Consider the following 72,089-nt stretch of genomic DNA (forward strand, 5'->3'; position numbering starts at 1 on the left):
AGTCTCGTAAATGTTATAAGTTATTAAAAATGTCTTTTACGGTCAGACTGGTGACTTTATTGTCGTATCTATGGTCAAAAAATGCATGCCCATGTAAAAGTTGACAATTAGTGCCATTTAAAAATGTTCCTCCATCCACCAATCTACCTTATTTATTTCTTTTATTCACTTTTATGGTGCCATTAACTTCTATAGTGCTTTACAGATATCGTCATAGCTGTTCTCATTGGGGCTTATAATTAGAGTTGAGCAAATTTTTTAAAATTTGGTTCTGATTATTCGCCAAACACAGCAGCACATCATTGAAGTCATTAACGAATATATTTTGAAACAATCATCAAACATAAATTTAGTATGAATAGGGTACCAATATGGCACGAAAATGGCAAATTCAGATTCGACTCCGAACATATTCGCTCAACTCTACTTAGAATCTAAATTAACCCAATCAGTATGTCATATGTCATAACTAGAAAAAAGGTTTTAGACTAGATTAGAGCTATTTTCTTTAACCATTGAATATTTCCGAGACCACTTGGGTTCAAAGACTCCATACTAAAAATAGGCTATAGCCTATCGCTAGGACATGCCATCAATATGTGAGTTGGGCTGATCCAGATGCTGTCATTCATGAGATGATCAGAGCAGCTTCTACCACGCCCAAAGCTTAAAGATAGATAGATAGATAGATACAGTAGACAGATGGATCGATCGATGGAATGAAAAATGGCAGTGCTTCCATTTCAAAAACATGGAACATTGTATTTATTCCAAGCCCATGTACACAATGGCTCTGGCAATGAGTCTTTTTCATTGCTAGAACTGAAACATTGTGTATACCTTGTAGCATGAGATTTGGAAAATAGCAGCATCCTTGTGTGTATGAAGCAGCAGACCCAATGCCTATACCGGGAAAATATTGACCAGCCTGAATGGCATGTTAATGAGATATTAAAGGGAACCTTTCACATGAAAAAAAAAAAGTCATTAACCTGTAGATATGGGGTTAATCTGCAGGTTAATATAATTCTGAACCTGGCTGGCACCTGCACTTTGAGCCCCGCTGCTGGGAGGAAATGAACTTTATGCCTCCCTGTATCGTTCAGGGGTGGTGCCAGCGTAGGTTCAGTCACGACTTTGTATAAAGAGCGACAGCTGTAACTATACCCCCGGCATCAACTGACACTCGCTCTATCGGGGACGGCTGTCAGCGCTGGGGGAATAGTTACAACCATGAGATTTGGAAAAAAACAACAACCTTATGTCTATAGGCCCCGTCACACTAAGCGACTTACCAGCGATCCCGACACCGATATGAAGGTGTCAGGATCGCTAGTAAGTCGCTATGTGATCGCTGGTGAGCTGTCACACAGACAGCTTCACCAGCAATCAGCACAGCGATGCCGAGCGCCCGGCATCGCTGGCCATCGCTGTAAAAAATAGAATCAAAATAAAAACATAGTTATTCTCACCTTCCGACGTCCCGTTCAGCCATCCTGCCTCTCTCCACGCTCCGGTCCCAGTGATCCTTTGCGAGAATGACCGCGAGATGTCACGGTCTCGCAGGATAACAAAGTCTCGCGGTCATTCATGCAAAGGATCACTGGGACCGGAGCGTGGAGAGAGGCAGGATGGCTGAACGGGACGTCGGATGGTGAGAATAACTATATTTTTTATTTTTTTAAATTATTTTTTACACCTGATCGCTGGTCTCCCGCTGTCGCACACAGCGATGCGTGCTGGCCAGCGGGAGACCAGCGACCAAAGAAATGTCCAGAGGTTTCTTCCAGCGATCAGCGATACCGGCAGGGGGGCCGCTCGCTGATCGCTGTCACACACAGCGATCTCGCTGGTGAGATCGCTTAGTGAGACGGGGCCTTATGAGGCAGCAGACCCAATGTCTATACTGGGGGAGATTATCCAAGCTCAATGTCATGTTAATGTGGTATTTAGTTAATGTAGATGCTAGAGTCTCTAAGGAAGTTTGGTGGATCAATAAAAATGTATCTATGGCCACCTTTTGTATGTTATACAGCTTTAGGGGGCTTGCAAAAGAAGGAAAAAGTTTTGAAAACCAAGAAAAAGGGAAGTGGAGACTGTTTAGTTTCTGCAGAGGTGAAGGAGATATGCATAAGATACAGATTAACCAATACTATTGTGGATCAGATAGTGACAAGCCAGAAGACACAAGATAAGGGACATTGTAAGCAGCTAAGGCAAATATGGGGAAACCATAGAAGCACGTAGACACATATTGCAACATGTGCCCATTTCATACAGGAGGTCTCAAGTCACCCTATGACATAAGATCTATCTATAAGTGGGGGATGTGGAGACGCAGTAAAGGCCCCTTTACATTTAGCGATGCACCAGCGATCCCGACCACGATATGACCCGGTCAGGATCGCTGGTGCATCGCTAAATGGTCGCTAGTGAGCTGCCACACAGGCAGATCTTACAGCGATGCAGCAGTGATACAGCGGTCATTACTTACCTTTCACATGCAGTGATCCTGGCATCCTCCCCTCCGCGTCCACGCGTCACTCGTCGGCGCCAGCAGGAAGCCCAGCAGGAAGCGCCCGACAAGAAATGGAGCTGCGTGATCAGCGACAGACAGCGGGGGGGAGCCGGTCAGAGGTATCACACATAGTGATATCGCCTTCTGCGTCACCAAATCGGTGATGCTTTAGCGATATTGCTAGCGATATCGCTATGTGTAAAACCCCCTTAAGATATTGGCGGCACACAAATAATATTATCCTTGCTTCAATATTTTTTGTTGTTAAAAATGGCATAAACATTTTCAAAACGGCTTTCAGGATGTAATAAAACGTGCCCTTTTTGAGATCATGGAGACTGAGATAGCGATAGAGGCTGCAAATTAACCTCATAGCACAGTGATGATGCCACAATATATTATTTATGTTCATCATTATATTGTGACCTTGTCATGTAATATCATTATAGTCAATTACATATGTAATTAGCAGATAGTTTTTCTAGCTATGATACTCCTCAAATCCTAACTTTTGGGGGCTGCAAGGGATCACCTTTATTTCTTGATCATACCTCCCCCAATGAGCATAAATGTGCAAAAGTCACTACAAACATGTCGGTGACAACAATCTAACTGATCAAAGCTTCCCTTTGGGGGGAAATTGATGATATCCGGGGAGCTTACTGGTTTACAGCTTCTCCGCCATCCTGATAAAAAGAAAGATGTTAATAACAGTCGCCAAGGCGTAGGAGACAGCTACCTAATTTTTACTGGATAATGATCATCACTATACGTCATTCCAAACTTTTTGCAAAATGCAGTCCTTATGAAGCCCTGAAATCACTTTGTCCATTACTTTGGCTATCTTTGTTGTACCCAGTCAGACACTAGTTACTACAGCTTTTCACCACTTTTCCACACGTGGCACATTGACCAGTAACGTTCACCATTTTTAGTCCACTTTAACTATGTTCAAGGGTCTATTCATTGCTGTCAATGGCGTAACTTGCAGTGTGGGGGTCCCGGTGCAATATCTCCAAACCATCATGGATCTTTAATAGTACTGATCATCTCGTATAGGCTTTAGGCACCTTTTGGGGCCCCTTAGGCTCTAGGGCATGGGGGCAACTGCAACCATTGTAGTTACACCCCAGATTATTGGTAATCCAGTGTAGCCCAGCAGACAGCATGTTCAGTATTTGGTCAGTGTTTTACATCAGTATTTGTAAGCCAAAACCAGGAGAGGAACAATCAGAGGAAAAGTATAATAGAAACACGTCACCACTTCTGTATTTATCACCCACATCGAGAAAAAAAAAACACTCTGTCTGAACAGAGCCTTACATTTTAATTCAATTTGCATCAATTTAAATGTTTTTTTTTTCTAAAGAATGTCACAGAGTTGGAAACTCGGCAACTAACAGATGAGTGGGCAACTGCTCCTTGTGCCGTGCCCGTGGGGATCATACTCAAGACTCAATAAATTCTGATGTTTTCATTCATTTTTTTCATAATTTGCGTATCAGTAACGTGTCTATCCAGTCCGTGATTTCCAGAACTCCACCACTTTTTCCCTCTTGCAAAAAAAATGGGAGAGCATCCCTGCAAAGTCAGATGATAAGAAAACAGAGATTTTAAATTAGCCGTGGCGACATTTCGGCCCAAAATGGCGGGAGACAGCCGAAAGGTCACATAGGAGAAATATAGCCTGATTCTGATTCTGGAGCCCAGCCCTGTACACCATGGAATCAATGTGCTATAGAAACTAATAATAAGGAGCAGACAGCTCAATTCCCATGTATGCACCAACGCTTGGAACAGTTCTGAATACGTATATACATTTTCCTATATACAGATGTGTATATATATAACTATATATTGATAATTTTAATGTCTATGTATAATTTCTTGCGTGTGTCCACTGTACAGCCGGGAGCAGAGCCTGTGTGACACCGCAGGGAGCCGCCATCAGCCCCGGCGCCGTGCACTCGGACCTGTGAGGAGGAGGAGGCTGCACAGTGCGGCGGCGGCGGCCGGGGATGTGCTGACACAGGCGGAGCAGGAGGAGGGCAGCAGCACTGGGCGGGCCGTCTGCCTCCCGTCACCGCCTGCGTCACCAGCACAGGAGTTTTCCACTGACGAAAAAGGCTGTGCTTCTCCTGAGAGGAGTCAGAGCAGGAGGAGCTGCCACAGACAGCTGCGCTCTCCGGACTATGAGAGCCGCTCTCGGCCGCTGCATCTAGTACCCGCCGCCTGACACCGGAGGAGGAGGACAGCCACGGTGAGTGACCGCTCGCAGGGCCATTCCGTGGGAGCTGCCATAGTGCGGCGGGGTCGCCATTGCCCGTCTGCTCGGTGCAGCTTGCAGCGGGTTCTCCGATGATTGTTACTTTGTCTGGTCGGTGACTGAGGCTGCTGGAGAGTGAGCGCGGCGCGCCCTCTGCTGGCCGCCCGGGGCATGGCGACTCGTCCCGATGTCTCCGCTCGTGTTCCGTCCGTGCTGTGGAGTAGTGTCCGGTGACCCGGGAGTGAGCGGCGCTAGTCGGCACTTGGTGTCCCTGTGTGTAATGCGCCGCTGCTGCATTTCTGTGACTTTATAGAAAGTCCTCGCATCAGTGAGTGCTGTGTGGGGAGAAAAACGGAGACGTTTCTGCTCATCGTGACCCGTGTGGATAAGTCGCTGCTACCGTCTCGTCTGGGAAGAATGTCGCAGTGGGTGACGTCAGCGGGCCAAGTTTTTGGCGCCCGGTGACGTCACTGCGCTGCTGTGGTAAATGGGAGAGCGGTGACGTCATGAGGCGGCCGTGACGCCCAGGGAGGAGGGGCCTCGGGTGGCGGGGGAGTTTTCCCTCCCTTTTGTGAAAGGGGAGAAAAAAGTTTCTTGGAACTTTTTTTTTTTTTTTCTTAGCCTTTAAATAGGAGGTTGGCTGTGTAGCTGTTGTAGTGTGAGTGTGGTGGGAGAGGAGGCAGGACCCCCTGGACTCTGCTGGGACCCCCGAAACAGGTAATGGAGGCGGATGGGTTTATTTCTGCTCAAACTTGTATTTATTGCTATTAAGGCAATGGCGCGATATAAATGCATAATAATAATTAAGGGAGTTGTCCATCTTGTCTGGGCAATTTTTTATTTTCCTTAAATAGATTTTTAGAGCCTTAAAGGGAGATTTTATTGTAATTTTTTTTTTTTTATTTTTTTTAGCTCCAAAAATGTATTTAAGGAAAATAAAAAAATGCCCAGACAAGATGGACAACTCCCTTAATTATTATGCATTTATATAGCGCCATTGCCTTAATAGCAATAAATAAAAGTTTGAGCAGAAATAAACCCATTACGGCCGCACATATATTTTATTTTTTATTTAATTTTTTTTTAACTTTTGTCTGTTGCTGGCTGCAAAAGGAGTTGACTGAGAATCTGTCAGTGAGCTCGTTTTCCCTGTAGCATTTGAAACTTTTTTTTTTTTTTCCTCCCCCCCCCCCCCTCTCTCTGAGCTCCTCTCCACGGATTTATGACCCCAGGCCACATCATAGTAGAGTAGGCAGGGAAGCAAAATGGTGCAACTTTATTTTAATGAAACCCATTGCAATAATTATGTTTAGCCCCCAAATACATCTGTGTGTATTAAAAATAAAAATAATTCCCAAAGGTGTACCGCCCCTTTAATGGCTATTGTGTTAGATTCTGCCCCCTGTACACCACAGTAAATAATTTGCCACAACCACATAACAATCTGGTAATTTTTGTTTCCCATCCACTGAATGTAAAAAATCATATTGGTTTGCAATAAATGATTCACGGTTCTAATGATTTTATTAATATTGCACCCACATACGCCGCAGCGCTGTACAGTCAATGGTTTCATCACTTGCAGGTTTCCCCAGGCCGTGGCCATCTTTGGCTCCACTATGCGCCTCCCATTTGTGGGCAGCAGCGGATTGAACTTGTTCCCAGGGCATATGCCTTCATTGTGTTGATGATGTGACTTTAATGCATATCCTTGGAAGGGATGGAATTTCGTCTTTCCAGGAACGCCCCTCCACCTTCCTTCTTCTCAGAGGTCCCCCTCCTCCTCCTATTATATTGTATTCTGTGGGAAAACTCTGATCTGCGCTGAGTGGAGGGATTGTGCACAAGTCACTCAGGAGTCACAGGTGGCTGTATAACAGGGGCACCCTCACCGGTGGAGACCCCTGTACTCAGGAGTCACAGGTGGCTGTATAACAGGGGCACCCTCACCGGTGGAGACCCCTGTACTCAGGAGTCACAGGTGGCTGTATAACAGGGGCACCCTCACCGGTGGAGACCCCTGTACTCAGGAGTCACAGGTGGCTGTATAACAGGGGCACCCTCACCGGTGGAGACCCCTGTACTCAGGAGTCACAGGTGGCTGTATAACAGGGTCATCCTCACCGGTGTGGCCCCTGTACTCGGGAGTCACAGGTGGCTGTATAACAGGGGCACCCTCACCGGTGGAGACCCCTGTACTCAGGAGTCACAGGTGGCTGTATAACAGGGTCATCCTCACCGGTGGAGACCCCTGTCTTGTGTGCTGTCCCTGGGGTCTCCTCTTTCAGGCGGAGGTAAATAATGTTCCTACAACAAGCAGTGTCCTCCGTCATGTCACTGTGATGATTTCTCCTATCCAGCCAGACAAGCTGCTGGGATTTCGGGTCGCCTAGTGGGATTTGGATTAATACCATTGAGTGCAGTCTGACGAGCTTTATTCCTACAGACCTGTAATTCATTGGATCTGGGACTTTGCCATTTTTTTTTTTTTTTTTTTTTTTTCTCCTAGTGATTGCACAAGTGTTTACAGGATGGAAAGTGACTTTTTTTTTTTTTTTTAATATTACAAGTTGTGAAAGGTCTCCCCCCCCCCCCCCGCCCCCTGTTTTGCACCACTTTGAGGCAGCCTTGGTCTGAATGACTGCTCTTGCAAGGAGAAAACAAATTTTTATTTTTTGGGCTGCAGGTTGGTTTATAGATCTAGCTGTAAATTAAAACCACACACAAGCTTTCTTTAGATCTCCTCTTCCCTTTTGGGTGTGATCTGAGTTTTATGGAAAAACCACAGATGGTAAACATGCCACAAACCGCGTGTGTGACCCTGGCCGGGCCTTGTGCTGTGGTCAGGTGCTAGGACCAAACACTATGCTATGCAAACCAATGATGCTGGATCCTACTATAAGGCCAGGCTAAAGCAACAACTATATATTTTTTTTTTTTTTTTTTTTTCTTGGTGCAGGAAAAATGTATATTTATTTACAACATAAGTTCCGGGGTTTTTTTCTGTTCATTTGTCCATTTTACAGTCCTTCAGATAAACTTGGTAAAACAATTTAAGAAAAATGCCTTATTCCAGCGCAACACCATTGCCCTGCAAACACCTTTTTATATAGTGCATTTTACAGATTTTTGCAAGATAGGTTAACAACAAAGAGGAGGGCGATCTTGATACTTGCAAAACCCCTTATTACATATGTGCCTTTCATAGAGACCTAGGATATTCCAGTCTAATATATATATATATATATATATATATATATATATATATATATATTTTATTTTTTTTTTTTCCTGTGGTCTTTTACAGCTGGTGCTGTATGTCTGCCATTAGATAATCTGGGAATACGCTTGTTGTATGCATGAGCCTGGAGTTAGCTGTCATAACAAGCAGATCCTGTTCTACCACATTTTCTAATCCTTCCCCTGGATTTGCATCTGAATGATCCAATGACTACTGCCCTGCTAGTTCTGCACGTGGCTTTTATGGTCTTTAAACAGGTGTCTGGCTTTCGGAGACGCTCCACACGCTCGTACATGTTTCCCCTGGGTTAAATAGAGTTAAACAAGTATTTATTTTGAGCTTAATTGTTACTGTATTATTTAAGTGTATATAGCATTTTCTCAAGTTGACTATCAAAGAATAATCATTTCTCTATTGTCACTTTAAATCTGTCACCCAGCTTTCCCAGACCCCTGAAAGGGAAAATCTGCCTAGTTGTGCAGCATTATGAAAACAAGTGATTCTGGGCACATTTTCCATTTCTTGGCAGCTAGAAGTGTTATATGGCGGAGATATTAGCCATCTCTCAGCTTTTAGTGACAGTGTGGCCATATATGAAAATAGACTGGACCATCTAATTGGTATCGGGGTGTCCGGACTCTCCTAATGGCAGATGTTGTAGTGAAATTCAATATGCCTGATCACTTTGTTCTCACTGGAGATAAGCAACTTGCAGGCACATCTTATCTTTCCCACCTAAGGCTGTGTGCACACGCTGCAGATTTTGCTGCGGATCCACAGCGTTTCTGGCCCTGCGGGTCTGCAGCAGAGTCTTCTGCGTTGTACAGTACCATTTTACTCTATGTAAAATGGAATCCGCTGTGCACATGCTGCGGAATTTTCAGCGTGGTTTTGTTGCGGTTTCAAATCTGCAGAAAGAAATGACATGTCACTACTTTTCTGCGGATTCCGCTGCGGTTTACCATCTCCTCCATTGTAGAGGTGATAAACCGCAGCCTAATCCGCAGGTAAACCGCAGGTCTTTTGACCTGAAATTTACCTGCGGATTTTACAAAATCTGCGGGGAAAAATCCACAGCACCTAAAAACTGTGTGCACATACCCTTAGGACACATGCATGCACCATTGAGTGTGTGTATATTGAGGTGGGCAGGTCAGGATGTGCACTGCCTAAACCTAACCAACCTATGCAAATGCTTCTTCAGAGAGGAAGACGACAGGATCTCTAGTGCCACCTATTGGGAGTAGCAATCCTAAAAGTCATTACTGACCCTTTATGGTTCTACAGCCTTGTAATTTTAGGCCTGACTATCAAAAAATAGGGGTATCCAAATGTGGGAAATTCATTTACGTATTTACTCTTATTTTTTTTCCTGGCATGATCATGTTTCTGGTAGTCACCGGTGTGTAGCTTAGTGTATGCAATGCAAATAACACTCTAGATATGGCTTGTACTTCCAGGATAACCTTTGAGCTGGGCTGCTTCAGGGCAAACACAGGGAAAAAGACTCCTAACCCTATAAACAGATATAAACTGCTCAGATTTCTGAGTGCAAATTGCCTTGGCCCGTTCCTCCGTGTTTACCATGCTGTATCGCAGAGGCTCCTTCATTCCTGAAATTCCTGCATACATGGATAATACCCAAAGCAAGGGAGCGGAATCATACATTCCCTTCCTTACTATTGATCACACCCATTACTAGGAAGATTATGGAACAGGAACATAGGGCTGGGGTGGTCTCCACAAGAGGTCGCCTTACGGATTGTTTCCCTTGGCATAGATTGGGATGTTTTTAATCTGGAGTCTGACTATTTATTACACAATGTTTAGCTCTAGTGTTTGTAGAGCAAGTGTGTCCCCTTACAGATCATCTGCTCCATGTATTTTTTTTTTTTTTTTTTTTAATTTATTTTAAATTTCATTTTCCTGTTCCTGCACCTTTAAAGCTCAGTGGGAGCGGTGGTGCCAGACGAGAATTCCTGCGGTTTTGGTCCATCGACTCTCGTACTTGTTTAAAAAGCTGTTTTTAGTAAAATAGATGAGTAAGATGGCTGAGCCAAGAACAGAATGTCTTTTTTGGCAGCGGCAAGTGAGGCAGATTATTTCATTTATTTTTTTTATAACCTGAAATAAAATGTAGGTAAATAGTTCTTTTTCTTGTATGGAGCTGAATGTTGAACTTAGCACATGCTGATTAAAAATACTTTTTTTTTTTTTTTTTTTTTTTTTCCCCCTCTTTGCAGAGCTATTTCAAAATCACGTGTGTATGTATATAATTTTACACTGAGTTGTGATCATTGCAGAACATCTAGTGCTTGATGTAATCCTTTTTTTTTTTTTTTTTTTTTTAAGTTTTATATAGCGCTAGCATATTCCACAGCACTTTACAGTTTGCACACATTATCATCGCTGTCCCTGATGGGGCTCACAATCTAGATTCCTTATCAGTATGTCTTTGGAATGTGGGAGGAAACCCACGCAAACACGAGAACATACAAACGCCTTGCATGTAACAGCCCTTGTCTGACCTGTATGATACATTGTGGCTCTTGCCAATTATTCTATATGATGAATCCAGCTCAAGATTTGCTTAGAAAATGTAAGTGGCAATTATCTGTTTTGCTTATATGTTGAGAGCTGAAATGAATCCATTTTGAGAGCTAGTGCCATCACAGAAGTCACCCAGTATATTAATTTTGCTTACAAAATGTCTTGAGTGCATATTTACATTTTCATAGAAATGTAAGAAGTTTAGAATTTTTAAAAATGTCATTTAGAAAGAAGTTTGTGCGAAAATGGAGAAGTTCAAATCAGAAATTTGGCCTACTGACTCCACAGCCCTGCTGGACTCATACCTGTGATATGACACCTGTATTGCATGACAATGGCGCTCATATTATTTAGGTAATGTTGCCACGCCACCAGGGCCATTAAAGTCCATTCTGTACTTTAACAAGCATTGGAGTGCTGTATTTGTGTGTGTGTGTGTATGTAATAAATATATATATATATATATATATATATATATATATAATATTACATGACAGCGCTTATTTCAAAGAAACCATAGAACTGAATAGGAAATATATAATATATTTCCTAGCCAGTTCTATGGTTTCTTTGAGATTAGCGCTGTCATGTAGCCGTTTATCGTGATTATTCTCTTTGGAGGAGTTGTATGTGTGATACTCCCTTTGACTATTTATTCTTTAGGGGTCGGTCAGCCTTAGGAATCATCTGCACAGTGCCGCTTGGATCTTCTGGATGAGCTTTCTGTAATTCCTTGCACAGTCACTGTTCTTTTATGTTTTGGAGATGGCCCTGATGGGCACATTGTGGCGCTGTGCTCCTTGTTTTTACCTGGTACGATACACGCTGTGTATATGTTGAGCAGTGCTGTGTGCCTATAGTGCACTATGCAAATATATTTTTGCAGGACCGTATGCGTTTGTTGTTGTGAAAGGATCTGAAATCCATGTTTCTTTAGGTCCCAATGTCCTCATGTGACCCAGTGACACACAAGCTTGGGTGACACTTTGCTACTGGCTCCCTGACAGTTTAGCACCACGCTCACTTCGTACCAGCCCTGCTTGTAAATCCGCTTAACACTGTGTCCTTTCTAGTGCAGTCTAGAGCCACTTCATAAAACATCTGGCAGCAATTGACTTTACATAATTCAGCGTGAAAACAATTGCAGAATTTCAGAAACCCAAGTCCACGCTTAGTATACGTTTGGCGGATTTGTGAGGTCGACTGTCAAGACCTGACCGCTGTGGGATAATGTTGTGGGGATCCCTTTTTTATTCTTGGAATTTTATTACTTTGGTAAACAGAAAAAAAAAAAAAAATCTTCCTCTTTTAAAAAAAAAAAAAAATGACTATACCGTTCAGTGCAGCTTATCTATTTCCTAGAAGTTCTATCTATTTCTGGGAAAGCTGGGGGGAACCCTGTCAGTACAGCACGATTGCAACTCCCACGGGGGGAGATTCCTCTAAAACCCCACCACAAGCTTTTTCTGGCTGCTGAATGCAATACCTGCGTAACAATGGTGCGATACAGGAGTGAGGCTTGTTTCAATACAATGCTTGGTAGATATGTCGGAAACTTGGCTAATGTGCTCTGTGCAAGAAAATGCAACTGTAATCCAGTCTTCCTCGCAAAAAAAGTACTAGGAATTCCCTACAACTCTATTCAGCATATTCTTAGAGAATATATTCGGTATCCTCTAAGAAACAGCAGAATAGAAAGTTGTACAAAAGACAATTCCTAGAATTAAAGGCAGTCTTCTTTGGGTGTAAAATGCAGCAACATAAACCTTTTTTTTTATTTTTCATCATATTTATAACCTTTCTACATCATTTTGGTCCTCGCCTGTGGTGCAGCTGAGAAATGTCTTTGTCCCATGTGCAGAGGCCACCCTGAAGGCTGATCTGGGGTCAGCATCTGTCAGAGATTTGTCTAACCTGTTCTGAGTGCACAGTAAAGCCCCCGTTACACACTGCGATATCGCTGTAAAGTCACCGATTTTGTGACGTTATAGCGATATTGCTAGCGATATCGCTGCATGTGATACTTACCTCCGACCGGCTCCCCCGCTGATTATCGCTGATCGCGCGAGAAGCTCCTGGATCATTCCTCGTCGGTCACTTCCTGCTGTGACGACGAGCGACGCGTGGAACCAGGCGGGAGGACGCAGGATCGCCGCGTCTGACAGGTAAGTAGCGATCCCCGTCCCCAGCGATGTCGCTAGTGAGATCTGCCTGAGTGGCAGCTCACTAGCGACCACCTAGCGATGCACCAGCGATCCTGACAGCATCATATCGCTGGTGAGTCGCTAGGTGTAACGGTTTCTTAAGGGTATGTGCACACAGTTGCAGAGTTGCTGCGGATCCGCAAGTGATTTACAGTACAATGTTCTATGGGGAAAAAAAATTTTGCTGTGCGCATGCTGCGGAAATAATCCACACGGAAACGCAGCGTCTTTTTTCCACAGCATGTCAATTCTTTATGCGGATTCTGCAGCGTTTTTACACCTATTTCATTATGGGAATCCGCAGGTGTAAAAAGGTAGGGAAATCTGCCTAAAAACGGATTTTGACCTGTGGATTCTGCCAAGAGTTGCAGATTCCGCACAGCAATCCACAACGTGTGCACATACCCTAAGATTCATGGTTTTATTTATTTATTTTTTCTTCTCTGTACAATTAGAGATCTTGGCATTTTTAAACATCTCTCAGGTATAAGTGGCACAAAAACCCCCTCTTGAGGAGCGGTGACATCAGTGTGGGGGTCCCTGTTGGCCGGTGATGGTTGTACGTGCAGTGCTGGCCTTCATGCAGTGTGAGGATTCTCCGCTTACAGGTCTATAAATGCCTGTGCATGAACTCTTGAACCTTGGCCTTTGTCAACAGAAGTGCAAGGAGGGATGTGTAGGGTTTAGGCTGAGTTCACACGTCTCGTTTTTTTTTCGCGTTTTCACTGCGGTTTTAAACGCGCGATTTTGCTGTGAAAAATAAGCATCCTATGGGATTCCGCAATGCTGTGCTAATGCTATTTTTTTTTTTTTTTTTTTCCGCGGCGGAATCGCTTCATGGTAAACACAGCATGCTCCGCCCACATAGGAATGCATTGTTCTGCTTACATTTTTCATGTGGCTGTACCCACCATGCGAAAAGTAAGCAGGACATTTGCGGATGGTATCCACGGTTCGGAGGACGATCTTGCGGGAGCGCGACGTCTCGCGGTCATTCGCGCAAAGGATCACTGGGATCGAGAGCATGGAGAGAGGCGGGATTGGCTGCACGGGACGCCGGAAGGTGAGAATAACAATATTTTATTCTATTTTTTTTTTTTTTTTTTTCTCCATCCTATCATCTTCTACTACTGATGCCGCATAGGCAGCATCAGTGGTAAAAAGTTGGTCACACTTGTCAAACACTGTTTGAGTGTGACCAACCTGTCAATCAGTTCTCCAAGCGATGCTACAGATCGCTTGGAAAACGCTAGCATTCTGCAAGCTAATTACGCTTGCAAATCGCTAGTTTTTCAGCGGGAATTAAAAATGCGATTTTCCTGCGGAATTAAATTACGGAATTCTTGCAGTAACTTCCGCGAGAGTTCCGCTACGTGAATGTAGCCTTACACTTTTTGTGATGTGGGCTGCGGAAGCGTTTTTTGCTGTACATGCTGCTGGACATTTAGTTGTTTATTGCCTAGTAATGCAACTATCTTGTGTTACAATCCTTCTACCTGCCTCTGTGATACAAAGTACCGAAAGAAAGCAACAGGAACATAGACCTGTACATTGTACTGGACAATTGGATACACATTAAGGCGTTAAATGAATGCTCTACACACAGTGTCCACATGCTGTACATTACATGATACACCAGGGCCATTGCTGGAGTCTCCCATAACAAGGTTGTAAATAATTAACTAGCGCACTGCTTCCCCACTCTGCAAATATAGCCCTCATTTAGCTTTAATCACCTGCCCAGTGCACTTGGCTAGGTTAAAGTTTCCGTTTGCTGATGCCAATATTATTTTCTGCCCTTATATTAGCCCATGAATGACTAATGGACATCAAAAGTGCCTCCTGGGACTGTCATCTTCAAAGGGTTCCCTATATGCCCTGATGGTGGCTTATTGTGTGTATTTTTATTTGTAAGGGATGTAAGGAAACTCGTGTTGTGGTCAGTAGTATTAATATTTGTTCTAAGAGATGACCATACAAATGATGATGGATTTTGGAAAAGGGGAAATAATTAGCTTTGTTCTGGCTTTTACCTCTTTGACAACACTGTACTTCTAGTTAAACACTAGGAAACGCACAATTTCATAATGTCAGTCTGCTGCAATCTTCCATGCATTGCATTAAGCACTCGTCATCACCAGTCACTCAACACTGACGTCAGTACGCTAGTAAAGTGATTAAAAAAAAAAAAAAGTTTCCTGGCGCTTCCCCTTCGCAGTTCCTAAGCTGTTGTCACTTCCATCAGTAAACAGAGGCAGACTACTGAGTCACCCTGAGTCATCTTTCCAAATAATGCCTGTGCCGTGAATCCGTGATGTCTGCTGCGCGTTCCCTCCTACATACTGCTAATATTAAACTGATACCTTGTGTGCGTGCGACATCGTGATCAAGCACAGCGCTTCTATTCACTGAGATTACTCAAGCCCTTCAAGGCAGAGACTAATGCCAGCAGCAGTGCAATACAAAACGATCAGCCGCGTAGAGGTGTCGGTCATGTGCCAGTTCTAGCAAGCCCTCTCGTTACATTGGCATTTATGAGGTTAACAGGTTGCCCATAGAATTAGAAAAGTGCATAGTGAGACCTGAAACACAATGTCCTTGTCTGAAATCTGTTTTCACTGATATGTCCGGAGACTGCAAAAAAAATCCAGCAGAGGAAGTAGGAGGGGAAAGGGAGAGGGGTTAAAAAAAAATAAAAAAATAAAACCACAGGCTGCAATTTTGTGCATTGATGTGTTTTTTGTTTCAGCGTTTCATTTAATAAGATGCTCTGTCTGTATTTCCCTGGGGAGGTGCAGCATGCAAATCATGTGGGAAGTATTCTCTGAAGAGCTAGGCAATTTTTTTTTTTTTTTTTAACCTCTTCCTTTCCTCCTCTCGGTAAATGAGCTCACTCAAGCTGAATGGGATGTGACAGGAAGCAGTTGCTGCAGTATTACCATCCAGCATGATGTCTCCTTGTACGTTCTAGAGACCGGTTGCCTTTCCTTACGAGTGGGATCTGTTATTCTTCATTCACATTAGTTGCAGTGATTATTCATTTGCTTTTAATGACTGATTTGCTTTCAACCTTCCATCCAATATTTTATTTTGTGTGTTATAGATATATATATATATATATATTCTAATTTTTTTTTTTTACACCTTCGTTGGCTGCAAACAATATAAAACGTGATTTGTAAAGTAACCTTTTGTTTCTTTTTTTTTTTTTTTCTTTCACAGGACTGTGAAACCTACACAATAGCCATGAGTGGGATACTGAAACGCAAATATGAAGCATTGGAAGATGACTTCACATACTCTTCCTCCTCTTCATCCCCGTCGTCGTCGGCCACCTCTTCTTCTGGAGGGGAGTCTGATGACGAGTTTAACTGCAGCCCCAGGCCGCCTCTGAGTGACTTCACCCGTAAGTGGACTGGATATTTCCCTCTTCCCTCATCCTCGCTGTGACTTTGTTCTTACGTGCAGCTCCTAAGCATACAAAGCTAATGGATAGTGGCCAGGATTTTCTTAGACTCTGCCGCTCGCTTCTCGTATCCCAGCTGCTGTGCTGTATCACAGTAAACTGGGCTTTAAATAATCTGCATAGTTTCCGTAGAAGCAGCAGTAAAGATGTCAACTCTTCACCACCTGAGTAAACAGAGACCTTTCCTCTTTGGCTTAAATCTGTAAGCTCAGTTCGTTCAAGTCATGTATATACAGTATATCCCTCAAGAGCGATTGCTCAACTTTTACTCTTGAGGCTTTCCCTTCGGTGTAATGTTTACAGTTGTGTGTTTTCCGTTTGGCGACGGACAAAGCTGCTTTGGCTCAGTGTTTCCTGATAATCCACATTTTCATTTTCAACAGGCTTACAATAAAGTTGTCCGTAAAATGTGTGGATCCTGTTTCACGTATTGATGGATGTTCTTCTGTTTACAGCAATATCCATCTTAAAGACTGCAAAGAGGGCTAAGAAGAACCAGGTTCAGTTTGATCGGGTGATTGTATTCTATTTCCAACGATGCCAAGGTTTCACAAGCGTGCCAAGTCGTGGCGGATGCACTCTGGGCATGAGGCAAAAGCACAGCTACAGCAGACAGTTCACATTGGAAGAGTTTTCCACGGAGCAGTTGATGCGGCGTAGGGAGAAACTCATGCAATATTTAAAAGAAAAAAAGCTCAGGGCTCTAAAGAATATGGTAGGTTTTACAAATCAAAAATATATTTTAATACCAGTAGTATAGTAGTTTTTTCTTTTTTGTCTCCATATGGCAAAGAAGAAATCGTAGCTAAGTAATCAATTACCTCTGATAGTCAATGGTTCCGCAGCAGTGACCACTGCTGTCAGTCACTTGGGGTTGGTGTACAGGCTGGTGACTGCTGACTTGTGAATCCTCACATTGCGTGATTTTCTGTTGCCAGGAGAGTGGTCATGTGACCGCAAGTATGTGATTTGCATACTACCGGTCACATTCCAACTAGACTGTCATGCCATGCCCAATAAACTTGCAATGAGCAGGGTCGCACCCATCTCGGTGGCATGTAATTTCATGTATGCAAATCGCATACTTTTGGTCATGTGCCCAATGCTCCCAACACTGGAGAATCCTCACCGTGCGATTCATGTGAGGATTCACAAGTCTTCAGTCACATAGGTTACAAGTCTGCAGTTACTCTAAGTTCACACAACGCGTTTAAGTGTCCCGCTGTTGGGCAAAGTTTCGAAGATCCTGGGCAAATGCCCAATTATAATTTTATTTTTTCTACACTAGGTATTTGTGATCCTATGTACCCATAACTTATATAATATTTCAGTGTTCTTAATTGTTTATATTTTTCTTTGCTTTTAGTTTACAAAGAATGGTACAATAGAGTCAGAAAAGGCAAATAACCTCAGCATAGATGACATCTGTGATGAAGATATTGACATGACCAATGCAGAAGTTGTAGATGGTTTCAATCCACTAGTGTACTCTGCCAAAAAACGACGGGCATTGCTCAAGCGCAAAGGTGTGAAGAAGATTGACAAAAGTGAAAAACGTGAACTTAATGAAATTCGGAAGTCAAGAGAACTATGTGGCTGCGATTGCCAGGACTTCTGCGAGCCAGAGACATGCAGTTGTACCTTAGCAGGCATCAAATGTCAGGTTAGTATCGGTTTTTGTGATGGCTCCTCATTTTTTTTTTTTTTTTTTTTTTTTTTTTCTGCATCAGAGTATTGCCAGCATTTTCAAAGACAAAACACTCCTATTTGTCTTTCTGCTTCAGTTCTAGATATACAAAGCTGTCTGCTTCATAACCATAGCCACTAGCTGAACCTTTTTTTAGTCTTGGGACAACTCAATTCTCCACAGTAGCACTATAACCCTGTAATAGAATTCGATTTGCCTCTCGTTATAGAAGTTTTTCCAAAGATTGTTATACAGTACACCCACAAACATTGATTAATATTATGTTTCGATTATCTTTTAGAGAGATCATTCAACTTTCCCATGTGGCTGTACGAAGGATGGATGTGGAAATCGAAATGGAAGAGTAGAATTCAATTCATCCAGGGTGCAGACCCATTTTATCCATACGGTCATGAAACTTGAGCTTGAGGAGAAAAGTCAAAATAATGATGATGTGGATGACCGGTCCGAATTGTCATGCAGTGAGAGTTTGGATGCCTTTGGGTGCTCATCTATGGAGTCTAGTGAGGACGAAGAAAGGACTGCTCCCACCACTACTAGCACCACCTCCTCCACTACTCCCTATCATTTCAACACCGACTTGGGACCAGCTGGTGAAAACAGTTGCAGCAGCGACACAACGGACAGCTCATCCTCCTCTGGTCAGAGCGAAAGCTCAGAGAGTCCTTTTGAACTTGCTTCTTCTGATAAGTCCGAGCCAGATTTTGAGGAAGACTATCTGGCTAGGATTCTTCATTTCAATGACTCGGAGTATGAGGAGAATAGCAGTGACTGCCAGGACAACTTGAGTTTCTTTCATACTACGGATTTCTTCTGCGATAAGGTTTACGAATCTCTCTACAGCTCTGAAAAATCAGATGGTGGATTGTACACCAACTCTTTATCGAACATTTCAAAGTGCGTAGATGAAAATGCAAACCAAGGCTCAGATTTCTTTACTGACAATGAGATATCTGTGGCCATCTCTACTGATTCTAGTGTGGCACAAGGAGAGCCACTTTTAAAAAATTATATGGATATCAGCCTTTCCTCAGAAGCCTTTGATATCTCCGATGAAACAGAGTATAATTTTGGACCTCTTTACAATTCCTTGAATGAATTTGAAAACTTGTGTTCTCAGCAGTGTCCGGTGACGCTTCTTCCTGGATTTGCATCGGCTACGGATACTACTGCCAGCTTCTTGGAATCTTTAATTAGTTCTTCAGAATCTTGTAATGACAATCAATATTTAGAGGATGCCTTAAAATCGCCATCTCCTTTTGAATCCCTCGTAGCATAAATGGGCAAATCCAAGCTGTGGATCATTTGCAGGAACAGTGAATAAATTAAGGAATGTTTCTATGTTGATTTTACATGGATAACTCTATTTTGGTCTTTTTATGGAGAAAGAAAATGCCTTTTTGGAACACTGTCACTGCAATCTGTTTACTTTTTTGTCTGTTTTGAACAAAAAAAAAAAATCATTTTGTAAAAAAAAAACAAAAAACTTGTACATAGAGTTTGGAGAAAAATTCTTAAATTTGTGGAACTGTGAAGAAAAAAAACTATTTTAGAAATGGGTAAACGAGTATGCCCATAGAAACTGTTCAATGCTTTTAATAAACTATTCATGTATTTATTGTAAAAAGAAATATTTGCAGAGGTTAGTGTGCACTACTCGGGTTTACAAAAAAGAGGATAAATGAAAACCGCATACTTTATACAGAGCTGTTTAATTTATTGCGAATTCCAGGAATGAGACTGAAGCTTGAACTAGCATGAGTTTTATTTATGGTAAATTGGAGATACCTCAGATGTATTATGAGTACAATCATATTTTTCCATAATATATCTGCATAATTATGGACTTTTTTTTTTCTTAACGTCTGTACAATAAGTTAAATATTTGTTTTCTTCCCCCTATTGTGCAATATTACAGCAGCAGTCTCCATTAATTCTATAGATCACTGGTAATGTTTTTAAAAGAAAAAGCACAAGGATGTGTTTGGGGAAGTACAGCATTTTCTATATTTAAGTTGGAATGTCCCTTCGGATGTCCCCATCTGTGCTCCTTTTACAAGCCATAATTTCACGTTTGATTATTTAATCTTTCTATAAGTTATGTCATATTTATTTGCTAAACTTAGGGATTTGGCCATAAGATCATAAGCAGCTGAATGCACCCCAAGTTTGGACACCAACTCAGCTGAACGTGGTGCGGAACCATTCCAATATAGCTAAAGCTACATGGAGCCAGAACAGCATGAGCAGAGATAATGTTTCTTTCCATCTGCTTACTAGAAAGCCTAAATGGATGGGTTCTATATTCCCCCGTAATTATTGGTCCCGGCTATTTATATCAAATTTCTTTTTTTAAAGGAAATTTATGTATATGTAATACAAAATAGACTATTTATTGCTTTACAACCTTTAAAAACACAGTGAATATCTTTTTATGGATTTCTTTTCTTCAATCTACACGTATTTAATTGAAAAGCGACACTATTTAAGCTTTAAAATTAAAATGCAAATATTTAATTGAGTGTTTAATGAAAATGAACATTTATGGTGTCTAATAAGATGAAAATAGTTTTTATATATTTTCTCTAAATTATAAAACTGTTAATGCCAGAGACCAAGACCATTATGTATACCCTTTTTTTTTTTTTTTTTTTTTTTTTTTTGCAGCTGCTCTACCAAAAGGTTACCTATTACCATTGTGAAGAAAGTATCTAAACTGCTTTTCCAGTACCAGCCTACTACTCTACCCGTCCAACTTTTTTTTTCAAAAGCAACAGGTCATAATTCTACTTTTATTTATGAAGTTTTGTGTGTGTGACCTAATTGGCTACTGTGAAAACTGTCCTGCCTGACAGGAGGACAAACTTTGAAAGCAACACAATTTGTACAAATTCTAGCTGGATGTCTTTGTATGGGACTGCCAGAATTTTGCTCTACCTAAAAACAGTTTTTGGATGGCAATGGCATCCCAAAATGGCCCCTTCTGATAAGTGTTAAATGTGCAGAAATTTTGGATGCCAATTAATAGACCATTCTTGGTTCCTCAATGGCTAAAGTGGGAAAAGAAACATTAATTGCAATTAATCTTGTGGTCTAAGCTGTGTGCCAAAGGTTTACAATGCATGTACTAAGGTTTAATTACTGGAGCAAATGTGCCATAACACATGGTGGCTTTTATTATGCCTATGTCCAGTGGATATAATGACTTATGACACATTTACAGCCTCCTGTCCTGTGTATTAAATAAACTTTAGGGTGTCGTTTATGTGCGTTGTACTCTTGAAATCTTATTTAGGCTTAATTCTCATTCTAGCGATACACACAAGTGCCTTTGCCAGCTCTACTTTTGTATGCCGGTGTTATTGCATGTGTCTTTAATGTGTTTCTGATTGGAGTGTCCGTCGTCTGATCAGTGCAGCAATATTCACTTGCTGGAAGGAATAATGCTGGTTTGCTTTAGATTCCTTAATTTGTAGCCTTATGGTTAAATTTGTGATTGCATATTAAGTCTGCAGAGCAAAGAATCGATAACTGTGCCTATAAACGCCATGTCTGACATGAGGCTGTACATACACCTTTTATATGAGCGTATCCTGGCAGAAGCAGCTGCTTTGTAGGCTGAAAGTTTTGCAAACCTACCCATCTAGTAATTTCGTAGGTGTTTTCATCAGTAGGTATCAGAGTGCAGTGCGATGTTTCACACGCCCCCATAGACTTTGCATGGGTGTGTGCGATCCGATTCTCTGGTGCATCTTGTGACTTTTTTTTTGCATGCTGAATCGGCATGAGAAAATTATTGCAGATATGAGCAGCACCATAGAGAAACATTGGGGCAAGTGCAATCTGCTTCTTTGTTTCTTCAAAATTGGATTGCACTTGTCCAAGTACATCGCAAGTGGGAATGAGCCCTTATGGATCTAAAATAAATCTGTCAATGGAGACATGTTTTTAGCCAAATTTCCTGACTTTGCTGATTTTCAGAAAACAAATCAGCTGCCTACTATAGAGTTCTGGAGAAACAGGCAAACTTCCAGTATGGCTACCCATCCTCCGCCTCTGTATGTCATTGCTAGGGAACAATCAGACGGCTGTATAAATCTGAGAGATCAGAACGCAGTACATGGACGGGCTGGCTGCTCTCCCCACCCAAGTGTGAACGCTTCATTTATGTCTATGCAGCTGTCTCACTCCGGCCAGAAGAGCCGCCAGTCCGGGCACTGCGTTCAGATCTTGCTTTGAATTATACGGCCATCAGATTCTGCCCTTGGTAATTATGCTGTCAGCTACCATGCCAATCTAGAAGGAATAATCCAATGGGAAAGTAACTTGGAAGGACCCACCTGATATCCACTGCTATTTCTTCTGCATCCATTTTTTCTTTCTTCAAGTAATAAACATTCCCAGTAAATATGGAGACCACCTACATGAGACTGGTCCCGGCAGCATTAAAATCTGAGTGTTTTGTCTTTGAAAATGCTGGCAATACTCTGGTACTCTTTTCTATTTATTGCCACGAACACCGTGTTACAACATTCCTGCGTTATTTTTCTTTTTAGAACAGAGATTAATTTAAGGTAAAATATCCTGCCTTCATAACGTGTGCATTTAAATTATTTGTGCCAAAAAAACCCTTCTGATTGTAATACTTTTGATTTTATTTTTTTTCATTCGTGTAAGAATGTCTTATGTCCGATTTTGTCTTGGGTATTTATTGACACGGCTTGTAACGATCTTTCTGGAATCCCTCACAATTGCTAAACATTTAGCCATTATTTTTTTTTGTAAATATTTTGTGTTTTTTAAGCAAAATTTCTGCAACTGCTGTCTGTCATTTCATTAAAGCAATATGAAGAAAATATCCATTACACTTTAAATAAAAATCTAAAAATTACATTGTGTCCTGAGACTGAATCACTTTTAAATCTCCCTTTAATACATTACCTGCATGCTGTTTCTTCCATGTTTTTAGTTTTAGGACAGAAGTAATTGTTGCATGTGGTCGAAATTTATTTAGCATCTATACAAAGTTTCATAAACTAGTGCAAATTATGCTCCTTTTTAATTTTAGCACCTCCTACACAAACTTGTGCCGTTTTTCAGCTGAAGTTTAGTTTCTCTGTCCTACATTCTCCGTTCTGCTTTGCACATGGCATTAGTCAAACTTTTATGAGCCCATCCACACAACTGTGTAATGTATGAATTGTTCCAAAACTGAGAAAAGAGCAAATCCTTTTAATTTGTGTATTGAAATAGCTGCTCAAAAGTCTTTTAAAATGGTGAGGTCATGAAACTTGTATAATCAGCAATGCAACTTGAAAATTATTAAACACTATTTACATAAAACCAGAAAACATTATACAGGAGTTGTGCCAAGTGTGGGATACTGGCTGCTATTCCCTATCCAAAGGATAGGAGACAACTTTCTGATCAATGGGGGTTTGACCACTGGGATCCCCAACAATGAATGAACCCGAAGTCAAGCTTGCGCACCTTTGCTTTATATAGTACAACCAATGGTACCCCCTGTGATAGCTGTGGGCTGATCGCCAGCACTCCCATTAGGAATGGATGGAGCGGAGGTGTCCATGCTCTACCTCCACCCCATGGGATATTCGGAGCGATATGGAAGTTATCCCATGGATTATATATGATTGTGTCCAATAGAGCAGGGTTCCCCAACTCCAGTCCTCAAGGCCCACCAACAGGTCATGTTTTCAGGATTTCCTTTGTATTGCACAGGTGAAGCAATTATCACCTGAGCAATAGTAAGGAAATCTGAAAACATGACCTGTTGGTGGGCCTTGAGGACTGGAGTTGGGGAACCCTGCAATAGAGGGAGAAACATTAGTGCTTTCTTTATTAATCTTCATTGATTGCAGGAGCTTTAAACCTGCACCATACACTTGTATTAGTGCAGGTAAAAATTCTCCACAGCCAAGCAATGTAGTTGCACAGCACTTGCTCATTATTTGGTGACACAGACGGATCATGCAGCTCCAGGGAGAAGACCCAGAGAGAGTCTCTCATTAGTGGTGGTGTTTTTCAGCAATGGGGTCCTCTGATGAAATCCCATCTAGGGCAACATCTGCAAGGAGTTGATTATTAGTGGTAATATATCTCTGCCAGTCCCAAGACCTACTTCTAGGAAAATTTGAGTCCCAATGGAGACATTGAGGAAAATGTGCTGTGGAATATGATGGCGCTATATACAGCTCTGGGAAAAAATTGAGACCACTGCACAGATTTATAAAAAGCAGCTTCTCTACATGTTTGACAGCCATTCCATTCCAGTGTCAGTTGAATTCCAACCAGAGCACATCATTCTACTTAATGTGCTTCTGATTAGGTGATCACCTCAACCAAATCTTATTTAATGAAGGAAAGTATAATAACAAAACCCTGCTGTGGTGGTCACAATCCTCTTGCAATAGTACAAGCTGGATGGCAAAACAAGTGCAAGTGATATCCAAAAAGTAATCGGAATGAAAAAATAACTTTTAACCATGCCAAAGGAAAGGAGTTAAAGTCTTTAAAGGAGTTAGGAAAAGAAGGGCTTCATTCTGGCTTTACTAGCAGATGGATACAGTGAGCGTCATGTTGCCTCCATCCTTAAAATTTCTAAGACTGCAGTCCATTACAACAAGGTCAAGCAGCAGACCTTAGGGACAACAAAGCTACAGACCGGCAGAGGGTGAAAATGACTCTCCACTGACCGGTGATGACTGTCATTCAAATGTCACTCAGCAACAGCAGGATGACATCAAGTGACTTACAAAAGGAATGGCAAATGGCAGCTGGGGTGAAGCGCATGGCAAGAACAGTTTGTAACAATCTCCTAGAGGCAGGGCTCAAGTCATGTGAAGCTAGAAAAAAGCCTTTCATCAATGAGAAGCAAAGGAGGGCCAGGCTGAAGTTTGCCAAAGACCATAAAGCTTGGACCATAGAGGACTGGAGTAAGGTAATCTCCGATGAGTCTAATTTTCAGCTTTGCCCAACACCTGGTCGTCTAATGGTTAGACGGAGACCTGGAGAGGTATACAAGGCAGAGTGTCTTGCACCCACTGTGAAATTTGGTGGAGGATCGGTGATCTGGGGTATGTGTCCGCAAGGCTGGAATTTTGCAGATTAATCTTTGCAAAGGATGTATTAAGCCGCATACTAGGTTATCCTGGAAAAACAGTTGATTCCTTCTGCTCAGGCAATGTTCCCCAACTCTGAGGACTGTTTTTTTTTTTTTGTTTTGTTTTTTTTCCAGCAGGACAATGTGCCATGCCAAACAGCTAGGTCAATCAATGTGTGGATGAAGGACCACCACATCAAATCCCTTGTCATGGCCAGCCCAATCTCCAGACCTGAACCCCAATGAAAACCTCTATAATGTAATCAAGAGGAAGATGGATAGTCACAAGCCATCAAACAAAGAACTGCTTAAATTTTTGTGCCACGAGTTGCATAAGGTCACACAAAAGCTGTGTGAAAGACTGGTGGAAAGCATGTGATTAAAAATCATGGATATTCCACAAAATATTGATTTCTGAACTCTTCCTGAGTTAAAACATTACTATTGTTTCTGAAGGATTATGAACTTTTCTTTGCATTTTTTGAGGTCTGCAAGCACTGCATTTCTTTGTTATTTTGACCATTTCTCATTTTCTGGAAATAAATACAAAATTTATTGCTTGGAAATTCAAAGACATGTAGTCAGTAGTTTATAGAATAAAAGAGCATTTTACTCAAAAATCGGACAAACCGAAAATTTTGCAGTGGTCTCTGAATTTTTGCCAGAGCTGTATAAAGCATAATTTAGATGTAAAACTGAGCATGTTGTGGAGCTGTATAATTGTCATTTGTAGTCACACATGGATAAATGCGTTTTGGCATCAGAGGCCTCCCCTCTTCTGTTGAAAGCGGTGAGCTCCTCGACAGTGGATCCTGCCTATTAATTTGCAGCAGGCTTACATTATCTGATCACTTTGTAATAATAAAAAAAAAAAAATAGGGGATGTGGGGGAATGCTATAAAACTGAAGTGTTCACATCTTTCCTGAACCACATGACTGAGGTTGATATGCTACATATCATTGTATGAATGGCGTCTGTCCCTTTAACGTTATCGCTGTGGATGTAGAGAACCCTTTTATCAGTCACTTTTCCTGTATATAGAATGGAAAGTGTCACACAAGGGTGATGAGCATTAATCACAATGCGCTCTCATTTTGGCGTACTCTGCTCCTTTGTATGCTTTCCTCAAGAACTGCTTAACCATTAGTTCTTCATGGGTTTTCTGAGCGTTTAATGTAAGAGAGCACTTCCTCACTTTTCCCCAGAGTGTATCAACCACTAGCTTCAAAGTCTGACTCTGTCTCACAGCATTTCCTACTCTCGGAAATATAATATGGGCTTTACCTGCACTTACAAGTATTTTTGAAGTAAGCTATTTCTTTAATCAGCATCATCCGGAAACACTGATAATATATACCTGCCAATAAGATGTAGTATTGAAGTCTACATTAACAAACTGGAGAATAATCACTAGTACTCGGACTCAATTATATAATTTTGCCTTTCGGATTGTAGGAAGAAAACAATTGCAGCAGAGCAATATGTGTAGATCTACTGTACGTGGTGGCAAATAATACCTCCTTGAGGCACCGTATTATCACCAGAAGAGAATACCTGAAGGCAGCATTTTTTCTATTACAGTGGGAAGTAAAAGTTTGGGTACCTCTGGTCAAATTACTGTTGTAAACTGTTAAAGGGATCCTGTCCGCAGGATTGTGCACAGTAACCTACACACAGTGTCGGGTCAGCGTCGTTAAAATGATTATGATGATATCTGGTGATGAAATTCGTCTTGTGGTTGTTTAAAATCTTTATTTTCTGTTTTCAGTTAATGATATGCTCGTGCTCCGGGGTGGCCTGTGGAGGTCTTCATGTGGTGTTTGCTTACATATGCATCTGTATGGCTTCTGACGGGTCACAGATCCCTCACTGACCTGCCCCCTATTTTACATACTGCATATCTTATTGTTTGGAAAAAAAATGACATTCATCATACAGGCTATGGCGCCTGCTCTGTAGCATGATACGATCTATAATATCCATATTTTCATTTGATTTTGTGATGTAAATTTCTTACATTTGAATTTTTTTTTCTTATCTTAATCAACATGGTGCAGGCAGTAATTGACCTGATATTAATAGCCTGGGAAGCTCCATGGGTATTACCCCCTTCCCAGGCTATAAACGTCGGCCCCCAGCCGTCGGCTTTCCCTCTGCTGGTTATAAAAATTATTTGGAATCCCATGCCATTTTTTTCCTGAGAAAATCTTTTATTAAATACATGTACAGTAAGCTGCACACACTACTAATTGTATATGTCACTGACATCTATATATCTACCTATTCTGTGTGTATTTTCTGTGTAATCCATCTCTTCTATCCTGTCGGCTCCTGCTGTGATTTTACACTACGTGGCAGATGAATTGCTGGCTTTTCTTCTATCTATGTAATATATATAACACATATACATGTGTGTGTCACTGACATTTATATATCTATGTATTCTATGTGTATACCTATTCTATCCTATTCTAACCTGTCACTGTGATTTTACTGTAAGTGGCAGATGAATTACCAGCTTTTATTCTATTATATATGTTTTGAAGAATATTTCCTTTGAAAACAATGTGTAAATGACATAGAGAATTCCTCTATGTAAAAGTTCATGTTAAAATCGAATAGCAATCGCGCTGCATTTGGATGTAAATCAGATGCTAGGTGTGAGAAATTAGATTGTACTCGCATGACACTCGTGCGATTCTCGGCAGAGACTCGGACCGATTTTTTTTATATGTTTAGTGTGACTCCAGCCTTAGGGTATGTGCACACGTTGCAGATTTGCTGCGGATTCACAGCAGATCCGCTAGTGATTTACAGTACCATGTTATTCTATGGGGAAAAAAAAAACCGCTGTGCACATGCCGAAAATTCCACGCGGAAACACAGTGGGTTTTTTTTCGCAGCATGTCAATTCTATGTGCGGATTCCACAGCGTTTTTACACTCCTTCCATTTTAGGAATCCGTAGGTGTAAAAACGCAGGCCAAATCCGCAATAAATCCGCATAAAAAAAGTGCGGATTTTGACTTGCGGATTCTGCCAAGAGATGCAGATTCCGCGCAGAAAATTCCGCACAGCAATCCGCAACGTGTGCACATACCCTTATAGAAAAACACACAGGTCTGTGAGAGACAGAATTCTTGCTGGTTGGTAGCTGATCGAATACTTATTTCATGCAATAAAATGCAATTTAATTATGTAATAATCATACAATGTGATTTTCTATTTTCTTTTTTTTTTTTTAAGATTCTATCTCTCACAGTTGATGTGTACCTATGATAAAAATTAGACATCCCCGTTCTTTGTAGGTGGGAAAACTTGCAAAATCGGCAGTGTATCAAATACTTATTTTCCCCACTGTATATGGCAAAGAAGAGAAATTGGGACCTGTGCTTGAAATCATTTACACCTGTTTAGTGTCTGTGTGCGAAGTACACTGAAAAGAAGATGTAAATGAGAATGTGATATAGTGTAAACAGCAGAAAACAAAGTAATTATTTTGCCCTTAGATTGGTGAGGGTTACCTAATGTAATATTCTTTTCCTTTGAAGGAAGGCTTTTAGTTACTACAACTGAGACGCCGCAGCGAGCGCAGGATCTAACCAAAAGAACATTGCAGCAATTACACAAACATTAGCGCAGTCAGTACATGTAATTAAAAGCAGCTGAAGTACAGACCTGATTTCCACCATCTCTCCACTCTCTCTGAGTGATGTCACTGAGCCGACCTTGCCTTCTGCTTCACATTACTGCTGACTTATTGAATTACTGCTCTCCTCTCCGCTGGAATGGCGCCCCTCCTCAGCTGACGGGAGCTGCGCCTGGATAGCTTGTTCTCAAGGAGAGTAACCTGGTGCCCTACCAATGCTGAGGCGGTTAACCATTTCGGTGTCAGTAGTGTAGAAGTGTATTCCTGCCTCTTGGACCGGGATCAGACGTGCGAGAAGCTCGCACGAGTCTCGCATGTCAATACGCGGCACTGCCGCCGGCACTCGGACTGGAGCGTTCGGCTGCATGTATTTCTATGCAGCTGACTGCTCCGGTCCTGAATGTCAGCAGCAGTGCCAGGTATTGACGTGTGAGACTCGTACGAGTTTCTCTCACATCTGACCCCGGCCTTCGGCTAAGTTCACACGAACATATAAAAAAAAAATTGTCCAATTTTCACCTACACAACAAAAAAAAAAAAATATTCACCTGTAAAGTCAACCATATAACATCCATGTGGGATCCGTTTTCATACGTCAGCAGAGAATAAAAGACAAAAACCGTTTCCTATGTGAATAATAGCAATGCATCCGTAAAATTGGTGCCATGTGGTTGATCTGTATGGAATCTGACATTTTTCTGTGCACCCAAAGGCTTCGATCCATGGCAGTGTTCATGAGGGAGTCAGATGAGCCTGGTTCATTAAAACGTACATGCCTCTTATGGAATCCTGCACGTCTTATAAGTTGCGTACACTCATTGGCACCTGGCCACAGAATTTACTCCTAGCAAAACTGTTGGTGCCAAAGCAGCTGTTACGTCTCAGACCCTGGTAATTATTAGCCAAAAAAACATAAGTACCTTTTCAGAGAGTGTCATCTTGAGATGTAACAGCACAGTGTAAGGCCACGTTCTGTATTTGGTCAGTAATTTTACATCGGTATCTGTAAGCCAAAACCAGGAGTGGAACAATCAGAGGAAAAGTGTAATAGAAACACGTCACCACTTCTGGATTTATCACCCACTCCTGGTTTTGGCTTACAGATACTGATGTAAAATACTGACCAAATACTGAACGTGTGAACGTGGCCAAAAGGGAATCACTTTATACTCTTGTCTAACAATCCCTCCGAGCAGGAAGGAGTTGTGGCGTGAATCTTTAACAAGCGTTAAGCCCCCGTCACACATAGCGATCTCGCTAGCGAGATCGCTGCTGAGTCACAAGTTTTGTGACGCAACAGCGATCTCACCAGCGAGATCGCTGTGTGTGAGGCTGAGTTCACACGTGGCGTTTTTTTCGCGTTTCCGCGGCAGTTTTAACCGCGCGATTTTGCCGCAAAAATTAAGCATCCCATGCATTCCTATGGGATTCCGCAATGCTGTGCTAATGCTGCAGTTTTTACCGCAGCGGAATTGCATTCCCGCCTCTCTCCACGCTCCCGGTCCCAGTAAGCCTTTGCGAAAATGCCCGCGATGGCGTCCGTTCTCGTGGGATCGCGAAGTCTTGCGGTCATTCGCGCGACGTCATCGCAAATTACCGCGAGACATCGCGATCCCGCAAGAACGGATGTCATCGCGGGCATTTTTGCAAAGGATTACTGAGAACGGATGTGCGGGACGTCGGAAGGTAAGAATAACTTTATTTTTTTTTTTTTTTTTTACATTCTATCTTTTACTACTGAGGCTGCCTATGCTTTGACGAGTGTGACCAACCTGTCAATCAGTTCTCCAAGCGATGCTATAGATCGCTTGGAAAACGCTAGCATTTTGCAAGCTAAATACGCTTGCAAAATGCTAGTTTTTCTGCGGGAAAATCGCAGGAATTTAAAATGCGATTTTCCCGCGGAATGGAATTCCGGAATTCTCGCGGTAATTTCCACGAGAGTACCGGTACGTGTGCATTTAGCCTGACACTGACCAGCGACCGGCTCCCCTGCCGGTATTGCTAATCGTCCTGGAATAGCCAGGACATTTTTTTGATCGCTGCATGTGACAGACGGGAGACCAGCGATCAGCGCGCTGGTAACCAAGGTAAATGCAGGGTTTCTGAGCACCGGGCTGTGCTTAGAAACCCGATGTGTACATTAGTTACCAGTGCACTGATGCAGAGAGCTGGTAACCAAGGTACACATCAGGTTTCTAAGTGACGCACGCCCCTTAGAAACCTGATGTGTATCTTAGTTACCAGCTCCCTGCATCAGCGCGCTGTTAACTAAAGTAAACAGCGACGCCGCGCGCTCGGCGTCGCTGGTGAAGCTGTCTGTTTGACAGCTCACCAGCGATCATGTAGCGGCTCACCAGCGATCCTGACAAGTTGATATCGTAGTTGGGATCGCTGGTGAGTCGCTATGTGTGACGGGGCCCTTAGAGCTCGTCCTGAACAACATTAAAATAAACTAATGGGCGTGCATGAGATTTCGGAAATCTCATAGACTTTACAGGTACTGTAAAATGCAGTTTTAAATTTCCGTTAAAAAAAACAACAAAAACACAATGTGTGAACATAGCTGAAGGCTACTTTAGTGAGTTTTTTTAAGTTGCAAATTTTCTTCAGTATTTTTGTACCTATTAGGTAAATTAGGCTACTTGTGTTTTTGTGTGCGTTTTTATCGCATTTTTGACTGCATTTTTTCTCTTTTTGAAATGTCAAGTTTTCAATTATGCTGCTTTGTTTTTGATATTTCCTGCCTAATTGATAGTTGTGTGTCATTTACACGTGTTGTTTTGCTTGCGGATTTTTCACATCTAAGGCTTTCCACGAAGAGCTTTTGGTGGTGAGTTTTTAACATTGCAGAATTTCTGCGCCTATCATTTAAATTAAGTTATTTTCAGTTTTTCACAAGCGTTTTTTGGCTTGTTGATGTGCAATGCTTTACATGAAGTTGCTTTGTTTTGCAACTTTTCCTGGTATTTGACACTGACAAAACTTTATTGATACAGTCATGTGCAGATTATTTATTTAACTCACTTATATAGCGCCATTAATTCCACAGCGCTTTACAGACTTTATCATCACTGTCCCCGATGGGGCTCACAATCTAAATTCCCTATCAGTATGTCTTTGGCGTGTGGGAGGAAACCGGAGAACCACGAGGAAACCCACGCAAACACGGGGAGAACATACAAACTCCTTGCAGATGTTGTCTTGGTTGGATTTGAACCCAGGACTACAGAGCTGCAAAGCAACAGTGCTAACTACTGAGCCACCGTGCTGCACATGGATTACATGCAATTTTGATGAGCAAACACGGAAAGGCGCTTAAAACGTGCACTTTTTACCTACATGTTTTTTGCACCGAATATAAGTCTATAGGAAATTACACACAAAAATCTCAGTGTACCCAGATGAGAAATTAACATGCTGTGGATGTGAAACATGCACCGAAGGTCGTTTATGCAGCTTTAAAAAGAAGCACAGGGGGAATGAGATTTCTTTAAATTCAACCCTCTTTGCTAGAATTGATGCTCTAAAAATATGCAGCATCAATAAAAGATTATGTTTATTTTGACCTCCCTAATATACACTATAATGTCACAGTATAGCGATAATGCTCACAGTGATGTCACAGTACAGAGATAATAAACACAATGACATCACAATTATGGGATGATATGTATAGTGGTGTCACAGTACAGACATAAAAATGTAAAGAGGTGGGAAGGTGGTTTTAATTAAACATTTCCTTCATATATACTGTATAGTATACAAGGGTCTGCTGGGAGATCCTGTGTACGTTATGGCTAATCAGTAAAGCCATCATCTAATAGTTTACATTGAGGCACGTGCATTTTAGGCTGCATGTATACTGTATATATGGAATAAGGAAATATTTAATTAAAACCACCTTCCCACCTCTTTACATTTTTCTAAGGCCTGGTTTACATACTTGCTTGTTTGTCCCTTCCCTGATTTGAACTCAGTTTTTTGTCTGTATATTTCTATGAATTTTGTGTAATATATTGCCTACTTGAATAAAATATTGCATCTTTTTATCATATATTGGATCTACACTCAGTTTTTTTTGTACATCAGTTCAGGAATAATGCAGTGATGTTACAGCACAGAATTGGCTGGGACTAAAGAATTGGTGACACCGGTCACCCCCAGCAATCAGCTGATATCCATTGCAGTCATTTATGGAGCAGAATACCACAGCTCCGTACATTGCTTAGTGGCCACGGCCAAATACTGGAATTTTTTTCGGCCTATGAATACATCCAATGTTAGTCCCGGACAACCCCCTGAATGGAAAAAATAATGTAGCAGAGAAGTGATAATGCAAGCAGCTGGGGTAACAAAGCAGCACTGTAAAAAACACCAGTATGGAGCCGCATACAATTTAATCTATTATCCATGCACTGTGGGCAGCATGGTGGCTCAGTGGTTAGCACTGCAGCTCTGGGATCCTGGGTTCAAATCCCACCAAGGACAACATCTGCAAGAAGTTTGTATGTTCTCCCTGTGTTTGCGTGGGTTTCCTCCGGGTTCTGAAGAACTTATAAACCATAGTTTCCTCACTCCAAAGACATACTGATAGGGAAATTAGGTTGTGAGTTCTAATGGGGATAGCGATGTTTGTGTCTGTAAAGCGCTGTGGAATTAATGGCACCTTATAAGCAAATAGAATAAATAATTCTGCACTTGTGTCTGATTAGAAATTAGCCAACCCTTGGTAATGATGTCGATAAAACATTACTACTCTTTGGTGAGTGGCTGCTTCAGCTGCAACCACACAGAGGAAAGGGACTCACTTTACAACCAATCCAACAAGGAGGACTTATGTGTCAAAACCTGTTACACAGCGTAAGAGCCCGTCCTAAACACCACCCTCCATTTAGTCCACAGTGACCCATGAGCTGCCAACACAACTGGATGTCGATGGACCACCATGTACAGTCGAGTCCAGTGAGAGAACATTGCATTTTGGGAACCCTGCAACTTCCCAGAAACGTGAACTAGTCCTTGGCAAGTGGCTTCTAGCTGCTTCATGTGCCTCGCACATCTTGTGCCCAATATTTCACACAGTCACTGCACCAAATCTGTCACAAGTTGGGTCACAGTCTCATAACATGGATCACAATAGTCCACATAACACTACAGACCTGTAACATTGCTTTATAACTTCTAAAAGTATGCACATGGCTTAAAGGGGTTCCTTTCATTAAAAGTTATTCCCTGACTGCAGGCTATCATAAAGAAACAAACCGTGCTGTGCTCACCTTCCCCCGATCCACCAGCAAGTCTCGCCAGTGCTCCCGGTGTTTGGCATTGGCTGTAGATTATGGCTCATAAGACCCAAACCTCGAAGACCACTGACTCACAAGCTCTATGGCTTTCCTCTGTCACCGAGTTTCTTTGCTGCTCGGTCCTTTCCACTTTTGCGCCAGTCCTCTCTGCTTCACACATGTTGCCCTACACACACTTTGCTTTACCCCCTGCCCATGTGTTTTTTGGGGGAAACCTGTTTCTCTCCAGTAGTGTCTCCTGCTATAGGCTTCACCTCATGTCAGTGCAGTGACCACACTAAAAATTATCATTTTTACACTGTAGAAATATTATATTTATGTATTTGAGCTGCACAGGGGATTTTCCCAGAATCTGTTCTCTTTAAACAATTTGCCCTCTGGCAGTTGCATTTGCATTTGAAAAATTGCTATACTACATAAAGGGAATCTGTCATTAGGATCAACCGTCCTAAGCCGTCTATATGGGAATGTAGTTCATTGAAAGCTGAATAAAATTATACCTTGATCTCTGTGATCCGATTTTTTATTCCTGAGAAATCCGTGTTTTTCTTAATATGTAAATGAGCTGTTAAGATCTATGGGCTGGACATAGATCTCACTGAGAGTCTTTCTCCAGAAATTATTTTAAATGAAAGGGGGTGTTAGCCGTGTGAGACATGTAGATCAGGAGAGCAGACTGTCAGTCAGTCTCACATTAGAAACGCCTCTTTCACTTATAATACGCTCAGGGAGATCTATGTCTTGCCCATAGATCTTAATAGCTCATTTACATATTAAGAAAATATGGAATTTTCTGGAATAAGAAAGCCTTTTACTCTATTTTTACAACCTGCGTCTCCATATAGATGGCTCAGGAGGGCTAATCCTACTGACGGATTCCCTTTAAAAGGAAGCTATTGTCAGAAAAAGGCCTATTGTTTAAAAAAAAAAATTGTGTTAAATGTGAGTATTTTTTTTAATTTTTGGCTATGTTTTCCCCGATATCACCATTTATATTACATTTTCACATTTACCATTGGAGGACTCTAACTTCCTGTTGTTTCATAAAATTAACATGTACATTAGCAGCAATGAAAATACTCAGACCCTATCTTTTGCATTGAAGCATCTAATGAGCATGTGCAAAAGACAATGTGAATGGAGGGGAAGCAGGGTCAGCGTTCCATCGTCTATTGTGATTGGTGGATCCTCTGTAATCAGATGTGTATGGAGAGATTACCTGTAATTGTAATCCTGCCTTTGGTGATAAAGAGTCAGCTGAAAACTCTTCAAGAAAGAGCCCCAGTGGCCAGTGTAAAATTTGCAAGTTTACTAATGTTATTTTTTATTAAAGATCAAAATTTGAAAAAAAATATATTTTTTCTTTTAAATACATGTAACAGAAAAAAAATATTTAAGCAATAGGTAATTTTCTGATGAAACTTTTCCTTTCTAGTAAATTCAGCTCTGGCGTGTATTAATGATAATACATATGCAGCAAAACACATTATTCATGAAATGTACTTACATTACACTCCATACAGTGTATGCGATGCATGGTGTGTCATTTGAAAAAATATTGTATTGTACATATTACTATTAGATGAATCAGACATTTCGAACTATTCCAAAATTGCAGGAAAATACCTAAGTAGCTAAATTATGCAGGACAACTTCCAAACACGGGCATTGTTCAAGAGTGCATTTTTGGAAGAATTCCCACTTTGCACTAGGAAGGCAGCTGTACTCCAGGTGCAGAGGGGGAAGGGTAAGGTACAATAAAGGATTTACCAGTAATTATTCACCAGTAATTCACAGAAAACAAAGGAAATATTCCCAGAGCTCATAGAGGAAGTGTTCTAGTGGATGTCTGGTTCAATAGTCACTTACTGATGTGCACTTGATAAATAACACTTGACTGCTAATGTATAAATGCCAGTTCTGTCCTCTCCAAGTACGGCCTTAACCCCATCAGGATCATATACAGTTGACCTTATGTGATTTAGGCCAACTTCACATAAGCATAACATGGGCACATCTTTGTGCCCATATTGCCGTCACAAGTTCTGGCCTCACCACGGTCTAATAATTGGAAGTAATAGTTCACATGATGCTGTTAGTTTGGGTCAGGCCACGACTTTCAGTCCTAATATAGATGCAAAAATATGCCTGCATTATGCTTGTGTGAAATTGGCTTCAAAGTTGAAACAGATCCAGAACTAGACACAATAAATTATGTAAACTCCCAGCCCTTATCCTGGTTTTCTGAGTATTAGTTCAAGTTTTCACTTGACACAAAACCACACACCAAATAAGTCGTGCAAAGGACACTTGTAGATTCTGGTATTTTTTAGGGTGCGCGGTGGACCGATTCCTCTCCGACTAATTATTTATTTATCTATTTATATTTTATTGACCACATTGGTGGTGTGTGTTCCTAATTTTCAGCAAGTGCTCCTCTTTTTTCTATAGTTACTAACGCCACCTACAGTTAATATTTTATTTTTTAGACCTTCTTTGCGTCGTTTCCATTGCTTTGTTACAGGTGACCCTCTAGGCTTTCTTAAGTGCGACTGCTCCTTGATCACTGCCTCTTCATGACTGCCCCTTACTGACTGTGGCTTGGTAACTCCTCCTTGGTGATTTCCCTTCAGTTACTGCCTTTTAGTGACTGCCTCTTCATGACTCCTCCTTGGTGATTGCCTCTTAATGACTCCTCCTTGATGTTTGCCCCTTCGTAACTCCTCCTTGGTGATTGCCTCTTCATGACTCCTCCTTGGTGATTGCCTCTTCATGACTCCTCCTTGTTGATTGCCCCTTCGTAACTCCTCCTTGGTGATTGCCTCTTTGTGACTCCTCCTTGGTGACTGCCTCTTTGTGACTCCTCCTTGGTGATTGCCTCTTTGTGACTCCTCCTTGGTGATTGCCTCTTCATGACTCCTCCTTGGTGATTGCCTCTTCATGACTCCTCCTTGGTGATTGCCTCTTCATGACTCCTCCTAGTTGATTGCCCCTTCGTAACTCCTCCTTGGTGATTGCCTCTTTGTGACTCCTCCTTGGTGATTGCCTCTTCATGACTCCTCCTTGGTGATTGCCTCTCCATGACTCCTCCTTGGTGATTGCCTCTTTGTGACTCCTCCTTGGTGATTGCCTCTTCATGACTCCTCCTTGGTGATTGCCTCTTTGTGACTCCTCCTTGGTGATTGCCTCTTCATGACTCCTCCTTGGTGATTGCCTCTTCATGACTCCTCCTTGGTGATTGCCTCTTCATGACTCCTCCTTGGTGATTGCCTCTTTGTGACTCCTCCTTGGTGATTGCCTCTTTGTGACTCCTCCTTGGTGATTGCCTCTTCATGACTCCTCCTTGGTGATTGCCTCTTCATGACTCCTCCTTGGTGATTGCCTCTTCATGACTCCTCCTTGGTGACTGCCTCTTTGTGACTCCTCCTTGGTGATTGCCTCTTTGTGACTCCTCCTTGGTGATTGCCTCTTCATGACTCCTCCTTGGTGATTGCCTCTTCATGACTCCTCCTTGGTGATTGCCTCTTCATGACTCCTCCTAGTTGATTGCCCCTTCGTAACTCCTCCTTGGTGATTGCCTCTTTGTGACTCCTCCTTGGTGATTGCCTCTTCATGACTCCTCCTTGGTGATTGCCTCTTCATGACTCCTCCTTGGTGATTGCTTCTTTGTGACTCCTCCTTGGTGATTGCCTCTTCATGACTCCTCCTTGGTGATTGCCTCTTTGTGACTCCTCCTTGGTGATTGCCTCTTCATGACTCCTCCTTGGTGATTGCCTCTTCATGACTCCTCCTTGGTGATTGCCTCTTTGTGACTCCTCCTTGGTGATTGCCTCTTTGTGACTCCTCCTTGGTGATTGCCTCTTCATGACTCCTCCTTGGTGATTGCCTCTTCATGACTCCTCCTTGGTGATTGCCTCTTTGTGACTCCTCCTTGGTGATTGCCTCTTTGTGACTCCTCCTTGGTGATTGCCTCTTCATGACTCCTCCTTGGTGATTGCCTCTTCATGACTCCTCCTTGGTGATTGCCTCTTTGTGACTCCTCATTGGTGATGGCACCTTAGCCACTCCTCTCTGGTCTGTAAGCCGTATAAGGTATTTCAGCTTAGCTCCATTCATCTGAAGCGTTTGTTCAACTAAATCGGGTTGTTAAATAGTAAAAGTCTTAAGAAGTCTTCATTCTTCTGATTGGTGGCCGCAGCAGTCAGACGTCTACTGATGCACCCATCTATTTTCTAATTTACATAAAAAGGTTGGAAATAAGTGAGAAAACAGATAGAAAGGAGTAAAGATGCCCATAATCGGTCGAACAAGCGATCATAAGAACATTCAGTCCCAATTTTTGGCCTTTGTAGACGTGCCGGCAAACCTTTTGTTTATTGGCTAATTGGATTGTTTACATGAGCCTAAAAGTCATCATTATTGGCAAGACTTCACTGTCTGTATACCAATTGCATTGACCCATGTGAAAGGGCCTTAACTGGTTAACAACCTATAAAGAACATTTTCGTCACAGGTCATTAAGCCAAGTATGAGGCCAGCTCAGGAGCTGATAATGCTTCATAACAGGCAGATACTGGTTGTGTTACATAGACATAGTAACATCTGACTGTAAATACTGAGGTCATGGCTTGCTCCAATCTCTTCAGATGTGCCAGAGCCGGTGCTTGCACACAGTAGTTCCCATCAGCCCACCATGACGTAGTCACTGAGAATTGTTGGGTGAACATGCAGCCAGGGTATAATGTGTTACTGAAGTAAACAGTATAAGCGATCGCAAGTTTAAGACCCATAAAATGACTAAAAATCAGAGTAAAAATAAACAAACGTTTTTAAAAAATTATTAAAAAATGAAAGTTTAAATCCACCTCTTATTCTCATTTCAAAAATAAAGAAAGCAAAAAAAAAATCAACATGGTCAATATGGTATCATCATTTCCAAAAAAAAGTCAGATCTGGCAAAATATAAATGTTTGTAAACTATTCGTTAAATGTCCAAAATTGTAACGCAATAATAGCCATTTTTTAGTTGTGGCTCTTCTATAAAAAAAAAAGCAATAAACAGTGATCAAAATCTCGTATGTATCCCAAAAAAATATCAATCAAAACATTGGGTCAGGGCACCAAAATACAAAGCATTACACTGCTTCATTGTTGGAAAAATTAAAAAATTACATTTAAAAATTTTTTTATTCACCTCTAATGTAAAAATTTGCAAACTTAATATTGCCTTATAGGTACTGACCTGGAAAATCATGTTGCAAGGTCATTTTTGTCACATAGTGAATACTGTAAAAAGAAAAAAACCCAAAATAATGGCTTTGGAGTGTAGGAGGAAACCCACCAAACTTACAAACTCCTTGTAGATGTTGACCTTGGTGGGATTTGAACCCAAATCCCCAGTGCTGCAGTGCTAACCACTGAGCCACTGTGCTGCCCATCACTTAATAAGCACTAAGAGTCTGACCTCTAAAGCTGACCAAACACATTAGATGAATATTGGCTGAATGAAGCTTCAGCCAATTGCTTGACTGACACCCATTTCAGCAGACACTCCCATAAACCGGAGCGCTCTCTCAGCCAAGCACTCCCATGTTCTCTTTGAGAAAGCCATCAGCGGGCAACTTATCTTCAAGAGAACAATGTGGTCATCAGTACAAAACTGAACATGTGTGATCCACCTCTCTCCCGACCATCACCCGGTAGGTGACCCATATGTATTAGACCATCATCCAGACCAATCAATATCTTCTCATTTGGCCGACATTAGTCTAATGTGTATGTGCGACCCTCAACATGATTGCAAAATTCTTTTCAGACAACTACTTTATACACCAGACCTGAGCAAAGTGCAGCTTGCGTGCCGCATCAAGCCCTCTGTCCACTCCAGCCTGCGGACCGAGACAGGTGAAGAGCTGAAACAGTGGCCCACAGGTTGCAACATGCCCTCCCCATCCGCCGCCGATACAGCGCTCAGAATGCAGACAGAAGTGAAGACATTGGTGGAAGATGGAGCCACTGGCTCCATCTTCCACCAATCAGCATGTGATATAGCAGACATGTTTTCGTCATTTCATCGCGTCATCTGTGCACTGCAGAGAGTCAGTGCATTAGGCTGGAGTCACACACAACGAATAAAAAATCGGTCCCATTTTAACGGTCCGAAATCGCACAAAGGTATCTTAACCATTGATGCGTTTTTGATGCGATGTTAATCGCATGTAAGGATCCGTTTGACATCCGTCTGGCGAGATTTTCTCGCAGGATAGCAAAACGGGCATATAATGGAGCCCAATGACAGGTTTCCCCACATACACGAATTAATAGATCTAGACACATTAAATAAATATATATATATTTTATACATGTCATAGAGACACATTTATATATATATTTCTAATTCATACAGTTCTTAATTGCAGAATAGCCGCTGACACATTAGCCGGCTTTTGTATAACATTCTCCTGCCCGACATGAAATGACACATGGTTTACATATAGCTAACCATTTCATTTCATGTTTTTTTTTTATTTCTATCACTATTAATTACATGAGGGCTTGTGGGTAAAATTTTGGACTTGAAGGGGTTCATTTAAGGGGTTAATTCGTTGTATTAAATTACGGGGACTCCCTGCAGCCTTAGTGACGTCAGCGGGAGTCCCTGCAATTTAATACAACTATAATTAATAGTGATAGAAATAAAAAAAAAACCATGAAATGAAATGGTTAACTATATGTAAACCATGTGTCATTTCATGTCGGGCAGGAGAATGTTATACAAAAGCCGGCTAATGTGTCAGCGGCTATTCTGCAATTAAGAACTGTATGAATTAGAAATATATATATAAATGTGTCTCTATGACATGTATAAAATATATATATATTTATTTAATGTGTCAAGATCTATTAATTAGTTGCTTTATTTAACCTGACACTGTGATTTTACTGTATTTAGAAAAAAATTTGCCGGCTTTTGGTGCGATTTTTTCGCAAGTCACACATCGGGTCCATTTTTAGTCCCATTTTTTCTCGCCCCCATAGATTGTATTGTCGAATCCGATCCGAAAATCGGTGACAATCGCAGCTGCGATTGTCTCGGTCAGAGGATTGGATACGATAAAAAAATCGCATGATGTGAGCTGCCCCATAGAATAACATGGGTTCGAATGCAATGCGATTTTTTTATCGCATTGCCTTCGTCCGTTTTATTCGCCAGTGTGACTCCGGCCTAACAGAGAGCAGAGCACCGTGGTAGCACGAGCATGGAGAGTATGTGTTGATGTTGTTTTTTTTTCATGTGTATGGGATATTTGTATGTATATAGGGAGCTGTATGGGGCCCATTCTGCTGTATATAAGAGTGGGGCACATGCTGTGTATCAGGGGCTATGTGAGGCACATGCTGTATATCTGAGGCTATGTGGGGATCATACTATATATAGGAGGGTATGTGGGGCTCATGCTTTATATAAGAGAGTATGTGGGGGCTCATACTGTATATGGGGGCCTATGCGGGGACTCAAAGTGTATGTAGGGATCTATGTGGGGCACATGCTATATATCAGAGGCTATATGGGGCACATGCTGTATGTGAGAGGCCATGTGAGGCACATGCTGTATATCAGAGGCTATGTGTGGCTCATGCTGTATATGTGGGGACTCACACTATATATAGAGATGCTATGTGGAGGGCTCATCCTGTATATTGGGAGGGTATATATTGGCTCTGGCAGTGTATAGGGGGGCTATGTGGGGCTCATACCTTATATAGGAGGCTATGTGGGACTCACACTGTATATATGGAGGCTATGTGGGGCTCATGCTGCATATAGGAGACTGTGTAGGGGCTCATGCTATATATAGGAGATTATGTGGGGGTCATAATATATATGGGAGGCTATGTGGGAACTTTTACAGTATATAAGAGGCTATGTGGGAACTCATCTTATATATAGGGGCTGTGTGGGGGTCATACTATATATAGAAGGCCATGTGGGGCTCATATTGTACAGTATGTAGGGGGCCATGTGAGGGCTCATACTGTCTATAGAAGGCTATGTGCAGGCTCACAGTATACATAGTGAGGCTATGTGGGGGTCATACTGTATATAGGAGACTATGTAGTGACTCATACTTGTATATAGTGGGCTCTTATGGTATTTAGGGAGCTGTGTGTGAGCTCATACGGTATATAGGGGCTGCCTGTGGGCTCATACAATATATAGGGGATGTCAGCATACTTAATGCTGATCAAAATTAAGTGATACAATTAATATCAATGTACAAAATAATTATAGTTAATATATTAATATTGAGCAGAATTAACTTCAGACCATTGATTCAGCCCTCTACAACAGTCACAATCTGTCATGTGGCCCCTTGGGAAAATTAATTGCCCACCCCTGTTATTAACCGTAGTTGCTCTCTGTTATGGTATTAGTTCATACCAAAATAGCCATATGGCTCGGTCGGTGTGACTGGTACTGTAAGGGTATGTGCACACGCTGCGGATTTTGCTGCGGATCCGCAGCAGCTCTGCAGACAGTGTACAGTACCATGTAAGTCTATGGGATTTACAATCTGCTGTGCACAATCTGTGGTTTTTTCACTGCGGAAAAGCTGGGGTTTTGAATCCGCAGAAAGAATTGACATGTCAATTCTTTCTGCGGATTCTGCTCCGGTTTGCCACCTATTCTATTGTCCAGGTGTCCAACCGTAGGGGAAAACCGCTGGCCAATCCGCAGGAAAACCGCAGGTCACTTTACCTACGGATCTGCACGGAAAAATCCGCTGGTGAATCCGCAGCGTGTGCACATAGCCTAAATGTCTGGAAACCACAAAATTCTCACTAGATGTCTTAAGGTCCATATAGTCATGCCAAGAGTTGTTGAAAAAATCATTGTATTTGTAAGTACGCTCAATCCTAATTATGACCCCATTTAAGCATGCCAACCTGATGAACAAGCAAAAGATTCATTAGTGATCAGTGATCAGATCATTTCTGCCGGCACAAAAAAATCATTATTGGCAGCACATCACTCCGTGTACACAAAGGACGAGCTGCTAATAACATGATGCTGTATGGGGACTTAGCGCTAACTATTGGTGAGCTCCCATCAGTTTTCATCAGTAAACTAGCTCCGATTCACCTATGTATAGGTGGCACAGCATTGGCCCCGATTCATCAAGACCGGGGTTATCCTGCTGGTCCTGATGAGGACTGCCACAGCTTGTCATGGATTAGACGAGCAGTGTCGTCACGCTCCGGTACCGCCCCGGCTCTGTCCATATTGGCGTAGATGGGCGAAACTGTTGTGAAAATGACAAAAGTTGCAAAACATTTTTGTACAACTTTGCATTGTGTCAAACTTTTGTGATAGTTCAATGTAATTTCCACCAGTTTTGTGGTGAAAAAGCTTTGTTGAATCGGGGCCTATGTTTCTGAAATGCAAAACCATAGACACCAAGGTTTCCCATAGATTTACCGTGTGCATGGACCCTACTGATGACAGGGATATGAATTGTTGCCAGAATCTGGAGCCTTTACAATAAGCAGCTTTAGTTTATGGGAAAAAGGAAGTACAATGTCTAAATTCACAGTCCCATGTTTTAGGGATTTTTAGTTCCTATTTTATTTCTGGCATTTTAATGTTTACAATGTTAACTCACATAACTTCTATCTTGTTACCAGAATCATCTCTGAAATTACTGTAAGGGTTCGTTCACACGATCGTAGATTCTCTGGTCGGGCCAATTATGCTAATGACACTCAAACTCTTGCAACTTTTCAAAAATTTGTCAAATCTTCACATGTAAAGTGCCATAAAATAAATGGCGCTTTAGTAATAAATAATAGCAATAATAATAATAAAATATTTGCACTCCAGTCCCCCCCCCCCACACCTCCCCCAAGTGATTTTATGTACACCAGGAATTTTTTGTGCAGTTTTTGCACTAAAATGTCGCAAAAAAGTTTAAGTAAAAATAAAGACAACTTTGACTTTGCATGAACTGTGTGCAATATTTTGAAGAATCAAACGAAAACTGCAAGAAAAAAAAGGAAGAAAAATAGCAAATGATGAATCACGGACGTCACAGATGTAGCCGGGGCTTCCTTTCCCAGAGCAAAGATTCCGATCCTTGACCTTGTCTGGAATCTTTGTACCTGGCCAAGCATACTGGCTTGATGGCACTGCTCCCTGGCACACAGAATCCAGGGCTCAAGGTCCTTCATCCCTACCTACCATGGCTAATTTTTGAGTATATTGAGGTATCAGACTGGATTTGTTTGTCAGCCATTTAAAACATAAAGGGCAAATCTACAGAGCTGTCTCCAGGGCTGATCATTTCCACAAAAAAAAAAAAAATTATTCTGCCGACATTGCAGATAACAGGCTCCTACTCAGCTGCAGAAGGAAGTTACAGTCTGTGGTTATAACACCTGCTTATGAATTAATAGACTGTGTTTTCAGTTTCAAGTGACAGACGCTATACATCTCTACAACATGGCACATTTCCAGAAGCTGTCTCTATGCTTCTCTTCTAGGCAGTTATTAAAAAAAAAAAAAAAGAAGTGAGAAAAACCTGAAATCTTGTATAGAGCTCAACTATTGAGACTGGGCTATTACTAGCCCATAGGATAATACACAGCGTGTAATGAGAAAATTACCAGATTTTATTCCTTGAGAATATTCTATCCAGTTCCTGCTGCAAATGACACGTAGGCTAAGTTCACACTGGGGGGTTTTTGCTGCGGTTTTTTTAATGCTTTTTATTATGCTAATTTTCAGCCGCGTTTTACAGTACCAGCTATGTGTATGAGACTTCAGAACTCTCCTGCACACACCTTGTTTTTTTGTCATCAGTATTTTGTGCTTTTCTTGTTTTTTTGGGGCATGGAGCATGTCACTTCTTTCAGCGTTTTTCATCTATTGAATTGAATGAAAAAAATGCATGAAAAAAACGCACCAAAACCTGCAGTTTCTTTCCTACCAAGCACTCGGATTTTGCTGCAGAAAAAAAAATCAGCAAAAACCTCCCAGTGTGAACTTAGCCTTAGGGTCCTGTTTCACTTAGCGACGCACAAGCGATCCCGACAACAATGCGACCTGGTAAGGATCGTTGGTGCGTCGCTAAATGATCGCTAGTGAGCTGCCAAACAGGCAGATCTCTTCAGCGATGCAGCAATGATCCAGCGATCAAACACAGCAATGCTCGCTGGCCAGCAGGACGCCAACGACGAAAAAATGGCCCCGGACATTCCTGCACGATCAGCGATATCCAGCAGGGGGGCCGGTCGCGGCTGTGTGTCACATGTAGCGAGATCGCTGTTGTGTCACAAAATCGGTCGCGATCTCGCTATGTGAGACGGGGCCTTTAGGCTGAATTCACATGCAGTGGTCGTGCTGACACTTTTAAATGCAGTAGTCTTGTGCCACCCCTTCGGGCTTCACACTGGTTCTCAGCGCAATAAGTTAACCGAAACAGTACAGGTCTGCTGTAGTTAAAAGCTACAGCATGGCTGCTGTGGAAAAACTGAGAAAAATTGGGTCACCAATTGCTGCATAAATAGACACAAATTTATTAATTACAAAAGGACATATATTAGGACGAGACAAACTTCATAAAAATAGTCACATAATAAGTGCAAAATGATGGGAGAATAATGACCATTACCCGGAAAAGAAAGGTTCCGTATAGCCCTATTGTCAGTAACCCCTGGGTAGAGGCATGCTGAGGCTGGTCAGATTGCCAGACGGATAGGCGACATGCAACCAGAAATGACAGGTAGTAATGCACGCGTAAGGGGATAGGCACCCTGCCATACCAATTACATATCGACCACCAGATGGCAAAGAAAGGCCAGGCTCAGCAAACAAATGTACAGCTAGTAGCCACCGAAGGGGCACACAAAATAACATATGAAGTGGGGCAGAAAAAGCCTCTATATAATAAAGCACTGTTGGAAAATTCCCTGATAAAAAAAAGAGACTTGACCACGCCACCCCCAAAAAATCATAAACAACATTAGACAAAGAATAAATTACCCATTGTAGTGGATGTAGGGGAACACCGGCCACCCCGACGTACGTTTCACGCAGGTGATATTTGCTTTTTCCTCTGAAGTGCCAACTTTCTCCATGAATAAGAATATTGAACTTCCTGCTGAGTCCCTGTTGAACAAACAAAAGGAGGTTTCATAATCCCAGGCCAAATAAGAAACAAATGATTGGCATTAAATTATATCTTCAATATTCTTCTGTTCTTTGCAAGACTAAATACATTTTCTTCTATTTAGAGCTGCAATGTATCTATAAAAAGGGAAATCTTTGGCTTGGCATGCCAATGGGAGGAGGCTTATAAGTCATGCAACGCTTCTCTGGGAAATTAAATATGCAAATTTCCTCAACAGAGAGTAAGAGGACTTGATCTCTAGAGTCACTTTTTGGTAGTAGGAATCCTAAAAGTCAATATTGACCCTTTATCGAGCCTCATCATATGACAAGATAAAATCCAAACCAGAATCTCAATTTGCAGACACTGTGTTTCGGGGAGCTGTCCCTCATCAGTGCAAAGTATGAGATCTGATTTGGCTGTATGAGAGACTCATTAATGGGTCAATATTGTCATTTAGGATTGCTACATCCAATTGATGGAACTAGATTACCGGTCTTCTCTGAAAAAGCAATTTGAGTATTTAATTTCACAGATGAGCATTGCATGGCTTATGAGCCTCCTTACACTGACATGGCAGGCATGTCACTTTCCACAAGGAGAAACTTTACCCCTTAGGTCCTAGTCTTAAGGCCTCGTTCACATGTTCAGTATTTGGTCAGTATTTCACATCAGTATCTCTAAACCTAAACTAGAAGTGGGTGAAAAATGCAGAAAAGGTGACGTGTTTCTATTATACTTTTCCTCTGAATGCTCCACTCTTGGTTTTGGCTTACAAATGCTGATGTAAAATACTGACCAAATACTAAACATGGCCTTTACCTCTTATAACAGCCAAATCATATCTCATACATTGCCCTGATGAGGGCCAACACCCTGAAATATTGTCGCTGCAAATTGAGATTCTGGTTTGGCTTTTATCCTAAGTCATATGGCAAAGCTCTATATCGGGTTGATATTGACTTTTAGGATTGCTGCTTCCAATAGGTGGCGCTATAGTTCAAGTTGCAGCTATAAAAAAAACCAATGCTATCTGGATGATCTGTATGAAATGTATTTTTTTTCTGTGTACCCTTAAATTTGAATAGGCGAGTTTCAGCTGACATTCGAAAGAGACTAGTACATGCTGCGATCTTTTTCATGGGCAGATTTGGTCAGGCTACGTTCCCACAATGAGTTTTTGATGTTGCAGATTTTCTGCACCATTTCTGCACATATAAGGCTAAGTTCACACTCGGCGTTATTGCAGATTATTTTTTAATGCAAATTTCCATCTGCATTTTACACTACCAGCAAAGTATGAGATTTCAGAGCTCTCATGCACACACCTTGGTTTTTTGTCATCAGGATTTTGTGCTTTGCATGTTTTTGCACAATAGAGCATGTCACTTCTTTCCGTGTTTTTCACCCATTGAAATGAATGGGTGGTGAAAAAACGCTGGCAAAAACCCTCACTAAAAACACAGGTATCAGGTTTTGCTGCGCTTTTTGTGCCAAAACCTGATTCTATAGGGTAAGACTTTTTTTTCAACACTAAAATTTATCAGCATACACAAGAATCAAATCTAGCCTGCAAAAACTACCGCAAAAAAGACAAGAAATACAAAGGAAAACCTGCTATTTTCTACAGCTTCTTTCCTGCCAAGATTTTACCCTTCGCTGCAGGAAAAAAAAACGCTGAAAAAAAAACGAAATGTGAACTTACCCTTAAGTAAAATAGGTTACTTGTATATTTTTTCCGAAGATACGCAGAGAAAAAAAACTTTCCAAAAACTCTTTGTGGGAATGTAGCCTTAAAAAAAAATTAAAGGGAATCTGTCACCCCTTTTTTGAGATATCATATAATGATATCATTCAATTGTGTGTCACATAAGGATTCTCTTAGTACTTTTGCTTCCCCCTGACCCCGCACCTTTCATGCATAAATATCTTTTTCATATCGGTTCAGATGTATGTAAACTGCCGCTGTCCGGTCCGCTGGGCGGGGCTTATTCACCTGCTCCCCCCCTCCCTGTCTTGCTCTATGCATTTCTTCTTGTGTAAAGCAGGACAGGGAGGGGGGAGCAGGTGAATAAGCCCCGCCCATCGGACCTCACCGTGGAAGTTTACATACATCTGAACCGATATGAAAAAGGTATTTATGCATGAAAGGTGCGGGGTCAGGGGGAAGCAAAAGTACTAAGAGATTCCTTATGTGACACACAATTGAATGATGTCATTATATGAGATCTCAAAAAAGGGGTGACAGATTCCCTTTAAATTGAGCAATGTTGTACTTGTAGTGTCAGTCTTTTCACGGGCAGCACTTGGACATGAAATATGGTTGTGTAAATGTACCATAACCATAATGAAAGAAAAGTGTGGCATGGAAGCAAACGCAATGTCCATACACTCGGCGATTCGTATCTCCCCTGTGTCATATACGGGGCGACAGCCATGCTTCTGGACACATCACTCTTGTAAGAGACTGTAAGCCGATACCGCCGCGCACGACAATGCTGCTACAGTAACTCTGACTACGTCCTCTGGTATTAAAGTGCGTCAAGAACAAGCTGTTTGAAGAAACCAGGCATTTTTTTTACGCCATCACACAAGTTTATTCTTCCGAAAGGGATTACACAGATTAGCAGGGGACTCACCGAGAGAGAATGACTAGCAGCAATTACCTAGGTGTGTGTGGATGATGTGCTGCGCGACAAGGAAGGCGATAAAGGGTGGATCTTCTTTAAACTATCCTAAAAACACATTTTTTTTTATTATAAGGAGGTAATGATAGTATATTAATTGAGGATCTCCTCCTTTGTTATTAACAAGTGTGATTCAGGTCAGGGAGTGGAGTTTCATTGTGGAGCTTTGGGACAATCAGATAAAGCCAGGAGTGTAAAAAATAATAGGTAAAAAGTACAATATATTAACCTTATAAAACCAATAATCCAGAGTGCAGTTATTGATCCGGGATTTGTTTATAATACATTGACCTCTAGGTGTCACTCTACTCATAAATTGTATTCCAATTGCTATACATTTTACTAAAAAAAAGAATATATTATACAGTGGGGCAAAAAAGTATTTAGTCAGTCAGCAATAGTGCAAGTTCCACCACTTAAAAAGATGAGAGGCGTCTGTAATTTACATCATAGGTAGACCTCAACTATGGGAGACAAACTGAGAAAAAAAAATCCAGAAAATCACATTGTCTGTTTTTTTTTCATTTTATTTGCATATTATGGTGGAAAATAAGTATTTGGTCAGAAACAAAATTTCATCTCAATACTTTGTGATATATCCTTTGTTGGCAATGACAGAGGTCAAACGTTTTCTGTAAGTCTTCACAAGGTTGCCACACACTGTTGTTGGTATGTTGGCCCATTCCTCCATGTAGATCTCCTCTAGAGCAGTGATGTTTTTGGCTTTTCGCTTGGCAACACAGACTTTCAACTCCCTCCAAAGGTTTTCTATAGGGTTGAGATCTGGAGACTGGCTAGGCCACTCCAGGACCTTGAAATGCTTCTTACGAAGCCACTCCTTCGTTGCCCTGGCGGTATGCTTTGGATCATTGTCATGTTGAAAGACCCAGCCACGTTTCATCTTCAATGCCCTTGCTGATGGAAGGAGGTTTTCACTCAAAATCTCATGCTACATGGCCCCATTCATTCTTTCATGTACCCGGATCAGTCGTCCTGGCCCCTTTGCAGAGAAACAGCCCCAAAGCATGATGTTTCCACCACCATGCTTTACAGTAGGTATGGTGTTTGATGGATGCAACTCAGTATTCTTTTTCCTCCAAACACGACAAGTTGTGTTTCTACCAAACAGTTCCAGTTTGGTTTCATCAGACCATAGGACATTCTCCCAAAACTCCTCTGGATCATCCAAATGCTCTCTAGCAAACTTCAGACGGGCCCGGACATGTACAGGCTTAAGCAGTGGGACACGTCTGGCACTGCAGGATCTGAGTCCATGGTGGCGTAGTGTGTTACTTATGGTAGGCCTTGTTACATTGGTCCCAGCTCTCTGCAGTTCATTCACTAGGTCCCCCCGCGTGGTTCTGGGATTTTTGCTCACCGTTCTTGTGATCATTCTGACCCCACGGGGTGGGATTTTGCGTGGAGCACCAGATCGAGGGAGATTATCAGTGGTCTTGTATGTCTTCCATTTTCTAATTATTGCTCCCACAGTTGATTTCTTCACTCCAAGCTGGTTGGCTATTGCAGATTCAGTCTTCCCAGCCTGGTGCAGGGCTACAATTTTGTTTCTGGTGTCCTTTGACAGCTCTTTGGTCTTCACCATAGTGGAGTTTGGAGTCAGACTGTTTGAGGGTGTGCACAGGTGTCTTTTTATACTGATAACAAGTTTAAACAGGTGCCATTACTACAGGTAATGAGTGGAGGAAAGAGGAGACTCTTAAAGAAGAAGTTACAGGTCTGTGAGAGCCAGAAATGTTGTTTGCTTGTTTCTGACCAAATACTTATTTTCCACCATAATATGCAAATAAAATGAAAAAAAAACAGACAATGTGATTTTCTGGATTTTTTTTTCTCAGTTTGTCTCCCATAGTTGAGGTCTACCTATGATGTAAATTACAGACGCCTCTCATCTTTTTAAGTGGTGGAACTTGCACTATTGCTGACTGACTAAATACTTTTTTGCCCCACTGTATATAGGAGGGGATTTATCTTCTGTTTTACACCAGTGTTTTAGTGTTAAATGGAATCTGTCAGTAACATAATCCCTCCAGCCTGCATATATGGTCATGCTCTATGGACCCTAAATCCATCAAAACCTTTATATCTTCTATCTGTTGCTGCATTCCCAAAAAATCAGCATTTTAATTTACATGCAAATGAGGCATTAAGTGCTCTGGGTATGACAGAGCACTTAATAACTCTCTGCCTTCCGAGGTTGTTTCCCCACCTAGCATCAGCCTCTTTAGCTGGTTTGATAGCTCATTGTCTGTGTATTAACAGGAGCCAGGCAAGGAAATCAGTCAGTGAGCTGTCAGTCAAGCTAAAGAGGCTGGTGCTGGGTGAAGAAACGACACAGGAAGGCAGTGGCTCCTTAAGTGCTTTGACAGAGCACTTAATTTGTGTATGAATTACAATGCTGATTACTTGAAAATGCAGTCACAGATAGACAAGAATAAGATTGATCCCAAAATTAATCTCCCTCTGGTTATAGGGACACAACACAAGATTTATAGCAGCAGGAGAGGACGGTCTGTGTCTCTGCTCTCCTGCCAACCTTCATATGGGCATAACAGATGGCTGAGGTCTCTCTGTTCAGGTCAGGCAAGGCATTGGACAATGGAAGGTGCTGATAAGCGAGGCAAAGTCCAGAAACCTATAGTGCTGGCAGAATGTGGATTGGGATGACCCTAGTGTAAAAGAGTGGATAGCAGGATTCAAAGCAGAGGCATTAGGACACTTCCTGGGCATTTTAGACAGGTTTATGCTCCAAAAGTAGTTTTTTTAATCTCACAAATACATTCTGGACATGGTTTTGTGGCACTTAATACATAAGTATCCCAGACTCTCCTCCTGCACTGATTAGTACAGACTTCCTCACAGACTGCTCTCCTTTCTTGTCTACAAAATGACTGCTGGTGGAGGAACATTTGACCAGATTAGCCTATCAGCCTCCTCCAATCAAAAAACAGCTTTCCATTTGGAGGAGGATGATGGACAGGTGTGGTCACATGATCTTCCATCAGCGACCTGTGCAGTCTGAGTGGAAGGCTGCAAGAAGAGGAGCTGTAATATATATATATAAACACCAGTTGGGACTTCCGGCCGCTGTTCCCAAATCCCATAAGGCACCGTGGCAGAGTCACTTGCGCAGGCGCAGTTTGGAGCCGCAAGGCCATGAACTGCGCCTGCGCAAGTGAACTACACGTTTCCGCTGTTCCCGCTCATGCGCAGTAACAGCCACAATGGCGCACTCTACCCGCCCATGCGGCTGTTACTGCGCACTCCCGATGCGATAGCATTGGGCCTATTTCTAGTACATATATATTAGTCAGTGCCACAAAATCACGTCCCCAGCACATTTTCTTAGCAAAGGATAAAGTGACCAATGCCAAAGATCGGGGTCTGAGGACGGCAAAACCAAGAATGTGCGACCGCTAATATTGTAAGACGAACATCTGGTCCTTAGGGAGTTAAGGAGCTCAGCTTAAAAATGCCACCGCAAACCTCATCTATTTCCTGCGACATTTTTATGTTAGGTGCATTCACCTAAATTTTAATTTAATTTTTTCTTTATTTAGGCCAGTATCACATTGTCTCCTCATTTTATCTGCATTTCAGTCAATTAGGACTTGCTAATGGAAATCTGCTCTACAGTGATCCTGGGAACAGGCTGTACTGCCTCGGCGAGCGAGGAAGGGGCGACGCAGCAGCACTGGCTGACGTCTGGAGGGTCCTTCTAGGTAACCGTCACAGTAAATACAGACATGAAGTAGGTCATCTTCTGAATGAAGCCGCTATTTACAGTCATTTTCACTTGTTATTACTTATTAAGTGGAACAGACTGTGGAGAACATGGGAAATATGTCATCACATCTCGAGGAGCGACCTGGTTTTCAATGAGAATGTCACACATGAAGTCAGTAATTAGTTTATGATGGCGATTGCTTACGTCTTGTCTTATTATAGGATTGAAGAGGATGAAAGTAGAACCAGTCCCCTGCTATCTATGTGCTACGTAAGAAAACAGCCGGCTTATATGTCTACGGCGCAGAAAAATGGCCTCGCTGATTGGAGGGATCCCATTATATCCAGTGTACAGGTAGAGGTCTCATTTTTATAGGTTTTGTGGATAAATACTGTAATGTGGTAACATGGTGCTTAGATGGTGGGGCCACATATTACATATTCATGACTGATTCTGTTCAGTTATTGGCATCCTCAATTGTTTATAGTAAAAAATCCAATATCTTCAATGGCTATGGCCCAACCGTGCATCATTACAATATTTTTATACCATGTCCATATACTGTACATTCAGAAAAAAGGTGACCAGTCACCATACATCTAGTAGTTAAAAAAAGAAATGAAGGAGAAATATAGTATGTGACATGGACAAGATGGGTGAGATAATGTCATCTCTCCCGGTCCCAGTGGAGACCAACAGAGCTGCAGAAGTGGTAAGTAATGGTTAATAACCGGTTATGGGCACTAGATTCTGTCATTGGACGCTGCTCAGGGAACTATTCTGATTGTCATATGTGGTGTTGGGAAGAATTTTTCACCTAAAGGCATACGGCCATATTTTTGATCCGTGTGCAATCGGTCAAAATATCAGATCGCCCTAGGAGGACCAATGTTATTCTATGGGACCATGCACATGTACGACTTTTTTCCTCAGACCGCGACAGTTCGAGGAAAAAGATTGCAGCATGTCCGAGTTGGATCCAATTATCGGCTCGCACTGGGTAATGCAAATCAAGTCCACGGAAAATATCAGACTGTACTTGGATGACATCTGTGTGCAGTCTAATTTTCACATACTGAATGGAAAAGAGTGAATTTTTTTTTTCTATCTTCTCCTCATTAGAGAAAATCGGATCACACTCTGAACAAACTCTGATCAGTGATTGATCAGAGTGTGATTAGCATAATCCGCCCGATTCTCTCAAATGACAGAAAGTACGGTGGTGTAACCCTAGCCTAATATGGGGCAATTAGCATCTGCCCCATTGGCTTTTTGCTTTCCTCTGGATCAACATTTTAGGTTGTAGGCTGAACTCGAAAGACTTATGTCTATCTTCAGCCAGAAAAACTATGAAATTACAGATCCATTCTGTATAGATCTGTAAAATGATGGCCATAGATTTCAATGGTCCTCCCCTTTGCTTCTCATTTTATGTGGAAAGGCATTGTGGCGAGTCATAAAGATTGGCATAGAGCACAATAGCGTATTTTAAGCAATGTGACATCTTTTGAAAAGGACCCATTCTAAAAAAAAAAGCTTCTAAAAAAACTGTGTGCACATAGCCTTAGAAATCTGCTAAATATAATATTGATTTTTTTTTTAAGGTAAACTAGGAATGATCTGGCCAGAAGTACAACAATAATTATTATCATGTCTATGGTAAACCATTAGGCCATCATATCAATCAGACCAAACTGTGCATAATAAAATTAGTAAATCACAGATATGGCTGGAAGAACGATATAAGACGATAATCTACAATCTAAACAGATAATTATTATTCCAGAATGCTAGTATGTTATGAGTTATCGCTTTAGCTTGGGCTGTTCCTAGAGATTCTACTAGTAGTTCCATTTAGGTGAATGGGACAACACTGTAAGATTCAGCACAAGACACCACCATGTTGATAGTATGCAAGGAATAAAGCAGAAAAGGCTGCCCTACCAACTCAATATTGATAGCCACTTCTAAGCATAGAACATCAATATTCTGAACCACAAGGTGCCTTTTAATTGGGCATTAGACAGATTAAAGGAGTTGTCCACTACTTTGACAACTCCTTCTTGATCTAAATGTTTGGCCCCAATAAAATAAAAAAGCCTATACTCACCTCCCGTGCCAGCGCCGTTCCAGCGGTGTCGGCACTCGCTGTGTCAGGGCTCTCATGCTGTTGTCATGACACGTAACCCTGGCACTCAGTCAGTGCTGGCGTCACTTTCTCCGCCTTTTGTCGAATTGAACATGAAAAGGTAGTCCGGGCTGCAACTGATCCTTGACATCCTATTAATGTTCAATTTGACAGAAGGCAGGGACTGATTGCGCGCTCACGTGTCACAACAGCAGCACACAAGCCCCGGGGAGAGCGAGTGCTGATACCGCGGAAATGACGCCAACACAGGAGGGGAGTATAGACTGCTATATTATTTATTTTAACTTCTTTAATGTTCTAGCCATTTCCCCTGGGATTAGAGATGGGCAAATTTATTTGATTATTATTATTATTATTATTATTATTTATTGTTATAGCGCCATTTATTCCATGGCGCTTTACATGTGAGGGGGGTATACATAAAAACAAGTACAATAATCTTAAACAATACAAGTCATAACTGGTACAGGAGGAGAGAGGACCCTGCCCGCGAGGGCTCACAATCTTCAAGGGATGGGTGATAATACAGTAGGCGAGGGTAGAGCTGGTCGTGCAGCGGTTTGGTCTTGATTATAATTCGGTATTGATTATAATTCAATTCTACTAAAACTTTACAAAAATCTACATTGTGGAGAAAATGTACATCTTGCTGAACAATAGGTTGAAAAGAAAAACTAAACATACCTCCCTGCTCACCTCTCTCCGGCCTCTCCTGTTGCTCTCTGTCTCTGCCCGCTGTCCGGTTATTCACACCACCATAGCGACATATCTGTGTTTCAATGTTCACTGTAGGCCACGGCTTCCAGCCACTGGAGATGACTACTCTTGCTCTGGGGCCTACTCTCCGCTCGAAGCCCTAACACTGGACCAGAGATGCAACGCAACAGAGGAGGACCGGACAGCAGGCAGATATTAGCGGGGGCAGCCAGAGAGGTGGGCAGATATTAGCGGGGGCAGCCAGAGAGGTGGGCAGTGAGGTGAGTATAAGTATTTATATTATCACATCTTTTGACTGAAGAGACCTCAGATCATAATAAGAGACATTAAAAAACTTTTCTGCAAATCAAATTTCTTCATAAAATCCATGCAAGTTCAAATTTTGCTTGACGAGCTCATATCTACCTGAGATGTAGTAAAAAATTCACTAACCCTTATATAGTTATATTTTAACATCTGGGAAGTCTAGAAAATTCATGTAAAAACACAATATTGCACAAATTAACCATTTTTCCATTGGGATATTCTTTATATGTCTGTTCACAAAATATTTGTAAAGGGGTCTCGTGGTAAAGTTAATAAGTCAGAGGTTACCTTTCTACCTAGACCTTCTATATAGGGACACAAGGAAATTAAGTTTGCTTTAAGAGTGAACAGCCATAATTTCGATATGTCGTCCTTGTAGCAAGGTGCCTGGATATCTAATGAGTCATCTGCGTGGCTTTGCATTTTCTCTTCACTATGGTGCCTCTAAGCTCCTAACAAACCTAATTATGTATCTCTGCCCTTCAGTTCTCAGTTATGTCTAAGAGGGGGGAATTCAAGTTGGGCGGTGGTCCATTGGTTTCAATAAAATTTATGACTTATGTCTACAAGTCTCCTTCCCATGGCCGAAGTACGAGTCATTTCAATAATGGCAAAATCTCTGCTTGAAAACAATGAGAGGAAATTAAAAGTAGGAGAACAATCTTTTGTGCTTGATGTGTAATAACGGCGTACAGTAAATGGCGGATGTCATCTCATCCTGACTGCTCCGCAATATTTCCTTTTCATTCATAACAAGTCAATTTCTTAAAATGAGGTATTTACAATCAGTGACAGACTGAGAATTACAGAAGATTCAGAATGGAATGAAGAAAGGTAGTTTTAGTCTTAGGGCTCATTCAGACATCACTTTTTCTGGTATGCGTGTTTTTCACAGATACCATTCATATCTATGACAGTCAGGATAGTTAATATGTGCAATTTTTTCCACGGATCAAGTGATCCATATAAATGCACAGACTTATCCAATATTCATCCGAGTTTCGGATTAAATTCTCCAATACAAGTCTATGAATGCTTGAAAAAAATTGGAAAGTACAGGGAAGCCATCTTTTGTGTTGTGCGTTTTTTTACGGACTGTTTGATAGGAGAAGCTTAAGGAACTTCCATCAGTTTTCTTTTTCTTCTGTGAAAAACTGACCAAACCCTGATGGTAAAAACCGACACTGATGACACTCTAATCAGAAACGGGGATGAAACGTGGACCTTTTTTTTTCCTTATGTACGGAAAAATCTCTGATGTGTGGAGGAGCCTTTAAAATGAAGTTCATTATTAAATTGAAGATTTTCTCATACCGTCTAATAAATTTGCCACATTTTGTGCTGTTCTAAAGGCAAAAAATGAAATCTTTTCCTGCTTTCAGCTACGAGCAGGCAAATATTTGTTCTACAGAACTCGAAAATGTTTGACTTCGGTGACGATGAATCTATCTGATACTTGTTGGATCCACCTTTCTAGGTTAACCCTTCCAATTTTCTTTAAATTATCCAAAAGTGACAAGAGTATAAAAGAGTGGCACATTTTAGCACAAATGTATGCCAAAATACTGGCGGAAAGCCATTGATAACTTTCCCCATTGAGTAATCCCGCACCGCAAAGTTGCCAACTTGTTTTCATACAGAACATAATTGTGAAATGTGACATACACACTAACTGCAACCCCAAATAATGGCTAGTCCCAGTCTCAACAGCCAACCTGTTCCCCATAAACAGTGCCAAATTTTCTCCATATACAGTAATTAACTGTGACTTCCTTTTTAAGACAGTCTAGCAAAAGAATGTGCACATAAAATAGTGCATCAAAAGAGTGTTCACATAAAATGTGACTGTGAGATAGTGCTGCCATAAGATAGTACAAGTTAAATGGTTTCTCCACAAGCAAAGTGTAAACTCACAAACAGTCCTACCAGACACTACATCTATAAAATAGAATAAACTACAGACGTAGCCATCGAGTGTCCCATAAACAGTGCTAACCATAGAGGACTTCCATAAAATAGTGTGAGCAACATAGAACTACCAAAATGCAGTGCCATTAAGAGAGTGCCCCACAAACAATTTCAGACTATACAATAGTGTAAACTAGGCAATGTCTCATAAGCAGTGAAGTAAAGGAGTGCCCCCATAAACAGTATTGACTCGTGAGGGCTTCCATAAAATATTGTGAAATAGAGAGTGGCCCCAAAAACCATTGCAGTAAGAGAGTGTCTCATTAATACTCTTCACCAGCGAGTGCAGCCATAAAATACCATAGCTTGAGATAGAGGTACCTAAAGTAATGCCATTAAGAGAGTGCCTCATAAACAGTACCAGTCTAAAATATAGGGTAAGCTCGGCAGTGTCTCATAAGCAGCAGAAGTCAAGGAGTGACCATAAAATAGAGTAAAGTTTACTTCCAAAACCAGTGTGTCAGAGAGTGCCCCATAACAGTGTCAACCAGAGGGCTCTTCCATAAATGTTCTATAGTGGTAGCTAGAACATACTCCCAAGCCCCCATAGACAGTGTCAACCATAGAGCACCTCCATGATATAGTGTGAGCAAGAGAGTGTCCCATAAATAGTGCCAGACTATAAAATAGTGTAAGCTCGGAAGTGGCCCATAATCACTGCCAGTCATGGAGTTCACCATAAACAATGCCTATCATACAATGCTTCCATGAAAAAGTATACGCTAGAGTGCCGCCAAAAGCAGTGTTGGTTAGAGAGTAACCCATAAACAGCATCAACTAGAGAGTAGGTCCATAATATACTGTTAGCTAGAGAGTATTCCCAAATACAGTGTCTGACTATAATATTCATTTACAGTTTGAAGTGGAGGTCATTTCAGGAGTTTTAATCGAAAACTTTTCTTTTGAGAAATTTGGTACAAAATATAGAGCGCTTGTGTTGTCAGTAGCCTCCATGTGAAACAGAGTATGTACTGCACCTTCAATTGCGGAGACTTAATATTTAGTGATGAGTGAGCGTACTCGGATAAGGTATTATCTGAGAATGCTCAAGTGCTAATAGAGTGTCTTCGGCGTGCTAGAATACTATGTTCGAGTCCCCGCGGCTGCATGTCTTGCGGTTGTTCGACAGACGCAACACATGCAGGGATTGTCAGTTATCCGAGCACGCTCGCTCATCACTGCTAATATTGCATTGTTTATTACTGTGTGAGCCACCAGTCCTTATCACATCTCCCTTTATCGCATCTTCAGCTGTCATAGGCGCCTGGTGCTTTGCATAGCAATAAATGTAAGGGAAAAATGTCTAGTTATAAGTAAAATGTCATACACTTTAGATCACATTAAAGAAGATGAGCTTCTCTACAAGGGTTGTGTATAAAGATCATGTCATCTCATCAGCATCAGCAGAATCTAATATCTCGAACAGCGGAACAAAGCATATCAACACCCCAGGTATGAGACGAAGTGACTGGTCCATCTTACAGCCGGCTCTGTACCGCTGTCACATCCGCTGATAGAGACACTAATTAATCTTAGAGGAATTGGGAGCACCTGCGAGGATGATTGGGAACGTCACTATGTAGGTGCGGGTAGCGAGAATTCAAAGAGACTTTGAAATCTGAAAAATGTAAATTTAAGTTTTTTTGGGTCATGTGACTGTACCATATATGTGATATATGAATTGTGAATTATGTAATTAACCCATTCTTTCTCCTAGAGGACTGTTCACCCCATTAATGCACATATAACACAGGGCTACATAATATGATGTATACAATATATTAAAAAGATTAAAACTTTGATGGGAGTGCTTCTTTTGTAATTTCTGACTGTAAGTGATGCTGTAAGCAAATCAGTGTCACAGATTTACCTTGACAGAGAGGAGGTGGAAGACCACGCTGTCTGATTTCTCCTACTCCTGCACTGATTAGAAGCACTTTAACTTTATATTAAACAGTGCAGGTTTCTTCTAGCAGTGCAGGGGTTAATCTGCTCAGTTGAGAGCTCCTGGAAGCTTGCTTGCACTGATGCTCTCAGCTGTTCAGTGTTGGCCACTCCCCTCTCCTATTTAAACTGGTGTCTGGCATTCAGAAAGTGAGAGAGTTAGCTTCATGCTGCATGGTTCATGAGTTTGAAGGATTTTGGTTCTTTGAGGAGGTTTTTGGTGGATTTATCTTGTGACTGTTGCTTGGCTTTCATTGTGTGATCCATTTTTTCTCCTTCTTTGATTTTTCCCTTTCATCATTCCTCAGTGTATCCCTCTTTTGTTTGTGTGAGCTTATTTGTATGATTGGTATTTTGCTTTATCCCAGTACATATTCCCTTGTTAGTCTGGTTGGTGTATTTCCATAAAATACTGCTCGCCACTTCCCTGGGTGGGGGGAGGGAACAAACTAAGGGCGGATTCAGGAGCTCAGCAAGGTTCATGGCCCTGGCCTCTTCTCCATCAGAAGTAATCTGCGGAACAGGGATAGATAGGGTGCCCCCTAGTGCTAGAGACAGGGTAGGGGCCCCTTGCCCAAGGATACCCGACAAGAGTTGTGACATGTAGGCTCTCTGCTCATGTGTGGGAATGCACTAACATGGTGCCACAGATGCTTCTCTGGGATGGAGGTAGGCTTTTTATGAAGAGCTTTGCCATGCTGTGTAATCATCACATCTCCTGCCAAGGGAGACATTTTTTTTATGAAGAGCACCCTTTAAGGACCATATTCATTATCTAACCCAGCAAAAACATCTGGAAGTTGCGCTTATGTGGCTGTTCAGTGCTTTTTTTTTCTTTTTGAGTTAAAAATGCTTTAGAATTCACTGCCCATTGTAATCTGCAGTAAAATGCATGATATGCTGATGTCAAATCCAAGGCACTGGTCAAATTAGTCTTTATTTACTGGTCAGTTTTTTTCATCCATGTGCTGTCTGTTTTCCACAGACACGTTGGCCCACATTTTGTTTATTCCAAGTTTTCCAGTAAACCACGTACCATAAAGTCACACAAAATATGCAAAAAAGTTGTAAAATTTTCAATTTTGCCACTATGTGGGTCAAAATGTGGAGAAGTTGGCATAGTGTACCAGGAGAAGGGCTTTGGGAATGACATTTAGACAGATTTTTATTTACGCTTTGCCCCAAAAATGAGAAATCTGCTTCTGCACATAGGTGATGTAAACTTATTTTTCTGACTTTAGGGCAGCCTAAGGCAATGTTTTTGGTTTTTTTTATGCAAAGCACAGATGGATGCATGGATAGTAAAAAATGGAGCCAGAAAGCAAAGAGTAGAAAATTGACCATTAGTGATGAGCGAGTATACTCGTTGCTCGGGTTTTCCCGAGCATGTTCGGGTGTCCTCCGAGTATTTTGGCGTGCTCGGAGATTTAGTTTTCGTCGTCTCAGCTGCATGATTTGCGGCTGCTAGACAGCCTGAACACATGTAGGGATTTCCTAACAAACAGGCAATCCCCATATGTATTCGGGCTGCCTAGCAGCCGCAAATCATGCAGCTGCGTCAACAAAAACTAAATCTCCGAGCACCCCAAAATACTCGGAGACCACCAGAGCATACTCGGGAAAACCCGAGCAACGAGTATACTCGCTCATCACTACTGACCATGACACAGATTTTTGGCAGATTTTCTTTGCAGTTTGTGGATGAGATTATGTAAAATCTCATACAATATGCTGGGAATGTGTAACAACCCTGCTGGCATCGCTGCATGGCCTCCCATTCCCCACTCACCAACTTGCTCACTGCTCCAGGCCATGCTGTGATTTCTGTATACTGCCAGCTCCATGCTCTGTCCCTCTTATATCTTGTCTGCTGTGTTCATGTTTCCTGACGGTGTGTATAGGGGGGCGGTGCCTGAACTCTCTCTTATGGAGTCAGGGTGCACCTGGCTAATGTGTGTCTGACCAATTACCTAGAGCCCTCTACTATTTAGGGCTGCCCCACCCACTGGAACATTGCCTGAGCAATGTCTAAACTCAGCTTGTGTTTTGCTGCTGAGTTAGCCAGGCCCTGTCCTATGGCTTGCCTTCTGTGGAAGCTTTGTGCCTAACCTCTGCATCTCGGTAGCTTGCCTAGTACTTCTCTGACTACCTGTCTTCTCTGTCTGCCTCACCAGGAGGCAGAATATCCTGGTCTCTGTGTCTTGTCTCAGCTTTGTATTGCACCTGTCTTGCTGCCTCCAGGAGGCAGTATTTCCTGGTCCCTGTGCCATTACTCCTTGTCTTGTCTTGGTCTAAGCCTAACTTTGCATCTGTGTATACTAAAGTCCCTGTACCTTGACTCGTACTGTTTCCCTGTCTGAACTCTGTCCTACCTCTGTCTGTCAGTCTCCTTGTCTGTGGTTCCTTTCCCTGCTGTGTCTTTCCTGTTGTCCTCCCTGTCTGCTTGTGCTCTATACTCTAGCGGTTCCGCTCAACTCTGTCTGTTTTGCACCCTTGCAGCTCTGCCTGTTTTGCACCCTTGCGGCTCTGCCTGTTTTGCACCCTTGCAGCTCTGCCTGTTTTGCACCCTTGCAGCTCTGCCTGTTTTGCACCCTTGCAGCTCTGCCTGTTTTGCACCCTTGCAGCTCTGCCTGTTTTGCACCCTTGCAGCTCTGCCTGTTCTACACCCTTGCAGCTCTGCCGGTTCTGCACCCTTGCAGCTCCGCCTGCTCCGCACCCTTGCGGCTCCGCCTGCTCCGTACCCTTGCGGCTCCGCCTGCTCCGCACTCCTATCAGTACCCAAACCTGCACCTCCTGTGTGAACAGGACCATACCTGTTCCTCCATATTCCATTCCTTCTGGCCAGTACCTGCTCCTGCTTTGTGAACAGGTCCCTACCTGTTCCTTTGTACACCACACCTGCCTGCCCTGTCTCTCAAGCCGTGCCTGCCTGCCCTGTGTCTCAAGCCATGTCTGCCTGCCCTGTGTCTCTAAGCCGTGCCTGCCTGCCAGTGTATCAAGCCGTGCCTGCTTGCCCTGTGTCTCAGCCGTGCCTGCTTGCCCTGTGACTCAGCTGTGCCTACTTGCCCTGTGTTTCAGCCATGCCTGCTTGCTCTGTGTCTCAGCCGGGCCTGCCTGGGTACCAGCCGTGCCTGTCGTGCCTACCTGCCTGCCTGTCTGTAGAACCTGTCCAAGTGACTTGTCTCCAAGTGGGATCAGCAGCCACAGCCAGACACCACCCTGGAGTGGCACCCGGCAGCTACCTGCCGCACAAGCCAAACCTCACCATCAGAGGCTCCAGTGAAGACCAAGGTAGCTGTCGCAGTCACACCCCTTCCAGGGTAGTGTGGTTTGTGGCACAGTGGGGCCACAACCCCTCGGCTCGCGCCAATCAGCCAAGGCGCAAGAGTGACAGTTTGCTCAGGCCATGGTCCCCGCTGAGTCCCATGTCCTTTCGCTCTAGGAGTGAGATTAACTTTCCAGCCAGTATGAGCAACCGGAAGAATTTTTTCCGCCCTGCCTGGTTCCGATTGTTGAGACTTCTGAACCAATCATAGTCTCTAGGCTATCTACGAGCAACTTCTGGCCTATGAGGAGCGCGACCCAGCAGACCCGCCTAGGTTCTATGGGAATCCTGTTGAGTGCCAAGGGTTCCTGAAAAAGTGCTTGCGATACATCCTGCAGAATGCAGCTTGTTTCCCCTCTGACCAGGTCAAGGTGGGATACATCATGTCCTACCTAGCTGGAGATGCTTTATTATGGATCTGTCCCCTCTGGGAAGCAAGGGATCCTGTCGTCATGAGCCTGGGGGCCTTCCTGGTGGCCTTCCGTAAAGTCTTTGACATGCCTCGACCAGCTGCTCCTGAAAAGTCTTCCCCTCCAAGCTTTCAGAGACAGACCAGACAAGAGGAACCTGTGGGTGAATCATCTCATCCGTCTATGACCATCCATCACTCACCTATTCCACAGTCTGCCAATGCGGCCTCCCGTGCAAGATCCAAGAGGTCTAATAAAAAGAGGCTGGCAAAGTTGCAGCCGGAATCTGGTCCTGTGAAAGAACATCCTGGCTGTCTCTGCCCTGTGAAGCCTGTACTCCAGAACCCTGGTCCAGTAGGCGAGGCTGCCCTTGGCGAGAGTACTCACTCTCCATTAAAATCTATGACTGTTTTGTTGCCTTCTGGGAGCTTTGGTGTGTTCAAGCCACCAGCCATATAGAGTCAGTGCATGATCTCCATTCTCCAGCTCCAGAACCCGGCGTAGGCATTGTCTAAAGGTGGCCGAGCCCTCTTTGAGAACAGTCTAGTCCTGCAAGGTCAACTACAGCTCCAGGTCGGAGCTTTGTATACGAAGAAGTTCATCTTCCACTTGCTGACTGGTATGCCCATGGGTCATTCTGAACCAGAGATCCTTGTGCACATTTATGTCTGGAGACCCAGCAAGGTACAGCGCTTGAAATAACCAAGTGACAAGAGGTGTCTGGTCCCCTTGCATCAGATTTAGTCAGCCAGGCTGTCTTCTTCGCCTGGTTTGCTAGTCGTCGAGTCAAGGTGTGATGATGTCTCCGAAGAGGGGGGTGCGGAACCATTCTCTTCACACGTCTCCAGTGACTATACCAGTGATCTACTCCCAAGAGCATCCCTGCCTTTTGATTGTCTTCCCCAGGATAAAGGGCTGAAGATGGCTCTACGGCCAGTGGGTGAAGGTTCCAAGACTGAGCACTACTCATCCTCTAACATGAATGAGGTGGCCCAGTTTTTTCTGAGTAACTGGCTGAAGTGGCTCCCTGTATGTATGCCTCCAGCTTCCATGTGGCAGGTGGATGAAGAGGTGGGAACAGTGGCCTATGTATCTCCGTTTCTCACCCACCTGGAGGAGGTGGTCAAATTTTCTTTGGATAACGGGCTAAAGATGGACTCAGTGAAAGTGTCTTCAGTTTCCAGCTGGCCGGCTGATGTAGAGGTCAAGTCTGAAACTTCCAGGTCCCTGCCTTTTGCCAATCAGGAGGAGGAGGTCCAAGTCTTTGTACCCCATATAGAATCATAGAAGACTTCCATTGAAGGAGAACTCACCACTTCTCGTGGCAGCTTGTTCCACTCATTGATCACTCTAACTGTCAAAATTTTTTTTCTAATATCTAATCTGTGTCTCCTCCCATTTAGTTTCATCCCATTGCTTCTAGTCTTTCCTTGTGCAAATGTGAATAAAGTTGATCCTTCTACAATGTGACAGCCCTTTAGATATTTGTAGACAGCTATTAAGTCCCCTCTCAGTCTTCTCTTTTGCAAACTAAACAATCCCAAATCCTGCAACCTTTCCTCATAAGACAGGGTTTGCAGACCGGTCACCATTCTGGTTGCTCTTTTCTGAACTTGCTCCAGTTTGTTGATGTCTTTTTTAAAATGTGGTGCCCAAAACTGGACACAATATTCCAGATGAGGCCTGACCAATATTCCAGATGAGGCCTGACCACCCTCTGTGTTGGAAGCTGACCTCGTCGGGCACCAAGAAACTTGGCACTCTATCATTTGTGATGGCACACATACTCCACCCTACCTGAAGGATGTAGTGTCAGCCTGGACTGTGTGTGGTCCCGTACTCCTTCTTCAGGTCAGTCTGGCTGGCTTGAGGGAGAGGGGCCGTAAGCGGGGGGATACTGTAACAACCCTGCTGGCATCGCTGCATGGCCTCCCATTCCTTACCAACTTGCTCACTGCTCCAGGCCATGCTGTGATTTCTGTATACTGCCAGCTCCATGCTATGTCCCTCTTATCTCCTGTCTGCTGTGTTCATGTTTCCTGACTGTGTGTATAGAGGGGCGGCGCCTGAACTCTCTGCTTCTTATGGAGTCAGGGCTAATGTGCCCCTGACCAATTACCTAGAGCCTGCTACTATTTAGGGCTGCCCTATCCACTGGAACATTGCCTGAGCAATGTCTAAACTCAGTTTGTGTTTTGCTGCTGAGTTATCCAGGCCCTGTCCTATGTCTTGCCTTCTGTGGAAGCTTTGTGCCTAATATCTGCATCTCGGTACCTTGCCTAGTACTTCTCTGTCTGCCCACCAGGAGGCAGTATTTCCTGGTCCCTGTGCCATTACTCCTTGTCTTGTCTTGGTATAAGCCTAGCTTTGTATCTGTGTATACTATAGTCCCTGTACATTGTCTTGTACTGTTTCCCTGTCTGAACGCTTTCCTACCTCTGTCTGTCAGTCTCCTTGTCTGTGGTTCCTTTCCCTGCTTTGTCTTTCCTGTTGTCCTCCCTGTGTGCTTGTGCGCTGTACTCTAGCGGTTCCGCTCAACTCTGTTCTGCACCCTTGCAGCTCCACCTGCTCCGCACCCTTGCGGCTCCGCCTGCTCCGCACTCCTGCGGCTCCGCCTGCTCCACACTCCTGCGGCTCTGCCTACTCTGCACTCCTGCAGCTCCGCCTACTCCGCACTCCTGCAGCTCCGCCTACTCCGCACTCCTGCGGCTCCGCCTACTCCGCACTCCTATCAGTACCCATACCTGCACCTCCTGTGTGAACAGGACCCTACCTGTTCCTCCATATTCCATTCCTTCTGGCCAGTACCCGCTCCTGCTGTGTGAACAGGTCCCTACCTGTTTCTTCATACACCACATCTGCCTGCCCTGTCTCTCAAGCCGTGCCTGCCTGCACTGTGTCTCAAGCCGTGCCTGCCTGACCTGTGTCTCAAGCTGTGCCATCCTGCCTTGTGTCTCGTTCATGCCAGTCTGCCCTGTCTCGTCCATGCCAGCCTGCCCTGTGTCTCCAATCCGTGCCTGCCTGCCAGTGTATCAAGCCGTGTCTGCTTGCCCTGTGTCTCAGCCGTGCCTGCCTGGGTACCAGCCGTGCCTACCTACTTGCCTGTCTGTAGAACCTGTCCAAGTGACTTGTCCCCAAGTGGGATCAGCAGCCACAGCCAGACACAAGCTTGACCTCACCATCAGAGGCTCCAGTGAAGACCGAGGTAACTGTCGTAGTCACTCCTCTTACAGGGTAGTGTGGGTTTGTGGCACAGTGGGGCCACAACCCCCCAGCTCGCGCTAATCAGCCAAGGCGCGAGCGTGACAGAATGTAAATATGCAGCAGAATATCCTTATGGAAAATCCACTGCGTATGTCAATCTACTCTGCATCACAGATCTGCCTATTACATGCATAATTTTGATGCCTAGCCTCTGTGTCACAGAACTGATGGCTGCAAATTGGACTCTCTTTTAGGGTATGTTCACATCAGTCAGACAAGCTACAGATCTGCAGGGGGAACATTTTCAGGGTATTATGAATGATACCAAATCTCATCCTGATGCTGAATAAAATATTCTGTTCCCCATTCTGTTATAATGTCCCTATTCTTGAATAATGTCCTCCATTTTCTTATACTGTCCCCCATCCTGGTATAATATTTCCATTCTGGTATGTCAATTATACTGTTATAATGTCCCCCATTCTGTTATGTCACCCATTTTGGTAAACAGTCCCAATTCTGGTTTAATGTCCCCATTTTATTATAATGTCCCACATCTTGGTATAATGTCCCCCATTCTGGTATAATGTCCCCCATCCTGGTATAATGTCCCCATTGTGGTATAATGTCCTCCATCCCGGTATTGTGACGAGTCAGCTTCAGCTGAGTCAACTTTTTCTTTAGAGTGGACCCTCTGGGTTGTGGCACCCACCCACCGAGGGCGAGCTGACCTTGTGAGGAGCCACCCCCTATACAGGCAGTGTCAGGGGCAAGACCAAGGGGGTGAGCCACCACGACTGCTGGGACGAGACGGCCGACTCAAGGAAGACACAATGTGAGTGTCTGATGACAAGGGACGTGCAGGAAACAAGACAAGACATGAGTTCAAGGTATCTTCATTAAGGAAAATTCAGGGTAACATCAGGTGCAAGACGTGATAACACAGGGAAAACACAGCAAGGTGCATGCGAGGGCACGCCAAGGTCCATGGCATGATACGTGCTAGGTGGTGTTGTGAGTTCATTTTCCCCTTCACCATTGAGGTCTGATGAACTCCCTCTTCTGGTGAAGGAAGGTAGTGAGGCTGATTACCAAGCATCTGGGCAGGATGATGATGACTGGGTGACGGGAATTGCTGACTGGATATAAGGCAGCCGACGCCCTTCTGCCTTGCTGGTGATCTCTCTGAGGGATTCTAGGAGACCAGTCTGGTTCCTGCTCCTCAAAAGCTAAGTTTTCTGCTCTGCTTTTTGCATTTGTTTTGTATTTGTTTTTTCTTGTTTTTCTGGATTTCTGCCATTCCCTGCTGGGGTGTGCTGAATTCCTTTTTGCTCTGTCTTCAGAAAATACCTGAGTACTGATATAGTCTTTTGAAGCCTAGCGTCTTCAGGGCTTTTTTCCCTATCAGCCGTTGGCTCTTGTTTTGATAGGGTTTTGGCGGTTTACAGACAGCAGCTTTTCTATCCTGTCCTTTGTAGTTAGCTTGGGCCCCATAATTTGCTCAGCCTATCTTTCTATCTGTGTTAGTGTTTTCATCTTGCTTCACCATCATTATATGTTGGGGGCTGCCTATTGCTTTGGGGTCTGCTCTGGGGCAGTTTAGATTTCCCTTTCTGTCTTTAGGCTATGTAGTTCTCCGGCTGTGATCGAGGGGTCTAGGGCACCGTAGGAACCCCCCACGGCTACTGCTAGTTGTTGTTGATAGGTTCAGGGGTCTGTAATCCGATAGCTGCCAACTTCTCTGGTTTTCTGGACTTAGCTAGTATTTCTGTTTTTGCCTCCTACGGTGACTCATTCATAACAGAATCACCATCCATACCGCAGATCCTAGGGTACTCAATAGCAGGAAAGAATTGTGTAAAAAAAAAAAAGTGTGTATATTTTTTCCTCTATATCTCTGAGGCCGTAGGGGGAATTTTTTTTTCTCAATGGAGATAAAGCAATTGTCTGATCGTGTGGAGCAGCTCACTGCGGAAGTGCGGGGAATTTCCGCCTACCTTGCTCATTCACATGCTGCTGAACCAAAGATCCCTACTCCTGATGTGTTTTTTGGGAATCGGTCTAAATTTTTGAATTTCAAAAATAATTGTAAATTATTTTTTGCCTTGAAGCCTAACTCGTCAGGGACCTCCGCGAAGCAGGTTAAAATTGTCATCTCTTTGCTGCGCGGCGATCCCCAGGATTGGAGGATTGGGCGTTTTCTTTGAAACCAGATGATCCTATTCTGACTAATATGAACGCATTTTTTCAAACCTTGGGGTTGTTGTATGACGAACCTAATGCTATTGATCAGGCTGAAAAGGCCCTGTTGGCATTGAACCAGGGTCGAGATTCTGCAGAATTGTACTGTCAAAAATTCCGAAAGTGGGCGGTCCTTACTACCTGGAATGATAATGCCTTGGCAGCTCTCTTTCGGAAGGGTTTGTCAGAAGCCGTAAAAGATACTATGGTGGGATTTCCTGTTCCCTCTGGTCTTGACGATTCTATGTCATTAGCCATTCAGGTTGATCGGCGTTTACGTGAACCCAGTACTGCACGAGAGGTGTTGCCACGTGTTGAACAAGTGTCTGAACCAATGAAATGTGATAGAGTTTTGTCCAGGGAGCAACGTCAGGAGTTCAGAAGACGTAATAAGCTGTGTTTTTTTTTGTGGAGATGCCTCGCATATTATTTCTGTCTGTCCTAAACGAGAGAAACGTTTTGCACACACGTTTTCTGTGGGTGGTGTTCAACCTAAGTTTCTTCTGGCAATTACTCTGATCTGCTCCCTGTCCACATTTTCCGCAAAGGCTTTTGTGGATTCGGGAGCAGCCCTGAACCTAATGGACTTGGATTTTGCTAAACGTTGTGGATTTCCTATGACACCTCTGCGGACACCTATCCCTTTGAGGGGGGATTGATGCTACTCCTTTGGCGAAAAATAAACCTCAGTTTTGGACCCAGGTGGTAATGCGGGTCGCCCCAGACCATCAAGAAAATTGCAGATTTTTGGTGTTGCATAATTTGCATGATACCATTGTTCTGGGGTTTCCCTGGTTGCAAATTCCTTATCCAGTTTTGGATTGGAAATCTGTGTCTGTGGTGAGTTGGGGTTGTCGGTGTGCCCTTAGTGAGGCTCTGGTTTTTTCCACCTCACCTCAGTCTCATGATGTTCCTGACTATTTGGCGGATTTTTATGATGTATTGAGTGAGAATGAGTCTGCGTCTTTGTCTCCTCATAGGAGTTATGACTGTGCAATTGAACTGAGCCCGGGGTGTAAATTTCCCAAGGGTCGGCTCTTCAATTTATCTGTACCCGAGCACGAGGCTATGCGATCCTATATTAAGGAGGCGTTGGAGAAGGGTCATATTAGACCATCCTCTTCACCCTTACGTGCTGGGTTTTTTTTTTTCGTGGCCAAAAAGGATGGGTCACTAAGGCCTTGTATTGATTATCGTGCCCTCAACAAAATTACTATTAAATATCAGTATCCGTTACCCCTGATTTCGGATCTATTCTCCAGAGTTAAAGGTGTTTGCTGGTTTACCAAGCTTGACCTCAGGGGGGCGTATAATCTTATCCGCATTAAGCATGGGGATGAATGGAAGACGGCGTTTAATACTCTGGAGGGACATTTTGAGTACCTGGTGATGCCTTTTGGGCTCACTAATGCCCCTTCTGTCTTCCAGTGCTTCATGAACGATATTTTCCGAGACTTTGTGGATAAATTTTTGATTATCTATCTGGATGATATTTTGATCTTCTCCAAGGATTGGGATTCTCATGTGGAACATGTTCAGACTGTGTTCCGGATCTTGAGGGAGAATTCCCTGTATGTCAAAGGATCGAAATGCCTTTTTGGGGTACAGAGGATTTCTTTTTTGGGATTTATTTTGTCTCCGTCAACTATTGAAATGGACCCGGCCAAGGTACAGGCCATTTATGATTGGGTTCAGCCCACTTCTTTGAAGGCCCTCCAGAAGTTTTTGGGTTTTGCTAATTTTTATCGGAAATTTATAGCAAAATTTTCTGGTATTGCCAAGCCATTGACTGATCTGACTAAGAAGGGTGCTGATATGTTGAATTGGTCTCCGGAGGCTGTTTCTTCCTTTCAGGAGCTGAAGCGAAGATTCACTTCTGCCCGGTTTTGAGGCAACCTGATGTCTCACTCCTGTTCCAGGTAGAGGTGGACGCTTCTGAGATTGGTGCAGGAGCTGTTTTGTCCCAAAAGGATCCTGTAACATCTAAAATGAATCCCTGTGCCTTCTTTTCCCGAAAGTTCTCTCCATCTTAACGTAACTATGATGTGGGGAATCGGGAACTGTTAGCCATGAAATGGGCATTTGAGGAGTGGAGACATTGGTTGGAGGGAGCTAAACATCAAGTCGTGGTCCTCACTGACCACAAGAATTTGATTTACCTGGAGTCGGCCAAACGCTTGAACCCTAGACAGGCTAGGTGGGCCTTGTTTTTTACACCTTTTGATTTTGTGGTCTCTTTTCTTCCTGGCACTAAGAATGTCAAGGCTGACACTCTCTCTAGGAGCTTCTTTGCTGATTCTCCTGTGGTGACCAAGCCTGCTACCATCTTAGGCGAAGGGGTAGTTCTTTCTGCCATCTCGCCCGATTTGAGACGTGCTCTGGAAGAGTTCCAGGAGGACAAACCTGAGCGTTGTCCCAGTGGGAAGTTGTATGTTCCTGACCAGTGGAAGAAGAGAGTGATGTCTGAAGTTCATTGCTCTGCATTGGCTGGTCATCCAGGTATTTTTGGTACTAGAGATCTGGTGAGTCGGTCTTTTTGGTGGCCCGCCTTGTCTCGTGATGTCAGGAATTTTGTGCAGTCCTGTGGGACTTGCTCCCGGTCTAAACCTTGTTCTCGCTCTAGTGGGTTGTTGATGCCTTTGCCGGTCCCCAGGAGGCCATGGACCCATATTTCAATGGATTTCATCTCTGATATGCCTGTCACTCAGAGAATGACTGTTATTTGGGTGATTTGTGATAGGTTCTCTAAGATGGTTCATCTTGTACCACTCCCTAAGTTGCCATCTTCCTCTGAGTTGGTGCCCCTGTTTTTGCAACAGGTGGTTCGCTTGCACGGGATTCCTGAGAACATTGTATCTGACAGAGGAGTTCAGTTTGTGTCTAGATTTTGGAGGACTTTCTGTTCCAAGCTGGGAATTCAGTTGTCCTTCTCCTCTGCTTTTTACCCTCAGACCAATGGGCAGACGAAGAGAACAAACCAGACCTTGGAGTCGTATTTGAGATGTTTTATTTCCGCTGATCAGGATGATTGGGTTTCATTTTTGCCCTTGGCCGAATTTGCTGTAAATAATAGAGCTAGTTCTGCCACTTTGATGTCACCTTTTTTTTGTAACTTTGGGTTTCATCCTCGATTTTCTTCAGGGCAGGTGGAGCCTTCTGCCTGCCCAGGTGTTGACACAATGGTGGAGAGAATGC

The 72,089-nt window shown here is 42.8% G+C and overlaps 1 protein-coding gene across 2 annotated transcripts; it reads left to right on the plus strand.

Annotated features, from left to right (window-relative positions):
• The first annotated feature begins 4,545 nt into the window (after positions 1-4,545).
• Positions 4,546-22,844, plus strand: CSRNP1 (cysteine and serine rich nuclear protein 1). Of its 2 annotated transcripts, none has more exons than XM_073581500.1 (5): positions 4,546-4,778; positions 16,002-16,185; positions 16,701-16,960; positions 17,612-17,908; positions 18,234-22,844. In XM_073581500.1, the coding sequence occupies exons 2-5, from the start codon at positions 16,026-16,028 to the stop codon at positions 19,230-19,232; spliced, it is 1,716 nt and encodes a 571-aa protein (XP_073437601.1). In that variant the 5' UTR covers positions 4,546-4,778; positions 16,002-16,025; the 3' UTR covers positions 19,233-22,844. The 2 variants fall into 2 exon arrangements, with proteins under 2 accessions (XP_073437601.1, XP_073437602.1); XM_073581501.1 differs by lacking the exon at positions 4,546-4,778 and adding an exon at positions 5,349-5,501.
• Positions 22,845-72,089: the final 49,245 nt, after the last annotated feature.

This window comes from Dendrobates tinctorius, unplaced genomic scaffold (assembly GCF_039654945.1).
Source record: "Dendrobates tinctorius isolate UK_male_01 unplaced genomic scaffold, ASM3965494v1 ptg000070l, whole genome shotgun sequence".
In the NCBI taxonomy this organism is placed as follows: Eukaryota; Metazoa; Chordata; class Amphibia; order Anura; family Dendrobatidae; genus Dendrobates; species Dendrobates tinctorius.

Bases quoted from the DNA above. Each gene is read 5' to 3' on its own strand.
- CSRNP1 (XM_073581500.1), top strand. From the start codon at position 16,026: ATGAGTGGGATACTGAAACGCAAATATGAAGCATTGGAAGATGACTTC. The intron at 16,186-16,700 runs GTAAGTGGACTG...TTCTGTTTACAG, and splicing joins GCCTCTGAGTGACTTCACCC to CAATATCCATCTTAAAGACT. The intron at 17,909-18,233 runs GTTAGTATCGGT...ATTATCTTTTAG, and splicing joins TAGCAGGCATCAAATGTCAG to AGAGATCATTCAACTTTCCC.